Source organism: Agelaius tricolor, unplaced genomic scaffold, assembly GCF_023055355.1.
Source record: "Agelaius tricolor isolate 1412-34295 unplaced genomic scaffold, bAgeTri1.0.p SCAF_15, whole genome shotgun sequence".
NCBI classification, from domain to species: domain Eukaryota; kingdom Metazoa; phylum Chordata; class Aves; order Passeriformes; family Icteridae; genus Agelaius; species Agelaius tricolor.
Window position 1 is genome coordinate 7,600,836 of NW_027269275.1, and position 71,532 is coordinate 7,672,367.

Here is a 71,532-nt window from a genome sequence, read left to right on the forward strand (position 1 = left end):
ATGCCAAGTCCCTTGACTATTGCCTCACAAAAAGAGTTGCTGTAATAGGCTGCAGTTCTGAGACAAGTTTGCAAGGCTGGCTTATGTCTGCACATGATCATTCCAATGGGTCTGAGCTGGGCTTTTCACGTGATCTGAGGTTATTTGTATGGGTGATGAGCTGTGCCAGCTGTGCCAGCTGTGCCAGCCTTCCCAGCAGGGCAGCACAGCCCAGCATGGCCTTGTGCACAGGGAGAGCCTGGAGCCTGGACATGCTGCTAGGGACAGGAAAGAACAGCTTACTTTCTGGTTTGCTGTCCTTATTCTTCTGCATTTCTGCACAGAAGAAATGGAAGTTCCCAGGGAGCCCAAAGGATTCCACATGCCAGTGCTCTTTTCCCTCTCATTATCATACGCTTGCAATCAAACTCTAATTTTTGAAATAAAAAACCTGCAGGATTCTTTATTGGGACTATTAAACCTTCAATCTTCATTATTTAAGATGGCTACTTACCTTTTACTCAATGAAGCCATAATGCAACTGCTCCTATAAAAACTATGGAAATGGCTACTGTGGCAGTGAGTAGATTTTCCTCCGTGTAAAATAATCTTCTGTGAGTAAGACATAACTATCATTCACATTAATTAGGCAGCCATATAATGGGGTGTTCAATAGCTATTACATCATTTAAATTCTTCAGTGAGCACCTCAGCCACCCAAGAACTATCCAGCTGAACATTTCTGAGTCCATAATTTTGAAATAATCCTGTAGAGGAAGAATATGCATGGCAGAGTGTTGCAGACAATTTCACCAAGAAAAAAATTAATTTTATTCAGATTTATGGAATTATTTTAACATTTACAAGAAGTGCATAATCCTTTCTTTCCTCCCTCCCAGAGTAATGGTGCTATAAAGTGGAGTCTATTTTGGGGCTGCACTGTGTGTACACCAGAGAATGTCCAAGGAGCTGGTGGCCAGGGGCCCGTGATGGCAGCTGGACACACAGACATACAGACACACAACAAGCACATTTCCCCACACATTCTGCTATGAACCTGGGGCCTGGAGCCACACTGCTCAGCTGAGAAACCCTGACCCACAGAAAATTGAGTGCAGTCCTGCTTGAGGTTTTGGGTTTAGTGTCTCTTCCCCTTAAAAATCATATGAGCCCTTAAGCATTTATATTCAATTTGGGTTATTGATTTAAAAATTTTGAGGTGAAGCCTCAAATATTTGATATTGATTTGAATATCATGTTATGATATTTGACTTGAATATCATAAATAATGTTCTAATATATTGTATTAGAACAATGTATGTTATAATACATTTTTGTACCTTTTAAGATTAGTTTCTCAGTAAAATGTACATATGCCATGAGAATAGGAGCTGTTCAGATGCCTGTAGAAGGGAATGGTTATTAGAAGATTGGGCAGTGCCTGCAAGTATATAAAAATAATATGTTTTAAATCAGTATAGTTTGGCAATATGGGAATAGTTCTTAGCAGAATGAAAGAAATGAATCGCCTGAAAATATTAAAGGATAGAATGTAAAGTTTAGACTGTGCCTTTTCCTATCAGTTATTTTAGCTAATTGTAAATTCAATTTTTTCTCTTCTCGATGGTTATAATGTACTGTACCTTATCTGACTCATAGTAGAAAGCAGCAGAGAGCTCTCTTCACAGGGAGAGCTCTTAATTCAGTATTAAATGTTGTGTTCTCTGTAGTTTTCCATAATCCCTATCCAACAGGCAGAGCCTGCAGAGGTGGTGTCAAAACCCACCTGCAGGTAGTGCCAGGTACTGTTTGTTCTGCAGCCCAGGAGGTTCGTGTTTGCCAGGTGCAACTGCTCCTCTCAGCAGCAGATCCTCTGCTTCACAGATCCTCTGTTTTCATGTTTGCTCATTGATTTAATTAAACCAGCACACTGAGGGAAATGTCTGCCTTACCAAAATCGTTCATTTTCATCCCACACTGTAGGGACCTAGAACTGGAGTTACCATAGGAATGACAATTAAGGATGGGGAGCCTGACACAAGGGCAGGTCAAACTTCTGGGAAACTCCATGGAATCACTGTTGCATAATTGGATTTGGTCTGTGGGACCATGGGCTGGTGAATGGCAAAAGGAAGGTGAGCATTTGTTATGGGAAGGGGCACATGGAACTGTCCTGGTAAGGAGCTGAGGGACTGCCCAAAATCAGGGCCACTCTGGTTTTGAGAAAGTACTGCTGCTGTTTCCTGAAAGCATGGTCTGGATCAGAATTTTGTGCTCTCTCTGACACTTCTGTAAAACACTGGATGAATTGAATATCTAGAGTTAACACCAGCTACTTGCTGCTGTTATTTCAGTGATTTAATATGAGTTTGTCAGTCATAGATGGTTTTATGGGGTTTCCACTGTATTGCTATCTAACCCATTTTTTAGATTAAATCCCCCTCAAAGAGAATTTTCCATGTGTTTTCTTGGATGTGAATTTGCCTCAATTTCAAACATTTCCTAAAATGTATTATTTTGAGGTTTCAAACAGAAATGATGGGATTTTTGTTTTTCTGTTCTTGCTTAAGTGTTCAAAATTCAGTAACTGAATTTCTTACAATTGTTTTAGTTCATATTAGTTATAAATATACATACACAGTAATAGGGGAGCAGAAATGTATGTAAGGTAGTCAGATATTGCTCACTGCTGTTCATTATTCCCTGGTTAGTGAGAGTTTAGGTGTAAAAATCATTACCAAAAAGTCTCTGCTGAGTGCAATCCAGAGTTGAACATATGATTCGTTCTCCAATTTCCCAGTATTAAATCCATTAGGTATTTACAGTCTCAGCTAATGAAGAGAAGGGAATGGCTGTGAGTGGGCAGGGGAGGGCTGGTGAGCTGTCATTGTCACCTCTCCCAGGTTCTTGGAGGAAGTTCCTTGACAAGCACTGGGGAGTTAAATGAGTTCTAGGAAAAGTGAGCCCAGAGCCTGTGCCAGGTGGGATTAGGTTGATTTGCTGGGTGGTGATCCCAGCTCTGGGGTGCTTCAGTGCAGTGAGTTGTGGATGTTTGGAGCACCTGGAGGCTTTGCAAAAAGGCCTCTCAGCTGAGTTACCAGCTGCAGGAAAGGATCCTGCATGCCTGGGCTGTTCAGCTCTTGTTATTCTGCATTTGTCACCTCTCTGTGCCACTGGCCTGGCATTACTCTGGGGAGCCCTTTGACATCTCCTGGGCACTCTTCACTGTAAATATTGAAAGCCTTGCTCTTACCAAGGCACTGCCAGGCAGTGTTTGTTTTTGTGCTTGCTGAAATAGCTTAAAAAATGCAAGTGCCAGTAGCTATGGGAAGTTGTATTGTGTTCATCTATGTGTCCATATGGTAGAACATGTTCTGTCCTTCACAGCACAATGAGACATGATTGTGCCTAATTCCAATTTGTGTGGCATCCCCATTAATGTCTCTTTCAGCCCTCCATTAAAGGCCCTTAATGTTAATTAACTGGACTATGCCAATAAAGTTCTATTAGCTTCCCCCTATTAATTTAATATTATAGGCATTTAACAGATGTCTTAATTAGATGTTACACTGAAGGCTATGAGCAAAATTAAAACTAGGTCATTGTCGTGAAAGGAAAGTTTCTGCTATGATTTATGGCTTCTACAGCTTTGTTTGTTTTTTCCTTCTGGCCTCTTACAGGAAACTGAGAGTTTTAATTTTAGAATGTTGAGAGGAGTAATGGGTGGAAGGTAGAATAATAACTTAAGTCTAACAACTTTAACACATACTGTTCTTACTTCACAGACAAAAGTTCTCATGGGTGTGAAATTACTATTTCCCCATGTAAAATATCTGTTCCTGGCCAGAACACTCTTTTCCCCATCTCAAGGGCAATACTTGAATTGCAACAAAGATTTTTGATTTCTAGACCAACTGCTTCCATTTCCTGATTCCAAAGGATCTGTTCTTGAACCCCAGAATTGCCCACACTGTGAGTTCACCCATTCAGGGATGGTGAAGGTGCTTTGTGTCTGAGGTGCCAGGGAGGTACAGCTCTCCTGTGACTCTCCCAGCAACAGGTCTGGGAAGGAACGGGGAGCTTTGGGGGCCAGGTGAGTGTTGTGTAGCACTGGGGTTGGAGGTGGTGATGAGCTCTGGCTCTCTCCTGCCTTGTGTGCCCCCAGTGCAGGTGAAAGCTCTGACTGCCCTCCAGTCCAGTTACTCAGCTTTGGGCTGTGATTCTGTCAGGAACAGCTGTGCTCCCTTTAAAGAAATTACCCTGGTTGGCTACAAATGCTTGAATGGTGACAGGGAAAAATTTCCTAGGTACAAGTCTTTCATTTGATAGTGAAATTGATGAAAAGCTCCAGAAAATTACACCTAAAGCCACCAGAGAAGCACCTTTATAACAGAAAAATGTTAAGCAATCTAAATTCAGGGGTCACTTCCACCTCCCAAACACATCAAACCTGCCCAGGCAATGAGGGATTGTAATCTGGGCAATCAAAAATGAAGTGTACAGTAAAAAATAGAAAAGGGGCTGAAAACAGACAAAGCTCAATAGCTCTGTGGACAGAGGTTAAATATTCATAAAGCAATTCTGTGGGTAATTGAAATACAAGATTGAATGGAGGTCACTTCCACCTGTGAATTCCTAGCTTCAAGTGCTTCCGTGATATGGGCTGTGCTGTTCCTGCACTGTGCCATGACAATGTGTGTTCATTGGTACCTGACTTACCCTGAAAGCTGCAGGCTGTCAGTGAGCACTGCAGGGCTGCATGATTACACATTATTACACATATACATTAACACTGGACACACCTGGTACCTGTAACAGTATCAACCCCAGCCAGGGAGATACTCAAGGTAAAACCTGCCGCTGAAACAAGATGCTGATGTTGGCCCAGGAACAATGATTATAAAGAGCAGTGTCAGCACCTGCAGGCTCATTGCAAGCATGTAACAGGCAGCTAAAGCCTAATTTATACAGAAGGCAACAAAAACATTTATTACAGAGTTAAAAAATATAATTTTCACTGTACAAATTTACACTTATAAACTGAAACAAAAGTCAGGTAATTAATATTAATCATATAGCTTTAATTCAAGAAAGAGTATTATATACAAATAAAAAAACCAGACACAACCAATTTCAACAGTCGGTGAGACTGCTTAAAGACAGCAGATACTGCTCATTTTTCAGTAAGAAGAAATGCTTTATAAATATTTCACATGGCTGTTGCTTCTTCCATCTGCCAGAAACCCTGCTCTTTGAGCTGCAGCAAAACAGTTTCACAGATGTTTCTGTGAGTGCTCCTCAGTTTCCATGAAGTCACAGGTCAATAGTTCCTTTCAACTTGAATTTTTTTGCAGATCTCTCACTTGCTCTGAGCAGAAACTTGCTGCCGTAGATGTAGGAAATGAACCCATCAAGCTCCAGGCTAAACACGTTGTTAAGTTTGGGAACAACTGAAATGCAAAAGGACACAAACTGAACCAAGTGTGCTAATGTAAGTCCCTGTTATAGAAATATCCTGACATACCAGGGGATGTTATTCACCTGGAGATTTGAGCCTTGGCACATTTCAAGGTTTTTATACTTTCTCAAGAGATAAAAAATATCCCAAGCCTCCACGAATTACCAAAGTTAGTCCTTGTGCAGGAGCATACAGTTCAGTGTTACACTTTTTAAAACATCATCTAATGAGATGTGTTTTGGGTAAGATATTGAGCTGAAGAACTGAAAAAGAATGCCTTGTATACCTTTTAATTTGTCCTCTTTAGTGATAATTTTGAAGATGTGTTTAAACTCCTGTAGAATGATTCCTGTTATCCCAACGTAAGAGGGGCACTTTGATTTTGTAACTGAAAGAACAGAAGTAGGTATTAGAAAATTTCAGGTGCCCTTTACTTGCTCTTCTCCTGTTGCCTGGTGATTTTAAACATTTTCAAACATAGACATTTAAATATTCTGAAATAATGTAGTTACAGTAATCACTAGTAGAATGTACAGTTAACCTTTGCAACTAACAACATCATGTGTGATTTTGAGGAGTAGTTGTAAAGTAATTAGAATTTTTAAGGAGAGAAATATGATCTCAACTATGTCATTCTACAGTTAATGACACTGAAAAGAATTTAAAAATAAGCACAGGATCATCTCCTGAATTTCAGATAATGTTCTACAAGCAAACAAACAAAATACCTGTAACAATGGCTCCATGGAGATCAGCTTTAAGCAGCTTGCCCTGAATCATATGGGGTTGCCTTGAAGAAGAGAACGGGATCAAAAAGGAGGGAAAAGAATCAAATGAACTGTCAGATTTACAAAATGTGACCATGACTATTATAATCATGATCATTCTGTGATCCTGTGAAGTAGTACCAATATGCTTATCAGTTAGCCACAGTGTTTCAAGCAGTAACTCAATAAAACTAGAAGTTTTACTGCACAAAACCCAGACTAAATTTAAAATATGCCCACATACGCATCAGGTTTGAGTCCATGGCACAGGTCTCTGATGTACTGCTTCCAGAGCTCGTGGAGTGGGAGAAAGATGGCATATCTGCAATAAAAAAAGATAAAATATGATACAAAATCTAGTTACAAAAAAGTCCATTGGTTGATTGCTGAAGTAGTCTGTATTTCCACAGAGTTAAGTCTAACATTTTTAAGTTACACAAGCTTAAGTTACCCTGCAAGGTGACCCACTCCAAACAGCTGGTTTACTTTACAAAACAAGCACAAAGCATGCTCTTCTCTTCCAACCCAAAACAGAGATGTGTTTTAGAGTATCAGGCTAAGACTGAAGAGATTTTCTTTTTCCCGCTCTTTTATCTCCCTGCTTACTCTGTTAGCAAAGCAGGGGCTTCATTCAGCATGATAAATTCAAGGAACCTTATGCAGAGTTTTGACTTTCTGGTCACAGACAGTCCAACTTTACAAACTGAAACCAGAGGGGATTGTGTCTGGGTTTGATTCCTTGTCATATCTAGGTACACAAAATGAGCTCAAGAGAAATGAATCTTTCACCTATGCACACAAGAGAACTCTTCTCATGCTGAAGTGCCACAAATAGTATTTCAGACTGACTTTACACACTGGATTGATGAGGATTTCTATCCACATCAACATGCTGCTGCTTTTACACTTTTGATGTAGTTCCTCTTTTCTACACAAACAAGACATTTAAAGCCTTACCTTTGCTGCTCAGGTTCAATTTCAAACAGACGCAGCTCTCGCCTCTGCTTGGCAGTAAAACCTTTTGTCTTCTTCCTCTTCTGCTTGGCCTGTTTTTTGTGGTAATGCTCCAGAACGACAGCTTTCCGAGTCAGCATGTCCTGGATAGCCTCATCTTTCATTTTGGGCATGCTGCGCCTCAGGAAGGCATGCACAAAGGTCTTGGCTTTTTCTGAGTCCTGGGGCTAAAGACACGTAAAGGATGCTCTAAAATAGGATGTGTTAATTAAGATAGAACTTGTTGCTGACCGGTGGTTTCATCAAGTCGGCAAAATCTCCGTGAGAATGGGAGATCTTCCCGTCAGTGCCAGTGGAGGAAGATGTCCCCACGCCGAAGGCCCTGCGGGCACACCCCGGCCCGCTGTCGGACCCGTGTTTTGGAAGAAAACTTTTGTTTTGCATTTCGTTTGAAACAGTGAGTTCCGAGCGGGATATACAGGGGAACCCGGGGACCCAACCCACCCCCGGCCCGTCGGTGTCTAATAGGGTTTAAGAGGCCGTGCAGGAGTGGGAACGGCCAGGTAAACCCGGCACGGCGTGCTCGGTACCTGCAGGCGCAGCTCCCCGCTCTCCTCGGGCGCCAGCCGACGGTACAGCTGCCCTGCAAGGCGCGGCGGCGCGGGGGTCGGCCGGGGCGGGCGCTCACCCATCCCCGGCCCCGCATCCCTCATCCTCCATCGCCCACCGGCGCCCGCCCCGCATCCCTCACCCTGCACCGCCCGCCCTCCATCCCTCATCCTCCATCGCCCACCGGCGCCCGCCCCGCATCCCTCACCCTGCACCGCCCGCCCTCCATCCCTCATCCTCCATCGCCCACCGGCGCCCGCCCCGCATCCCTCACCCTGCACCGCCTGCCCCCCATCCCTCATCCTGCATCGCCCACTGGCGCCCGCCCTCCATCCCTCGCCCTCCACCGCACATTCTCTATCACCTCACCCTCCATCCCTCGCCCTCCACCGCTCATCCCTCTCCCCCGTCCCTCTGTCCCCGGTCCCCTCACCCTCCATGGTGTCGCGGCGCAGCCGGCGCAGACCGATGACGCGTCAGGTGCGCATGCGCACAGCGGCGCTCCCGACCCGGCCACAAGGCGGCGCTGCCGCCCGCAGGAGCTGGCGGGCTGCTGTGAGGGGAGCTGCTGTTTAATTGGCTGTTTGCTGCTATTTACTAGTCTTGTACTAATAAATTCTCTGAATCGGGGGACACTGAGCAACAGATATTTCATTTACTATCATGGGGGAGTTTTTTTAAAAAGCCATGTCAATCATACCTTCTGTTACGCAGGCCACCTCATTTTGTGTTCTCACAAAACAGAAGTGTCTTGAAACCAGCGTGGCCAATTCCTTTTCCTGCCAGCCCAGTCCCAACTCCTGCAGTTCTCTGCTCAGGTATGATTTTTCTCCAAATACAGAAAATATTTGTTCTTATCACGTAGCAATATTTGCTTAGCGATAATGAAGCACTGCTTGGTAAAGGATATTTGGGGAGGGAGTTACAGGGCCAGGGTATAGGAAACATGATGATTTTGTGGATGCTGCTGTGGGGCACAAAGGTACTAAAGGGATACCCAACAAGGAATGAAATAGTAGATCTCTCTGGTTGTGTGTAAAGGAGAAAGGGCTGGTGTTTGCAGAGTATTAAGCATGAACAGCAGCTGGTTTGTATCACAGACCTCCTGGCAGCTAAATATCTTACCAGAGCAAGTGGATCTCTTGGTTTTACAAAGCATGGACTCCTTGAGTTGTCATTGCTACTATGAGAAGATCAATTTTCATGAATGGAGTACCAGGATAAGCGCTATGGGTCTTTAGGGCCATATGAGTGCTCCTTCACTGGATTTATGCTGCAATTCTTAGGGCACTTCAGGGATTAATAGTCAAATCAGTGTTGGCGGTGCTGGTGTTGTAAATCCAATGATCCAGGCTAAACTGGTGCCTGGGGAAACCAGCCTCTTCCAACAGCTCTACATCTTCATTTCCCAATTTATCTTCAGATATAATGTCTGAGGGAGTGAGCTGAGCATTGGTGTGTGTCCCAGCAAGAAAGCTCTGCATCAGGAGTCGAGACTCACATCAAATAAACATGAAAAAGAATAGGTGAAGACACTGAGAAACTGCAGAATAGGCAAAGGCAGTTTGTAGATAAGAAAAAGAAGGCTCAGAGAAATGAGGGAAGATGTGAATGTAAAGTGATGTGGAAATATGCCAGCAAACAACTATAATGCATATTTTGGGATGTGCAGCACCCTTAGTGTCTTAGAGTTTTGAAACTTCTTACTTCAAGTACATCCCCTTGGAACAGGTTTGTAGTGATAAAGTTCCATGATATATATTATTAATACCATGTTAAAGGTGCCCACATTGGTGTTTCTTATGCAATTAAATCTATATGGCTTTATTTATTGCTCTCCAGAGATAGTAACACCTCACTGACAGCTGTGCAAACCCCTTTCATGGACACAGTCTAGCTGTGCCCTAGGGGAGGATATTGCTGTATCTCTTGGGGCTGCTGAACTGCAGGGATGGGCAAGGACCATGTGCAGGCCAGCCTGGGGAGCTGCAGTGTCCTGGGAGAGCTGGGTGGCTGTGGAGCAATTGCACAATGAGCTTTATTGTGACAGTCACAGAAGGCTAAAACTTGAGATGTGAAGTGACCAAAGACAGTGTAATTAAAGATGTTTGTGTGACACAAGAATAGCAGATCAGGGATTAAAAAAAAAGAGTAATTATGAACTGAAGCAAGAGATGAGCGTGAAGTTAACTGGTGTGTGCAAAAAGTCACTGGGCTGTAATCACTGTTATACTTTTGCTGACAGTGATGCAGGAAATAAATACTGTAATTCTCTAGAAGGACTGTCTCAGCAAGCATTTGAGCTCTCAAGATCAATATAGTTTATTCCTCTTGGCCAAATTGTATTAGCAGCTGAATTTGGTCCCTGGGGACATCTGTACTGGTGAAAATAATTTCCATTTAAAGCCCTCTGATCTGATTTTCTCTATCCAGATAATACAATTCCCACCCCCTTCCCATGGCTGTGCTGAAGCAGCATCCATCCAGTCCGTGTCAGCCCTGCCACCATCCTGCCTGCACCCAGCCTTGGCATCCTGCTCTGACATCTCCTTGGGCCTGGGGGAGCAGTTTTAGGGCCTGTGGCTGACCATACCCAACAGAGCTGTTCTCCCCCAGCCCTGGCTGTGCAGCCAGGACCTTTCCAGGGGGTCAGTACTCAGTGTTCCCTGGAAAAACCCGTCTAGGAAAGGGTCATGTCTGGGGTGGTGGGTGGGTGGGCAGGATGAAATCTGCCATCCAGCCCGGTGGGAACATGGAGTGACTGACATGGGTAACCTGAATCTTCACCTCCTGTCAGTGGAGCTATGCCAGAGGAAGGTTTGCAATATTTGTGTGTGTGAGCCCAGACTCTTGCATTAGGGGCTTGGTTGACTGATTTTAGATTGCTGTGTTTGACTGATGAGCAGCATCTTCTGAAGTACCATGCATCCCTCAAATGTGTCTTTTCCATACAGTTTTCCATTAATTTTTCTGCTTTATCAGCTCGCCCTTAACTCAAGGCTTGTCATCATGTTCTGCCCCCGCCCCAAGCTGACAATCTGTCCTTCCCAGCTGAAGGGTCATTATTTCCTTGCAGTCCTGGCTCCTTCTCATCTCAAACTGCAGCTGCTGCTCCAGGGCACAAACAAAAGGCTGGCTTGTCTGTGCCTGACAGAAACAAGAAAGCGCTGGGAAGCACAGTCCAAATAGATCTCAGTGGCAGAGACATCAGAAGCAAATGATAATCCAAAAATGTTTTCAGAAAATCCCAATGATTTAATAGCTGGGTTTTCAAAAGTCAAAGTAAAACAAGGCAGGTTTTTGGCAGGCTGTGCCCTGTCTCCACAGCTGCTCACACTAGAGGGCAGCCCAGGACTGTACAGAGCTGTTGGAATTCAGCTCACTGTCTTACAGTAAAAAATAAATTGTAAAAGTTTACAAATTGTGTCCTCTTATGGGAGAAATTTGCCTGTTTGCAGCTTGGTTTAGCATATAGAACTCCAGTTCCTCCACATACCAGGCTTTTCTGTATCACAGTGTCAGTGAAAAGAGGATTGTGGAGGAATTCAATTTCACCACAAATTAAGGTGGCCACTTTTTAAACACCAATGCATTCTTATATCAAAATAAGAAGCCATGTCCGTCTTAAAATATTTAAAATATGGGCAACCCTAGAATACCTGGAGATAACTACTACAAACTACAAGAATCCAGCCTTGGCACACAGAGCAGTGCTAAAATAGCTTCACTTGCTTCCCAAAACAGTAACAAGCAGTCAGGAAAGCTGAGGCTTTGGCAGCTGACATTTGCATTCCCTGAGTGCTGGGATCATGTATGATCCAAACACACATCAGCATGACAGGCACCACTTCTGCTCCTGAGCAGCTTGTGTTTACTACTTAATACCAGCATTCAGCATTCATGTATTATTCCATGACAGTGTGTCACAGTCATTACTTTTGTTATTCTTTGAGTCTCATTTAGAACTTGTTGAATATTCTATTTTAAAACTTAATTAACATTGGGTCATGTGTGATAGGGAGGCATGATGCAGAAATGAGTATTAACAATAGTAAATTAGAAAGTAATAATAGTCATTGGAGTTACAGTTTGACTAGTTTAATGTATTTCATTTGGTTTTGGTTAAACTACATAAAATTAACATAATTCGTTACAATTTGAAAATAATACAGGTGTGTTGAAAATAAAAGGTGAAAATAATTTGTGTTTCCCTGAGGCATCTTTTGCTGTGTTTGCCAGCAGGTGCTCGGGCCAGAGGCAGGGGAGGGCACCCTGCAGCCCAGGGGGATGTGCTGGGGCCATGGGCACTGCCTGTGACACTGTGACCCACAGGGGAGCAGGAGGCTCCAGCCACGCTGGGCAGCGTCCACAGCACGGCCTCCTCCTGCCCTGCTCCTGCCAAACAGCCACTGTGCCTGGAGTTACAGCTGCTGAGAAACCCCAGGGAGGCTGGGAAGTTTCATTAACTGAACAGACACGAATTTCTCATTTTTCCTCTATAATGAGGCATCCTTCTCAAAAGCATCACTCTCAGCAAAGCCCTGTTCCTGCCAGACTCTTTGGAAGCAGCGTGCTGAGGCTGTCAGGAGTGAGCCATTCCTTTTAACACAGCAAGTCTGCTTGTGCCCCTCCAAGGGATGCAGCTGCTGAATACGCTCTGGAAGGGCTCCTCTGCAGCACTCACTTCAGGTCCCGCTGGTTTGAACACGTCGGTCACAGCATGCCAGCTCATGAGAGTCCTGCCCAGGGGACCCAGAGGAAAACAAGTGGGAGCTATTTGTCTGTTGAAACTGGGCTGAATGAGCCCTGTTGGCACAGGCAGCACCTGAACTAGCAGTTCATGAGGCAGTCTGAGGGGAGAGCTGTGATTCCCAGCTGATATGGAGTGGTGCATACTCACACACGGTGCTGCTAACCCATAATGCTGCTGGGACCATGTTGGTAATGCATGGAGGCAGCATTACTTTTATAATGTTCCTGGTGATGTACATTGGTCTTTTATCAGCCAATTATAGAGGCATCAGTGACTGTATAACATGTGTCCCAAACCATCAAGGGAAATTCAGCTAAATCCCCCTCACTGGACTGCAGTGGAGGGCACTGAGCTGTGCTCAGGACTCTTGAAGTTTTCATCCATGGGAGTGTGAAAAGCAGTCACAGCTTGGACTCCCACTGCAGGCAGGGTCCTTATGAGCAGTGGTCAGCTCCTTGCACAGAGCTGGTGATGAGGCTTTCAGCTCCCTGCGTGTAATCCCATTTCTTCAGTGTGGAGTGTGGTGGGGCAGTGAGGGGGTTAACACTGCAGCAGTCCTTTGATAATTGAAAAAGAAAAAAGCCCATCCGAAGCTAACCAAACAACCCCCTGTTTGAGGTCAGTGCTCTAGTAAGTGCCTTTTAAAGAAACAATAACCTGGTGCAATAGAAAACATTCTGTCCCTCTCTTCAGCAGAAATCTGATAAACCACAGAGAGAGGCAGGTGTCCAAGGAGATAAAAGTAATAGATGTGGCTGCAGTTCGGGAGTGAGTTAGGCTGTCAGGCTGGTAATTAAATGAAAGCCCTCTCAGGAAATGCTGGAAGCTAATAGATACACATGGAGATGCCAATTCATTTGCCTCAGCAATATATGTTAATTTTAGCATGGGATTAATTTATACCTTTTGCAGTGGGATGAAATGGCAAGGATGGGAGGGGGAGAGCTTTCATCCTGTCAATGGTAGAGATTATTAAGCACCTTACATTTGTTAAAAACAGAACAGTGTGTGAAAATGGGAGAGAAAAAATGTTTAATTTTAACTCTAAACAGAGTTAACTAATCACAGGCTTATACCTGACCCAAAGCACTCTTGCAGACAGCTGCCAGGGGCTCCTTGGCTTTGCCACAGCTCAGTAAGTACAGAGCCCTAGTTAGCAGGTAGCTCCAGTCACTCTGTGTTGCTGTGGTTTAAAGGATTTCTGAGTTACGAGAGTGTGAAATGAGGAGTGCTGCAGGGGTGGATCCCACTACAGGAAGAACAGAGGTTATTTGGGACTACAGGAAGCTCAGGGATGGATGCTCTGGCAAATGTACAGAGGAGCTGCAGGAAAGGACAGATTTGTATGTAAAAGCACACTGCTAATCACTGAGAGAGCTGGTAATCACCAAGAGCTGGTAATCTTCAGCAGAGCTGGTGGTCACCACAGAGCTGTGTGTGCCATGCAGGCTTGGGGCAGGGAGCAAGTCACTGCTCAGGACCCCATCAGCTTTAGCTGTGTGGCACACCCTGTCCACAGAGCTGCCCAGCTCCTTCTGGTTCGTGGTTGTCCTGTTCTGGAAGAAAGCTGAGGCCAGGCAGACACTGGAGCAGGGGAGAGATGTTCTCCTGCAGTGGAGGGCAGTGAGGGGGCTGTGACCCTGCTGTGCCCTCAGGAGCTGGGTGTTTGTGTGTTACTGCCCCTCTCTGAGGTCATTTTTGAACCTTGCATCACTTCTGTCACAGGCACTGAGCTCTCATGTAGCACCCCTGCAGCTCTCAGTGCACAGCTGAGGACAGACACCCAGCTCCCAGTGCACAGCTGAGGACAGACACCCAGCTCCCAGTGCACAGCTGAGGACAGACACACAGCTCCCAGTGCACAGCTGAGGACAGACACCCAGCTCCCAGTGCACAGCTGAGGACAGACACACAGCTCCCAGTGCACAGCTGAGGACAGACACCCAGCTCCCAGGGCACAGCTGAGGACAGACACACAGCTCCCAGTGCACAGCTGAGGACAGACACACAGCTCCCAGTGCACAGCTGAGGACAGACACCCAGCTCCCAGTGCATCTCAAGCCCCTGGTGAATCTGGAGCTGTGCCTGTGCTGGTGTCTGCCAGGGCAGCACCAGGTGCTGCTGGGGACACGAAATGAGGCCCTGATTTACACATCCAAGTGTGGCATTAAGGGCTTGACTATGGGTATCTCAGTGCTGAAACACACACTGCAGCACAGCAGGCTTCTTTCTAAAAAAAGCACTCTGATCTGTGAAATTTTCAGCATTGAGGCATCAGAAGCAAAGCAGATTTTCCTTTATTTTCTTCTGCCTTAGAGGAGGAATACTTGCCCTTCAGTGTGATTACAGCCCATTTACCAACACTTCTTTTTTTTTGAATTTCAGACCTACATTTTGGAACAGTCACAAGGAAGAAGTGTTTCTTTTCAGAGCCTGGAGCAGCCAGAACAAGGGTAAAGTTTATTTAACAAAAATAATAGTTCCAGCTGAATACATATTGTAAAATTACAGTATTATGTAAAGAAAAATAGAAATGGTTGTGGGTCAGGGTCAGGGAAGGAAGATAATGACATCTGCTGCAAAGTGCATCCAACAACTGTCTTCAAATTTTAAAGTTTTTTTTTACTGGATGTTTTTTCTTTTCTCTGTGTAATTATGCAAAATAATAGAACTAAAAAAATGTACTAAATGCTGAAAGCAAGGTGGAGGCTTGCTCAGGGATTGCAAATAGAGGCATTATAAGTAGTGTCTCAAATGCTGATTTCAGGGTTGTGGGCTCTGTCTCTCCAGAATGGGGGTCTGTGTCCTTCCTGCCCACACACGTGTCCTCTAAGGGATGTCCTCCCTGCATGGCTGGCCAGGGCAGGACCCTGAGGGCCCCACGAGGGCTGGCCCTGGCTGCACACTCCTTGCTTAACAGCCATTGCCCTGATATCACCTCAATCCCTTTTGTTCCAGACTGCAGCTGTCAAAATCCACACTCTTCATGAGAAGGAGAGCTGTTACCCACTTTTGATAATGGTACTTCTGGTTGGCTCTTGCCACCCTTGCTGCACAGTCTGGCTGCTGGGTCTCCTCTCAGGCACTGCTGTAGTGTCCTTCTGCCCCTGCTCCAAGGGCTCTCAGCGTTTCCATAACACTGGGAGGTGAGCTGGGAACAAACCCAGGAATATCCTGGCAGTCCTACCAGCATCAGCCCTGGGTGCTTGCCTGGGTGAGCTGTGGGAGACATGGAGGAGTCAGGAGAGCTCGTGTCATTACAGGAGGGGCTCCTGTGCCAGGGAGATCATCTTAATGAAACCCTCCCTATTCCCTGAGGACTGACTTACAGGGATTTTAAGGGACTGTGGGACGTGCTTTGATGTCTCTTTGTGTTGACATTACTGAATCCTACTGAGCCCTTCCATAACTCTGGCATTTAAACACAGATGTTGTGTATTGTGTGTTGTCCTCTTCTTATGAATTGAAACAAATTAAAAAAAAAAAAAAAAAAGGTAGAAATAATAATTTTTTTCATTGTCATGCATGTAAAAATACCAGACTCCACAGCTGAGAGGTTTTTGGTGCTCACACAGATATACAGAGTCAGTTCTGGGGGTAGGACACTGGGATGTTCCAGTTTTCAGTGCAGATACATTCCCTGCAACTCAGATTCTGCTCTGGCTGGGAAGCACCAAGGCATTCCCCATCCTTGGCCAGAGGTGATGAGTGAGCACAGCAGCTGGAGCTGTTCTCCCTGAGTGTGGAGGGGGCATTTCTGGAGCCTGGTGCTCTCCAGGTGTGGCACAAAGCTCCAGGTCCTGCTGCTGCCCTGAGCTGTGCTTCCAACCCAGCTGAGCCTCCCACACGGCAGCGTGATTTACTCAACCACTAAGATATTGGGTCAGCCCTGTAAATCATTTTAATTATTTCACTAAACAGCTTGTGGAAATAGATCAATAGAAAATATGGCATTTAGGCTTACAGTGCTGTGCATTCATTATGGGAAGGGAGTTATATTAACTGATTTAGGAGCTAATAATAACTGAAAATAACAATTTAATGGAAGCCTTCCAATCCTGCACTTTCAAAGCAGGATACAGCTATATGCAGTCTACTCATTTTAATCTCAGTCAAGTATACAGAGCAATCTTTTGACTCTCAGAGAAATGTCAGTCAAGTACAAGTACTTGGAGACTTTCAGCATCCCATAAATTACATTATAATAAAACCAAAACAAAGAAACTGTCAACAACCATTTTTGCATACTGGCAGGGTCACACAAACCAGACACATGAAAAATAAGAAAATATATTGCAATCTAACAAAGTGAAAGAGTTGCACAGTAGGGGCTACTTTCCTCTTGCATTTGTATTTCTGTGAGACCGTAGTTTGTGCTGCAGAGCTTGAAGGACACTTCTCTCTCTAAGATATTGGGGTTTTATCTCAAACATCTGAAGAGTAAATATATGCTATATTTCTGTGAATATACACTATATTTGTGATTTATATATGCAAGGAGACAGGGAGGAAAGCACACCAGAAAACCTAATCTCACCTGTGCAGCAAAAGCCAGGTCTCACCATTCAGTAGTTGGGGTCAGCATTGCTCTGTTACAATTATCTGTAGCTGAACTTAATTTGGTATGCTGTGTCCTGGTTTTCTTAATGCATGCAGGACAGTCACCTGTGTGTTAAAATATTTCCTCCTGAAATAAGCTGTACATTGTGACTCTTTAATGCCTTATTGGCCATCGAGTAACTGCTGAAGCCAGCAGCAGGACCATGGGCAGAATTGGAGCTGCAATCAGATAGTGGCCCTGTGTCAGGCTGCTTGGAAAGCCTGCAGCCTCCTGATAGGCAGTTGTCACACCAGCTATCTCCACTATGCTTTGCAGGCACAGTTAAGCTTTTCTTTAAGCCCTCAGGCTAGATAGCTTTGGAATTACGCACTTCATCACACCCCAATTAGCTAGGGATGCATGACAGAACCCGTTATCACTTGGTTTAGGTGGGAAAACACCTTATTTTGCTTCTTGGTTCAGCACGTGAAGAAAACAACCACACCCCTTTTTCTCCACCCGGAAAAGCTTGTTTTAGAGCAGAGTGAAACTTCGAGCTGTGTCAAATCGTGCTGTTCCTGCTTATTTACCTGTGTCCTTGAGCTCCACCCGGCTGTTTTGGGAATGCTAAGTGTTGCTAAAATAGAAATGAATGGCTTCAGCATGACAGCAGCACTTGCTGAGCACACTGCCTGTGCAGACTGTGCCTCAGGTGTGCCTTGTGGTCCAGAGCCCCCAGAGGAGGTGACATTGTTTCCCAGGTAAATGGTCCCCAAGGCTCCCCTCACCATTTTGCAGTTGCACTCCTGGCTGTAAACAACAAACAGGACAGATGTTTTTCCCAAGCCAGCAGCCACAGATGAGCTCTGAGCAAAGGGAAACATGAACACACGGCATTTTCATGGCCCTGAATGTGAGCAGGGCTCTCTCTGGTGCTGCTGTGCTCCAAAAGACCTGTTGAGGCACGGTTTGAATTACCTGGGGTAATGAGCCTAAACTGGGTTGACTTTTCCATGCACATTTACAAAGCAGGTTGACAAACACCTTCTGAACCCAGCAAAGCTCCTTGCATTCCCTTTTGAGATGGTTTTCTTTAGTGAAGTGCTTTAGTCTAGCATAAGTAGTGTAAGACCTCTCTGGTCATTAAATAATTAACTCAGGTTCATAAAGGGAGTTTATGTTCTCAAAAAATACAGCAAAAGTTCAACTACTCACATTTGACACTGTGGCAAGCTGGATTTAGTTCCTTTTATTCAGTCTTGTCGTTAAGTCATGTTACAGCTGCCATTCTGACAGGGGCCTGGTGTGGTTGCTCACTGCTCTGTGCTAAGGGCAGAGGGCAGAGCCCACCTTCCCACCTTCTGTCTCTGCCTAGTGCTGAGGAGCTGCAAGGTGACCACACCCACAGATTCCTCCAGGATTGAAGCACTAATAGGTACTCAGCTTTGGTCTTCCTGTCTTGTCAAGCCCTGCTTGCTTCTCTGAGGATTGAAATGCCAGGGTTATTAATTATTAAAGGATGTCATAAGGAGTCTGGCTGTGTGGTTCTTGGCTAGCTTGGGTGCAAAGTCATTATCAGTGACTTAACCATAAATGGAGGTTCATTCTAACCAGGATTGCAATTAGCACCTTGCTGTGCATTTAACTAACTTGAGACTCTCATACCACTGTACTATAAAAGTTGAAATTATATCCAGGCACTCTGTAAATGGATTACACTATTATCATTATTTGTAGCACTGAATGATTGTACTTTTACTGTCTTGCACTGAATTAGCATAAATGAATAACAAACATGAGTGTATTTGGTAAAGACTATAAAGTAACTGATGTTTCCTTAATCAAACTGTAAATTTTCACTGTCTCATTTGATTTTGTTGCCTTTAGCTTCTCTGGTGCACTTTCTCAAGTGCTGCATTCCCCTCAGGGTACCAGGTATCACTGACAGACATGTCCAGCTTAGATCATCCCTCAGTACAGTTATCCCTTGGCCTGACTTGGGTTTAGATGTGCACACTGTGCCTTTGTCTGAGGGTTTATTGACATTCCCCAGCAAGTGCAGCTCCAGAGCTCACACACAGCTTGGCTCAGTCAGTGAGGCACACTGTGTAGGTAGGCACTGCTGGCTTCCCAGGGCACTGTAAATTCAGGATAGCACTGGGGGGTGTTTCAGCAGCATCCAAATTCCTGCCACAGACACAGGATGACTGTCTAGGGAAAACAGGCTTTTAAATCTTGAGCCACTTGAGAGTCCCTTCAGGAAGGGATGGGTGGCTTTTCCTTGTGCTCCCACTGTCCCTGCCTGCTCAGAGCAGTGGGAGCAGCAGTGCCTGTCCTGCCAGACCAGGGTGTGAGGCTGAGCTGTGCTCTGGGATGCTGGGCAGGAGCTTTCCTGAGCTTTCCTGAGCTGCACTGGCCATGGCTGGCAGCCTGGTAATACAGCCCCTGCCATTCTGCTTTCAGTGCTTTGCAGGGGAACCCAGAAAAGAAAGACAAATGAGGAGTCCTCAGCACCATGCTGGTGCTGCTCCATAGGCTCCAGAGAACTGGCAAACAAACAATTCTCAGAGCACAAACAAACCCCCAGCCCGGGGCTGTCTGCTTGTTAATTCCCAAGGGGGAATTTAGCTCTTAGATCCTTGGCTGGGATCTGGCCAAGCTGCTTCTCTCGGGGTCACAGCCACCACCACACTGCTCTCCTGAGGGAAGGATGAGGCAAAGCCAGGAGGGGGTCAGAGCCCTGGCACCGACCTTCCTCACAGCCAGCCCGAGGGCACAGACACTCCCTGAGGGGCTGGTGGCACGTTTGTAAACTGCAAACACAGTTGGTTAATGACACACTGACTGGTATCCATCACTTGGATCAACTCTGACAGCTCTGGAAGCACTGAAATGCAGCACTCCAGAACAGTAAGTAAATAAATTACAGCATAGGCATTAAAAAGAAGCTCTGCCATGGGAATTTAGAGCTAAATCTCATGTTTAATGTAGACTGTTAATACAGACAGACTCTGTTGGGAAAAAAATAAATGAAAACCTATTATAAAAACAAAACACTTGGAAATCAGAAATATGCTACTGATTTTTGCCAAACTGCTGACTTTGACTGCCAGCCTAAATATCAACATGCCTAGGTACTATGTTGATCACCCTAAAACCCAATACTCACTGGACTGTCAGAGGAACTTCAAAACCTGAAAAATATTCAGTAATGAAGAATTCCTATTTTAGTTTATTAAAATAAATCAATTACTTCAGATTTCCAAGCAAAATTACAAGAAAATCAAAAAACAAGAGCCCATTTCTGTGGTCATCTGTTTTTTCATCCTTTTTCTGTGGTGATCTGTTTTTTCATGCTTTTTTCATCATTTGGGACTATAATACTCCCAAAGACTTAACCTGTTAATTCCTATTTCAAGGATAATACTAACACGGAGATGAATGAAAGTTTTTGAAAGATCTGGTCATGGAATAGAAATAAAAGTAACATCTACTTTCCCATCTTCCCCAGAGTAAATCCCAAACATTTCCTGTTAGGAAAGTATGATCTTCAGTTGAACTGTAAACATTTTTGAATTATTTATGAAGATCTTGGTAGTTTAGTTTACATTACACTACAGATGATTTTTCATATGAGATTTAAGAACCAGTTCAATAATAACAGGAAAGGAAATCTATACTCAACAAATAGGGAAATCCATTAACTAACTCCACATCACAGTCCTCTTTGATTCAGCTCTTAATGTAAATGAGTTTTATTTGCAATGTCCATAATTGCTATAATTTGAAGGTGGGCAGTCAGCAGAGGAGAAATAGGAGATTTCAATCCCCTCGTTGCATGGATCCTTAAAAAAAGCCACCTTATTCAGTGCTAAATTTTGGATTGTCATTGTTCTAGATCTGAAGCACATATTTTTCCTGACTGGCTTCATTTATAATATTATCCATCTCTACTCAGCAGAGGTTGCTGGCTTCTATAAATTTGGTCTAAACTCAGTGACACCCTCCCATCCTGTCTGTTGCAGCATGGCAGGGTGGTAGAATTGCTGCACAAACACACCACAGATAGCTCAGCAGAGGAAAGGCAGGAAGGATCTTTGTATGATGTATTCCAGCAAAGGTTTATTCCAAAGCAGGCCAGAGGGATCAGGGACAAAGACAAAACCATGGGGTCTGCACAGACTTAAGTGCCAGTGACCAATGATCTGAGGGCACAGGGCAGTAACCTGTAGGGGCAATGAGGGATGAATATTTTGGATGGGCAGTGTCCACTGGCCAGTGGGAGAAGCAATCTGATGTAGATTGGCAGTAGTGCTGCAGAGCTCCATGGGCTGGGTCCTCTCTTCAGCCTAGCTGGGGAAAACTCTGTGGTGTATTCCTCCAAGGCAAGGCCCTGGGGATTTCCCTGAGGGGGAAGGATTCAGAGGATTCCACACCTGCCCTTCCTCCCTCCTCCCCATCCCATCACACACAGCTGCTGTGCTGGGGCAGGACAGGCTGAGGCAGGGGTTCCTTACAGCCTGCCTTGCTGGGATTATTCCAGCCTTCATCTTGTTCCCGTTGTTTCAAGGCCTGTTAATTTTCCTGTGGAATAATTGCAGCTGCTCCTGCATGAACAAAACCCAAACCTGGTCCCTGTGTGCCCACAGCAAAGCCCCCAGGTGCCCAGCAGCCCCCATTGCAGCACAGGATCTGCAGAACTGCACAGAAATGCCACAGAAGCCCAGAAACAGCAGAAAAGAAAGAACCCCCCATCTTTACTCTGCTGCAAGTGGATGTTTTACCATTTAAGCCCATGAGCAGCAGTAATTCCCACATGCTGGTATTTCAGTGCTCCCCTGCCCTGGAGGCTCAGAGCCTGGGGGTGATGCAGGGGGTGTCCCACAGGTGCAGAGCTCAGGGGGCCTGCAGGGGCAGAGCTCCCTGGGCAGGGCTGGCAGAGCCCTTCCCCTGCCCAGTGACACCAGCCAGACACGCTTGCTGCACATTAATATTCTCACAACAACCCCCCTCCAATCAGTCTTTGCTAAAAGCATTAATTAAGACTTTAACATTTCTGATCCCATCAATTTTCTGTTCTCTTCTTATTAAATAGATGTACTAGGGGCGTTTGAATAATAACTGCCCAAACTTTGGGGATAATGAATAAATGAACTTTGCCAGCCTCTGGCTAAGCATGAAATTTGCTGTGGAGTAACAAATGCAACGGAGGCAGCTCATACATTAACCAACCTAGTTTTGACACACAAGTTTGGGAGCACATTATTTACTTACTTACTAATTCTAAGCGAGACTAGGCTCCAAAATGTTTTATGCAGGAAATGACAAATGACATGTTCAGACATTCTTTTGCACTCTCCATCACAGCGTGAAGCTGCTCATTCACCCATCTTTGCTTCAGTGGGTCTGGCTCTCTTGCCACGCACAGCGAGGTTCTCAGCACTGCAGGCTCCATTTTCCTCGGGAACTTTGCCAGAAAAGGAGCACACCACAAACTGGGTAATTTTGGTTTTTATTCTCTAGGTCTTGGCACTTTGAAGGTCACCTGTGTGCTATCAAACTACTTTTGTTCCGTGTGTTTTTACATGTGCAAGGCTGTAGCACCAGCTCTGTTACACTGCTGTAAATCCATTCGTTTTTGTGGAAATCCATTAACTCGCAGTGGATTTATGGCAGTATAACTGTGAGCGAGCTGCAGCTGATGGCGCAGACTGGAAATATTACAAGGAAAAGTGCAAAGTTCTATTGATTTTCTCTCAGGAAAAATGTGTGTTTCCTTATGATTATATTACAGATGACTCAGCTCTGGCCCCCACCAGCCATCCCTCATGTTTCCCTGCTTGCTGGCTGTGCGAGGAGCCTGTGCTGTCCCCGCTGCAGGGACCCGGGGCTGCCTCCCCACCCGCGGTGCTGGGGGAGCCTGTGCCCGGCTCCCCGTGGCCCTGCAGGAGCCACTGCAGCCTCCCACGGCTCTGCAGCACAGGCACTCCTCCTAATCGATTCTGACAGCAGACACCACGAGGAATGCTGAGATTTATGAAAGAGCAAGATTTGCCACTAGCCTCTGTCCATTAAGGGTACGGCAAAACCTCGCTTTGCCCTTCGCAAATACAATCAGCTCAAGTGGGGCAGTTGCCCTTTTCAGAATAAAGAGCACTCTCAAAGGACAGGTGTTTTGGCAAAAGTTCTCAACACACTCACAAGCAATAAGGCTCTGAATTCTTTACAATTTCTCTTCAAAATGTTTCTCATTCCTTTAAGTGCTTTTTAAGGACTAAATACTGTACTGAAAGCTGCAGTCTCCTCTTTAGCCACTTATTTTCCCTGCACTACAGGAATATGGGGCCAATTTTAGGCTGTGTATTTTGCAAAGAAAAGCTGGTCTGAATGTGGAAAGCATGGCCCCAAAACCGGAAGGACTCACTTTGCACATTTTTAAAGGCAGACATGTAGTGAGGGTGAAGGTAAAGGTAAAGCAAGGCAATCTCACTCGTTGAAGTTATTCTGTGTGCTGGGAACGAGTTCTCTCTGCCTGTGTACAGATCTTCACTGGAAAGAAAAGATGCCTTTTGCTCTTCCTAGAAGAGATTTTTCATCAAATCCTCAGGTTATTCTTTAGTATTTCTGAGATTTTATGGTGAATTGGAATATAAAAATTGCTATTCCTACTGTGGCATGCTTAATTCTGATCTCAGAAAGGATAAAAAAGTTACTTTTACTTGCAGATTTAATAATTTTTCACCTTTAATGTGATTAAAGTCTAAAAGACCTTGGTAATTCTACTCCTGTCATTGCACACAAAACTTGCTGCCACATCCCTTTGCAGGTAACAGGCTACAAAAGGAAGGGAAAGACACACTCAAGATGATTGATATATTTCCTCCAAACCACACAGTGTGTAATTTAAGAGACAATGTACTCTGTAAGTGATGGAACAAAAATATCAGAGCACTGCAGATACCTGTTTACTTGGAGACCAGTTGGGGTAGGGCTGAAGTTGAAATGGAAGCATAACAACTCTTAAACAGCCATGCTTCACTGCTTCAAGCCTCAGCTATTTATTTCGATCAATTTAGGCAGATTTTCTTCTTCCTCTTGTGGAAAAATTTTCGTTCTCGCCCTTAGAAGGAAGTCGAGGCCCTGATAAATATTCTCTGCCCTTGAGAAAACAGCAGCAGTGATGAAGAGCTGGCCAGAGAACCCCAGTCCAAACACAGGCAGGATTCACCTGCGTGACCAGCCCTTGGTGGAAGGGTTAGAACCCTCCTGACATTGCAGGCTCCATGCACACCTCTGGAGTAACTGTCCTTGAGCAAATTGCCACACAGGGATGCTGGTATTTGTTTAGACATGGTCCAACATACAAATCTTTTTCCCACCTACCTTTTCCTTCCAGGGGTAGAAGCTCCTGTGTGCTCATGGAAGCCAAGGACTGTGTTCTTCAGTGTCTCATGCTCTGCTGCACCTCCAGGCTGGCAACAACCTCCTCCTCCTTGTCCTTCCAAAGAGCAGGGAGGGTAATGGATTGCTCCCCAGGCCTGCAGCTGGCAGCAATGGGATGAACATTACTGATTTTATCCCCTCTGGATCCCCATGCTGAGTTTGCCCCAGTGCAGGAGGCTTTTGCTACCACAGTGTAGTACTCTTAGCAAACACAGATCTGCTTGCTCTCCAATCCAGGGAGTGCAAGTGGCACAAATCCCTGGCTGTCACTGGCAGCCCTAGGAAAAGGAAATCCTGAGCACCTGGGGAAATGGGAACCCCTTCCTGCCCTCCTTCCAGGACAGGACTCAGGTTCGAGGTGAGGCACTGGTGTGTCCTGGGTTTGCTCTGCAGCTCCTGCAGGCACAGTCCTGCTGCCCCTGGAGCTGTCACTCTGCCTTCCCCACAAGGAAACTCCTCTCTAAAATGCCACACAAGTGACAGAACAAGAGTCATAGTCAGGCATAGGAAATTTCAAGGCAGTTCACTAAATTCAGCTAACGAAGGTCATGTTTCTTTACCAAGTCATCTTACTGGCTCACTTGAAAAACAAGCATTTTGCAACAAAAAATAACTATTTGCTGTAAAAAAGTTTCTTTAGAGGAAGCTTACCTGGGTAAGAAAAGTGACACAATTATGCATTTAAAAAATCTGAATATATTTCAAACAAATCTTGGAACTAGGGAACACAACATTCCAGAAGGATTCATTTTGATTTTCCACTGCTTGATTCTCCCTTTTTTCAGAGAGGCCTGGGACAAACCAAAGCAATTTACATTGAATGCCACACATGGTCCCACTGTCCATCTTCCAGATCTTGCCCTGACTGCCCAGAGGTAACTGTGGTTTACTTTCTTGTGGCACCAAGGAAAAGGCAGCTGCAGCCTGGCACTGGCTGCCTGCACGTTCTGCTGTGGGCTTTGGCACCAGGTGAGGGTGTCTGAAAAATAACTGATTTCAATTTTATTTTGTTTGTACTTTCCTCAAGTCTCTCTGCTTTGACAAGGCAGGGAAGGCATGCAGCCATCAAGCTTTCTCAGGGACATTCAGGACACAGGGAAAGGCACACACATCTGTAAAAACTTTATTTCAAAATCTTTTTATTCAACTGTTATTCAGCAATATACAATACAGTTTATAAACAAATGTCTTACCTTGTTTCCAATCTTCATTTAAAAATAAATATTATTGACAGTGAATATTAATTATGGTAAGATGTACCTTTTTAATGTCTCCAAAAGAAATAATTTAATTAAAAAAGAAAAAGGAAATCCAAAAAAACCTAAACACAATAATCTACTAAAAATATTTCCTTTCTTAGGAAGGGTTTGACCCAACATCTTTACATATTGTCATAAAGATAACTGCTCAACAGTTCGTGCAAAATGAAGAGTCAGAGGGAAGGTTTAGAAAAGAAAAAAATATTACATTAAAATAGAGAAATCATAAGTGCCATGCACAGAGCAGGGCTTTACACCATAGAGTCTGGAAACTAGATGCATTATTCTATGTGGTTTACTTTCTTGTGGCATCCCCAAAAATATGTTTTTCCCCCCATGTAGAATTTATCATGCTTCTTTCAGTCTCTTTCTGTCCATCTTTAAAACGGTAGGGATTCCTTTGTCAGGGGTTTTGTTTGTTATTAAATAGGTTCCTTTCTGTTTGGCTGAGGAGGAGTGGAGGGAGCAGTCCGTCAGTGGTTTACTAATAAATGTACAAGCTTATGCAGTATTAACAGGGACATGTATAGGAGTGGGTCTGTAGCATAAATAGGTCCTGTACCTAGAAGAGAAAGAGACAAGGGAGAGAAGGAGATTTGATTTTTTTATCTTTTCCAATATAGAAGATTAAATGCAAAAGAGAAATATAGGAAGATTCGTTTTTATCACTTCAGTGCCAGGGGTCAGAAGCTTAATTTTAATAGTAAAACAGCATCCTCAAGCTATTCAACTCAAATAGCTTTTTCCTCCCCCTCCCAAATCTGACTCCACTGAGGTCATTTCATTATGTGTTACTAATGGTATGCCTAAACTTGGCTTCAGCCAAGTTACCAGCAATTGAGATTTCTATAAATACACCATAATCTGGTATATAGTTTCTTGAGAAATGACAGGTATCAACCACCCATTACTTTAGAGGGAAATGACAAATGCTGTGTCTGTACTTCTTGATTAACAGGACATGAACCCATTCCATTTGGAATGGGAACAGCAAGACCTTGACATCTTCTTTACCTTTTATGGGAAAGAGCAGAATTTTAAATTAAAAATGTGCTCAGGAGCTATAGAAAAACAGAGGTCAGGTGTGGAACACATCTGTTCCTGTCAGCCTGTCCCAAGGAGAGCAGTGAGCTCACTCATGGGGCAGGACACGCTGAGGAAACTGCTCCCAGCAACCAGGGGCAGCCACTCCGTGCTGCAGCCACCCAGGCTGTCCCTGCCTCACACCCCTGCTCACCAAGATACTCCCTCAGTTCTTCTATTTTCTAGTGAGGTGGCTATTTTCTAGCTGAAAAGATACAAAAAGGTGTGCACACATCTTCTGTGTGCACTGTGGTGTGCCCCTCTCACTGGCATGAGGTCTCATGGCCACGCTCAGCCAAGAGAGCAGGGGACACAGGCATGAGGCATTCCCTGGAGCACCCCCTTTCCCTGGAACAGCCCCTTTCCCTGGATCAGCCCCATTCCCTGGATCAGCCCCATTCCCTGGAGCAGCCCCATTCCTTGGAACAGCCCCTTTCTCTGGAACAGCCCCTTTCCCTGGAACAGCCCCATTTCCTGGATCAGCCCCATTTCCTGGATCAGCCCCATTCCCTGGAGCAGCCCCATTCCCAGGAGCAGCCCCTGCCACTGCTGCAGGGCAGGACACAGGTGCCTGGCACTCCCTGAGCCTGGCTCAGCCCATGCAGCCAAGGCCAGGCTGGGCCACAGCAGCTGCCTGGCCCAAATGTCCCTGGGGACACCTTCCTGAGCCACCAGAGGACCAGCGTGTGCAGCTGCCACCAGCATGGGATGGATGTGGGACAAAAGCAGGAGCCCAGTGGGAATCTGCCCTGCAGCTGAAGTGCAGAGGGACAGCTGGGGAGAGAGATCCTCCCTGCTGAACACCCACCTACAGGAGTGACCAATGCCCAAAACACTGACTGCCACCCAGACTCTGAGAGACACTTTGCAAAGCATGAAAAATTTAAAAATAAGTTTTCTGTATCTCTGGAAAGGTATTCAGGGCACTTCTGTTTACGAAACTCACTTCAGGCATGGTAATGTGAATACTTTAGTCTTGGTCTCTAGGACATGTGAGCGTCTCCCAGCTGTGGCATGATCAAAGGAAATGCCTCAAATAGTGCCTGAGCAAAGCACTGCTCTTGGACTCACTGCTCCAGCTGCCTCATAATCTGTACACACCTCACCAGCAATGCTGGAGCATGATTACCCACATCAAAAACAGAACACAGCAATGTGGTGTGCAATTGAGGAACTCAGGAAATGTCCCCACAGTGCTATCTCACAGACACCCAGACTGTGTGGTGATTATTTGGTTATTAAGGTTTTAATTAAATCCCTGCATGCACAAACATGTGCTCAGGACTGCCTGCCCAGCAAGGTATTAAGATGAATACAGGATTTTTGTTTTGAAAGCTGAAAAATCATTAACAAACACAACTAACTCCAGCAGCTACAGGGGATAGTTGCAACTCATTGCAAAAAGACACTAGGAGTGTGTGTGCAGGGAAGTCCCCTCTTCTGGGACAAGGCACAGCTGCAAGAAGGCCAGCCCAGGACAGTCCCCATGGGCTGTCACTGTCCCCTGAGCCTGGGGATGGCAGGGGCAGCCTGGCAGAGCCAACACTCCTGGCAGCTGCACACAGCTCAGGGCCAAATTCGTGCCAATTCCAGGCCTGGCCAGCACTGCAGGGAAGAGCTGGCCTTGGATATTTATTATGATCAAACCTGAGGGTGCTGAGAAGCCATTCCTTCCCTGCTAGGGAAAAAACCCACTCTTCTCTTCTGAGAACCCATTCTTTCCCTGCTTTCAATGAGCAGGGCTTGAGTCTGAGATGCTGCCAGTTGCTCAGACAGCAAAATGTGCTTTTGTGAGGGGGAATTCCCCTGGAAACACAAGAAACAACCTGGAGAAAGGGGCTCTTGAAGCTCAAGTGTCCTCACCACTATGGTGCTGAAGGGCTGCCAGGAACACCAGCTTAGGATGGCTTCTGCTTTGAAGGGAAAGCAGGATTAGTCACAGCTCCTTACAGCACCTGTGTGCCTGCCTACCAAAATCATTCCTATGTTGGTTTTACCTTTATGTACTAGTTTTAGTTTAAATTTCAATTCAGAACTGTGAATTCAACAGTCCAAGTTTTGTCTTTTCCTTCTGTAGAAACTGCTGTTGTTTTTAACCTATATTCTCCATCTTCTCTGATGGCAGAATGTGAGTTCAGACTCTGTTAAAAGAATCTCAGCAGTTAAATGAAACATATTAAAAAATATTTGAAAGTGATTATTCTTACTGAACACCACATACAAGCTTCTTTTTCATACTGATTCAGTGCAGTTCTGCTCTAAGACTTCAGGCAGTATTGGACACACAGAACTCCAGAATTCTCCTCCCTCTAAATATAAGCAGACCAGAAAAAGAATTTCAACAACAAACTGAACTTAAGTGTCCTCAATTCTGCTGTTACTGCAGTAGTAGAAGTCTTGACTAAAGTTAATAAATTGCTACATCTGTAGATGTAAACAAACAAAATGTGGGCTTGAGCATGAGGCTCTGGACACATGATTGACCCAGGTGTGAGAAGAGAGGGTTCTTATCCAGACACCCTAAATCAGGAGTACACAGTTACTTGCAAACTACAGACACTTGGGAGAAAACATTTCACTGTTCTTTTTAATATTCATTTGATGTTCTGTTATTGCAAGCTTATTTATCCCTATACAGACTTAAAACTTTGCTTTTAAAATATTTATATGCTCATGGCCAAAAGGGAAAGTCTACCCCCATGCAGAACAAGAACAAATTGTTCTCTTTGTGTATGGTGAATTGCTCTCTGGCACCACTCATCCTTCTTTGCAATTTATGACATAATAGTGTTTTACTGTAATTTTCTATTTAATATTTTTTTTTATGCCAGAATTAATCACAGTTTGACTTAAAGCAGTTCAATCAAAAATAAACATTAATTAACCAAGTGACTTGTGACACCCAGAAAAAATAGGGATGATTCTTTTGCAAGCTATATTTAACCAATGGTCAAAACCCACAGTTTCATGCAGTCACCTATTTTTCTTACTAGAAAGAATCTGAAAAGTCCTTTGATGTCTCTTTCTGAGATGGTGGTAAAATGCAGTGGCCCATATAATAAAAAAGCTGAAAGACATCAGTAGCCTATTTTCCTTGAAAGATGAGATAACACCTAAAATCTGACTGCCTATTGATGATGGAGCTGGGGCCCTGGCTGGCAGTGTCACAGACATTTCTCTGTAGTGCCTTTTATGCAGTGACCTGTTAGCCCTGGCCTATTTCCTTACAGAACAATGCCCAATTAAAGCCCTCAAACCTGGCATTTCATTAAGAAGTGGCCATGCAGATTGATCTGTCCTATCAGTCCAGAAAATTTAGACTGCGCTTGATATACGTTCTTGTTCTGGTATCTATGGAAAAAATGGAGTTTTATATGGGTTGCTAGTCAAGGATCATTACAAACAATAACCTCCTAGATAAAGCAGATTCTCACTCACTGACATACATTTGGAGCACTTGCATTGAATTAAATTTCCCCAACTTCAGACCTAAGAGCTTCTTAGAAGTTTTTAATTGAAATTACTAAAGTCACTATACACTCACTGAACCAAAGAGATAATAAGCTACACCCCATTAGAACTATTCCACAGTTTGAGACAAGATCTTATAAACTGTATACACCCTTCCACTCTTAAGTACTTCCAGTACAATCCACACACTGCATTTTTGCTTTTTTTTTACCTTTTATTTTGTAACTAATGCCTTAAAATTCCCAGTCCTCCCCAGGAGCTAATTCTCCAGGAAGCTGTGCAGAAGTGCATGCAGAGCCTGTGCTGGTTTTAGCAGACCCTCCCAGCTCTACCCTAGAGCACTGCATGGAGCAGGAGGTGTTGCTGTTCAAAGCAGTATTGGTACAACAGGAAAAACCACTGAACTGTGGTGTCCCCACTGCTCCTGGCTTTTGGCTGGCTGTGGATCATCCTGCCCAGGCACAGCCTCAGCTCCTCAGCTGCCTTTTGGGGGAGCTAATTTCAGCAGTGCTGACTTCCCACATATTTATGAGCAACTGCATGGGCTCTGCTTGCCACTGAACCTGCCTAGAAGGCACGATGACAAAATTAGTTTTCTATCCACTACAGTTTTTATTTATGATTCGCCGAGTTTTGGAACAGCTTTCCATAACTCATCTCAAGAAAATGCCTCACAGAAGTCAGCATATGTTTTTATTTCTACACAACCATGCAGGTAGAAGCTTGTGATTCTGCTTTGTTCCTTCATCCATGACATCAAGGTTTTTAAGGTCAGGAGTAAATCTTCTCACACAGCCAGGTGAAACCACCAGCATTGCCCTCCACACCTTTCATGATAATGCCCACATTTCACTTCCTTATCCACACCAGAGCCTCAAACTCTCCAGGAAGCTGAAAGCAATTTTACTGGCCAGAAGACACTGACCAGAGTTTTGTAAAACTCTGTCATCATTTTAGGTCTTCTCAAATACCCCTGAGTTTCACTGTTTCTCTACTTTCTCTCTCAAAATATCCACTGCAATATTCAGGCCTTTATTTAGAGGTGAATTGCCAAAACCCCACCTTACAAGAGTTACTGAAAGCCTCCTGTCCTGGTTTTGGAAACTCAACAGGTCTTAATATTTCAAATAAGATTTCATTTGTATTTGGAGTATTTAGCAGTCCTGAAAAGAGGACACTAAATTACAATAATTTACTTGCCCACTCCTGTATCTATTTATGTGCTGGGCTAAACTCACCTGAAAACAATGAGGTAAGGCAGAATTTAAGGCTTGATAACTCTACAGAAGCTGCATACAGGGCAGCACAGTGCAAACTTCTGAATAGATAGAAATTATGTGTATTTGAGGAAAAAGCCAATTCCTTGTAGTACCCTGGTCCTTAATTTTGACAAGTTCTTGATGTGACAACTTGAAAAGTTCACCTAGGACAGAAGACTGGTGTTTTAGTGGTTTGGTGTTTTAGACTTTAGTGTTTTAGCATGGTAGCAGTAGGGCTACAGATTAGAAAACAAATAAATTGGTTGGAAATGAGAGAGAGGTGTAGTCATGCAAGGAAATGATGCAGAAATAAAAGTTTGGTTCTGCTAAGAAGCTAAGAGAAGAAAAATACTCCTTTTCTGCAGTATTGATTTTCTGAAGCACTGCAGTGCTCTGCTGGAAGTCAATGTGTGAGTGCCTGTGGGACAGGACAGACACAGGCAGTGGTACAGGAGCTGGGGATGTGTTCCTTAAGGCACCTGCAACCACTGAGGTGGATTTTGATCTCAACAGAGCTCATTTTAACTGAGACTCACTAAGGCCAAATTTTCTTTAAAATGTTGGTACTGACAATCCCTGCCAAACATGCTGATGGTTCACAGAGCAGCCAAGTGCTCTGTGATCCTCTACAGAGGCTCTCCCCTCTCCTGGGTCACAAGGACATCATTAGACATAAGGCACAGGATTAAATGGACAATTGCTCTGACCCATTCCACAGCTGCTGCAGGTCTGCAAGGCACAACACCTTTGTTTTACAGCTATCACTAACAGGAGCTGTTGAGCTAGTGGATTTGATGAATGCAGGGAAATGCATATCTGCTATGGAGCAAGAAATTATCCTGTATTTATACACAAATACTTCTGGTGTTAGATTCCCAGAGAAATAAGCAGTTTTCATTGCCAACAGACTGGCAAAAAACTATCTGCCACCAAAGTTACAAGAAATAGGGGTAACACAATATGGGAAATATTTTCCCTCAATATCCCCATTTCCCTTCTGTAGTAGCCAAAAGTGTACAGAGCAATCAGCACTCTTACCAAAGCCTCCCTCTGCTCCTCCAACCACTCCATGTGCCTGTGAACAGCTCTGTGTTGAGGGCAGGCAGGGCCCACTGACAGCCCAGCAGCTGAGCTGAGGGAGCCAGGCCCTGGGGAGCTGCTCTTGGGATCTCTGCTACACTGGAGAGAGCCAAACCAACCACCCAAGCACTCCAAATCTCCCCTTGGGAGAAATTAAAGAGCAACTTCCAGACAACAGCAGGAGTAATTTGTAACAAGCTCCAAAAGGAAACACTGCTCTAGACGTGTCAATGGAGAACAGAAATGCACCCTGAATGCTTAAAATGAGTAATTCATTCTATATAGATTATACAGTTCAAATACTTTCTATTAGTTTGCATTTAAATAAGCCAGTAACTTTCCTCTTTTAAGACCTGCAGCTGGGCTCTACTTTGTATTACCCTCACATAAACAGATTTCTGCTTTGGTATCAGTGGGATGATCTCTCCTTGCCAAACATCTTATTAAGACACTTAAACCATGCAACTATTGTTTTAATTTCCAGAATTTTCTGCAGTTCCATGATCTAAAATTAACGTCACAAAACCAAGAACAATTAATTCATTCCTTTAAAGTTAAATAACAAGAGAGACAAAATTCTTTGTAATGAAATTTGGTGGAAAATGAATTCTAAATTAAAATACAGAGAAAAATAAGTAACTGAATGAGTGGTAGCTCAGGTAAATAAGTAGCCAGTCCTACACTTCCTATTTCTGTACTATTATGTGAGCAATTCCAGAGCATATCATACACACAAGTAGCAAAAGGAGAACTCAAATTGCTCGGATCACAAGGCAATGAAAAATACTGGGAGCTGGTTTCAGCTACTGAGCTTTGAAGCAAGTTTGGGGCATATTCTCAGGTTTTTCATTATAAATAGGAGGACTAAAAAGTCATATTGCAGAAAAGCAGGCAAGCTAGATATGGTCACACAATTCCATAGGGACTTTATGAAAAGACTGACAATGAGTCCCCCTGGACTGGAGCACAGATTTCACATTCTGTAAATGATATAAGTTGTAAATATTTGCAACCCAGAAATAAAGATGATGACCCTGTGGTTCTCACTTCACTGTTTTTAGAGTATTTTTTACTCGATCAGAATTAGGAACAAGCTGCCAATGTAGTTGTAATTATCACTCCAATCAGAATTACTGAACTTAAGCAGATGCAAGTGCAGATTAAGGATTTTTTTTAAATAACTCTATCCTGTCCATACTGAAAGAACAGAGCTAAGTGCATTAGCAGAATGCATGATGACACACGAAAAATGGCTGTACTGAGAGCATGTGCCTGGAAAAAAAGCAGAGCCTGTGATTTCAATAAAGAAGGGATCACCTTTTTGCTGTAGACAAACAGCAGCATTTTGGGACTGACCCAGAAATACAGAGACCCTCCAAATATTTCCAATGACTGATATTTGCTAGATGTTAGTTAACCAAAGACTCTGCTATGCCCTAGGTGTCAGGGAGGCAAAGCTTTGCAGAATAAGGTAGCAAAGGGTTATTTGACAAAACTGTGGACATGGGATATTGCTCAGTACCCTCTGTACATGTGAAATCTCCAGCTCCTCGGCGTGAGAGGGATTCAGATTAGCAGGCCAATTCTAAAAATTATAAAGCAGTAAACTAGTTCTAATTACATCTGTTTGATGAATTTTACCCATAGAATCACAGAACTGGTGAGGTTGGAAAAGAGCTGTAAGATGACTGAGCCCAGCCATGAGCTCAGCACCACCACACTGTGTACCACTAAGCCATGTCCTCAGGTGCTACCTTGCCATGTCTGCTGAACACCTCCAGCAGCATGGCAACAAAACAACAGGTGTAGAAAACAGTGTCCATGAGAGAGCTCCCTGTGCTCTGCCTGCTTTGGGAGTCAGAGCCTCTCCCTGCTCACACAGGAATGTCCTGCTCCTGATGCCTCAGGTCTTAGCTTTTCTATTTTTCAGATTCTGTGCTGCTTTAGTGTGTGGGTCTGGGCTTCACATTAGGGGATGGTGAGCTCTGTGCACAGAGCAGGGAGACAAAACAATTCCCTCTCTAGCTGGGGACCAAGGACAAATGATCCAGATCTCAGGCCCAAGAGCACAAACAACAGCATTCCAAAGGGAGCAAACAAGAAGGATTGGACTTCATAAGCTGAATCTGTAATTGGACAATTAGCTCCAATACACTAATGGATCAGAACTTATAAAAGTGAGAGACCTCATGACCACTTGTCCATTTTTGTGGCCATTTTGGGTTGTGCTGCACAAGTAGATCAATTGACACTCTTAATAAATCCCTACTTTATTCTTTAGCTCTGTCCAGTCTCTGTTCCAGGTGGGCCTTCCCCAGGCATCCCTCCCAGGCAGGGCAGGGTGAGAGCAGCAGTTGAGGGGAGTGCTTGGGCTCTGCTCAGTGAGCACAGCTCCCCCCTCCAGCCCAGCACAGCTCGTGCTGGCTCACACAGACCCCTCTGCTCTGCCAAACTGCTCTTCTTTCCAGCTAATAAAATTGCCTCCCAGCTGATAACAGCCTAGCAATATAAAGTGCTTGGTTGTTAGCTGCTGTTGTGACAAATAATACCATTCTGCTGACAACCCCATTTTTTCCAATACAAACCTACTTGAACTGTTTATTATTGACATATGGGACTGCTCTACCATTATCTAATTTTAAAAAACACATAGTAAACAGCAATAGTGAGCCTGACAGCATTCTTACTGCTTTAGCAAAGCTAAATCAAAATCCAAAGCAACCTCCTTTTATTGCCAGCACAGTCCTGTCAGGCTCTCTTAAGTAAAAAAGGAAACACCTACACAGGACTACGGTAAGATTAATTTCCTGGCAGAGGCTACTTTGTGTTTGCTTCCCAGCTACAGCCCACACTGCTAAAAGCCTTCTCAGAACCAGTACCAGCAAGGCTGTCTGGGCATTTCTTTGTGCCACCACTGCTAAGCTTTAAACTGTTAGGGACCTCTATAAATCGACAGCACAGTTCAAGCATTAGTTTATACATCAGTAAAGCTGCACTGGTATAGCCGAGGTGGGGAGTGAGGAACAATTACTGCCTCTCATAAAAGATACAAAGTTAGCTGGTGCTGCAAACTATGACTCTGCTTTGCAAAGTATCCATTGAAATCATGTATAAAGAACCAGCACTACACGTGTGTTCCTGCCCCAAATGCTGTTTGCTCATGCAAAAACACATGTGGGTGCACTGAGCCTTTCTTCATATAAATTTCTAATTCTCACTCACTAGTTAATCAATCATATATAGAAATTTAGACCAGTGTTAAATACAGCTTCAATATTCACTAAAAAGACCTGTAATACCCCCTTCATTGTGTTTAGTAATATTTTTAGAAGATTTTTTTCATCTATAACTTAAAGATTTCAAAGAAATTCAAATAATATTTGGATTTCTTCAAGGGCACTGAACAGGCTGGAGTAGAATAGGTTAGTACAGTTTGTCTGTCCTCTGGGGAACAAGCAAGAACCGCTGAAAGGAGGTTACTCAAATAAATTGCATTTCCACAGTACAAAAACACCCGGGCACAGCTTGTTTCTGCCCTAGATAATGAGGTGACACAGTACAGCAGTTAGTGCTTTTGTCCAGTTCGAGAATTAATCCACATTACACAGACACAAAAGAAGATATTTGACCTCACTTGTCCCCAAAGCAGTCTAATTTGCCTAGATATTAAAGTGCTAGTGATGTGTATTTAATGAGAATTCTTTTTGCATGTTTATTATCCAGTGACATTTAGGAGGTCAGCCTGATAATTCAGTTATGGCCTCTGTCTTGCTACTTTATTTAATGTAAAGGAAAATGTGACGTGACCCAGGTTGCATTTAACTACAAGGAACATCAGAATTGAGCTCACACATGGTCTCATAAAAAGCACAGGGGAAGTGGAGTAGACCCAGACATTACTGAGTGGGAAAGGCAGGGAGCCTGAGCTGAACGGCCTCACAGACTTTCCTTTCTTGCTATTTCATGTAATGTTCATCTGTCAAACATAAACGAGCTCCACAGGCTGTGGCTCCAACTAGCAGAGAGTCATTAAAGCTCTGACAAAGCCAGGAGAGCCCTGAACTCAAACCTTCCCCCAGAGTTAGTCCAAACCCAAGCACAGAGTGCCCCTGAGCAGCCCCAGCCCTGCACACAGTGAACCCTGTGCTCCTTCCTGTGCTGTCTCTGAGCTGCACAGACAGGTTTCTTGCTGCCAGTGCCCAGCAGAGATCTGAGTGTCCATGTGCCCCCAGCTGGGCTGGCTGTGCCTGCCCTGCTCTGCTGAGCACCACGGGGGCTGCAGGGGCTGCTGCTGCCTGATCCTGGCCAAGCAGCCCAGCAGCAGAGCTCCTGCTGCCTCACACATAAAGGGCTTTGAGGAGGGCAGGGACAGGCATGGAGTGAAGGTTTATGTTCTTCCTTGCCATGACCACTTCATCTGTGCATAACACATGTGCCTGTGTTCCTCCTAGAGCTTCTTGTTTCACACTCCCATCTTTGTTTATTTTATTTAAAGCTTTCACTCCTGAGCTTTGAGGCTGGAGATCAAACAAATAAAAGGGGATTTGGAAGCTGCAATGTCTGATCTACATTCTGCTCAGAAGTTAAACTAAAAATTGCCCCCAAGCCAATACACAGGTACTCATTTTGGAGAGCATTTGATAGCATATAATACAGTCAATTTCCCTCCCAGGAGGTCAGGATGAAGATCCTTGTTTATTACTGCACCATCAGATGACAAAGTTAGCCTCACAAGTAAGGCACTGGACTTAAATTTAGAAGATCTGAAATTAAGTTTTCGTATTTAATTTCACAGCTATCACAGGACACAACAAAGTCAGTTATTGTTCTTGTGTCACTTATGTGTCTCAAACACTTGGACTACAAACTTCCTGAGACAGAGATAGCGTGTGTTTCACTCAGTGATGCTCCTGCATCCCCCCTGCTCTACCCAGTGAAACCAGGAGCACTTCCAGACAGTAACAACTTGCACACTTTCACTTGCTCACCCCCATTTTTCTCCTACAGTGTAAGATTCCATTTGTGTACAAGCATTTAAACTAAAAGCTCAATATTATTTCATTTAGAACCACAGGGATGACTGCTTCTCTGATAGTGTTAAAAATGTTCTTGCCAGCAGATCTTTGTCTCCTCACAGCCCAAATCCCATTTTCTGGGCTTCCATGAGACCACAGTTTTTATATGGTTGTTTAAACATCGCAGATAAAATTCTGTTTAAGTAGCTAATATTTGTGGCATATTGGTCAATTTTCCAGTTATACTGGATCTATTGCCTTATGTACCACAATGCTGACACAGACTTCAGGCAAATACCATTTCTGATGATGTTCAAAACAATGGATTTTCTGTTTATACCCAGTTTGTCAGATGAGACTCTCTGCTCTTTAAATAATCTCAGTAACAGACACATTTATCCTAATAAATTCATGTTTCAGTTCACTTAGAAGATGTAAAGAATCATACTTTTCCATGGTGCATGACTGGGGCAGCAGCTGAAGTCAACAAGAGCCCTGCAGGCACATCCCAATGGAGCATTTGATCTGTAATCATGTTTATTGGAATCCAAGTACATAGAGGCCCCCTCTTACTACACTGAAAGTATTGGGAAGATTTCTACTGCAAGGAAAACAGGATTAGAGGCCAATTCATGCAGGATACTGTAGCTAGTGCCATGCCATCAGCTCTCAGGCAGAGCTCTGCAGTGTCTTAAATGAGGATATTTCTTAATCACTGATAGCAAATCCATTGTCCGACCACATTTCTGCTTTTATACAGAGGAAATATCCCTGTGTACAATGAAAAGACTTAGAAATGCTAAGTACTGCAAATGTATCAGACTATTCAATTATTACACACAGATTTGGTGCAAGCACTTATCTGTATGTGTTATGGAGCTCAAAATAGGATAATGAGGCATGTGTATTACACTGCTATGCAGATATAACTCCTACAGCAACACCAGGTTAGGTCCTGCAGTCTAAACACCACATGAACAAAGATTTAGTTGGATTTGTTTGTCCTACTGGGTGGAAAACCAGTTACAACACTGCCTTGGGAGTGGACTCAAAACAGGGCTTCTAGTTCCCAGAAGTAAATAAAGGGGAAAACCCCATTTCCTATAAAGCAACTGCATTCTTTAAGGAGAACAATAATTACTGTACCTAACTGTAGCTCTAAAGAACACCACTTGAACATACAAATGGGAAACCAGAAGGTCTAAGATGTCATTTTCATTTAGGACATTTTGAAGAAAGTTTAGTGCTTCTCCAACCCAAGTGGCAGCACTGGAGACCCCAGTCTTCCCTTTCCCCCTGCAAGCCCTCATCACACTGACTGCCATGATAACATTTTATCCAGGTTTCTATGAAATATTCATGTCTAGGGAAGACTTCTTGCCTCTACTGAGGCTGTCTCTCAGCTTCAGACCAAATCCCTGTCCCAGACAGTCCTTCTAAAGGACCCAGGAGATGGGGACTGGGACAGCAGCAATCTGCTTCACAGAAGCAACCAAAGAGACATCTTGTGGTAACAAGACTCAGGCAGTTCTGGTCCAGAAAACACCTGAATCAGGAATCTTTGAGGGTCAAGTCCCTCAGCTACAAATTTCCAAAGGCATGCTGTGATTGATGTTCTATTGGTTGGTAATTACAGGCAGCTCCAAACTACCACAGGTACAGAAATTACAACAAACCAGGGAGGATCCTGTTATCCAGGGAGATCTTGATTCAAGCAGAGTGAAAAGGCATTATTTCTACAAGAGGGCCATACCAAAATACACTATTAATTACCTCCCTCTTTTGGGGACAAAAGCAGGTTTACACCTTGTGAAGTCGGTGCAGGAACAGGAACAGCCTGACCTGGCTTTCTCCAGCTGGAGCTGCCACGGAGTGGCACTGTTCACAGAGACCTGTGTGCCCAGCAGGGAGCTCACAGCACCAGATCTTTGTTTAGCACTTTTGTAGCCTTCAGCATCAGTATCCACCTGGAGACCCCACTAGATGTTTTTCTGTACTCTGCTGCCTTTTTCACTGATTTAAATCATTCCATTGCCTCCACTGCTGGCCACAACACTACCAGTTTATTTTCAGATTTTAATGCAGCCTAGAAACGATGCAGAAGTGCCATATCCCAAACCACAGACATGTAAAAAATCAGGACAGACAGCAGTTTAGCTGATCTGGGCAGGAGGTCTTGCCCTCACAGGCATATGTGACATGCTGTCTTGGCAGCACAGGCTCACATCCATCTGTTGACGTGGAACTGAGCCCGCTGCACTTCCACCGTCCTGGTTTCAGTTCATAGGCACCACATGAGCTCTGGGTTCAGCAGGCAGGGTGCACAGTGCTGCAAGTCCTAAAGCCAACCTCTACTGTCAGCATGGAAAACACTGCAGGAATTCACACAGTCACAGAGTGGAGAGGAAACATGAGAACAAGCCCCAGCCCTGGGGTCCCAGGAGAGAAAAGCAGATATTTCCAAACAAAAAATTATATATCATGAGCATTACAGTGTCTGGTTTAATTTCTTGGGGTCGGTGGATTCAGCAAAAGCAAAATGAACTTCTTTAAATGCCCACAAGACCCTGTAGTTAAAACTCAGGAACTGTCACCTTATCTACCACTAGACAGCAATGAACAAGCAGCTCAGTCTTGGGAATGATAAGGAGTAAAATCTAACTTTCACATGTATTTCTACAGAAGAAAGAAACTAAATTATTCATAAAACAGGAAAAGGTGGTAGCCAGGTAAAACACAGCACCTATAAAGCACCAGCAGGTCACAGTGGCCCATACAGGGATGATTTCCATTACTGTGAGCCAAAACCTGCAACTGCTTGCCCAGAAAGTGTGAAGAGGTATCAGGAAGAAGTGTGAACTTCCCTGTGTGAAGATTATGAATCTGCGTCAGAAGAGGTTCGGCAGAGAAGGGAGCTCAGGGCCTTCCCTGCACAGTTAGGGGCACAAAACTGTTTCCCTTTTCCACAGAAAACTTGGCAGGGACATTTGTTCAACATTAGCCAAGTGACAGGGGCTGAGAGGAGAGCTGAAGCCCAGCCAGAGCAGCACCACACCTCTGAAGCCTGAAACAGTTTTGCAATGCAGATTTAAGACTATGTTCTTCATCCCGGACATTCCTGTCATTGGATAAATAAAGGTTTATAACTGCCTTCTCTGGCAAACCACAGTATGGTAATGTGGCATTAATAACTTAATACAGTATTAACTGATAGACAATCAGTATTAGCATGATGTTTACATTTGGAAAACATTATAGAGCACTGTATCTCCAATTCTTATCCTGCCATTAATTCAGATGTGGAGCTCATTACACAGCAATTGACATTTCCCTTCTGAATCTGCATCCTGCTCTGCACAGGCCTCGCATCTGCTTGGGACAACTAGCCCTGTAAGCCACGTGCTGATCTGAATTCTCTGCAGAACATCCATGGTGTTTCGCTCACTTGAGGCTGCAGCTGCTGTTTCAGATGCTGCAAGGGGGTTCTGACCATGGGGCCCCCCATTGCACCTACCAAAGGGATGCAGGTCCCAGCCTTGTACTCGGACCCATCTCCCCAGCCCCATGCCTGTGTTCACTCCTGTCCCGGGGCAAGGCACAGTCCCGGCCTTTGGGACAGCCCAAGCGCACTTTGCCAACAGCCTCGGGCGCAGTTACTCAGTTTCAGCATCACAGTGGGAGTCCCCCACGGCAGCGGGGTCACCGTGCCCGACCCGCAAGCGATGGCAGTGCCGGGGCAGTGAGTGCCATACGGGAACGGGGTCCCTCCCGCCGCGCCCTACCTGACCCGTGCTGCTGGCGGAGGATGGCGGCCTGCCCGGGCGGCGGCGATGCCGAGGAGGCTGCGGCGGCGGCCGTCGAGGCGGTGGCAGTGGCGGTGGCGCTGGCGGCGGTGCCGCCCGGGGCGGGGGCCGGCGGCGGCGGCGGGCGCTTGGCGGGCCCGGGCGGGGCCGTGGGGCGGGCGGCAGGGCCGTGGCGGCGCGGGGCGGCCCCGCTCTGGATGTGCGACACCGCCTCGGCCGCCTGCACGTCGGGAGGGGCGAAGCGGGACAGGACGCGCAGCAGCGCCTGAGCCTTGTGCTCCTGCGTCTCGTCGTCGCTGTAGTCCGACACGCGGCACTGGTAGACGCCCTCGTCCTGCCGCCGCACGCCCGACAGGCGCAGCCGGTGCGAGATGTCGTTGCCCTGGACGCGGACCGTCTGCAAGAGAGCGCACGGCCGGCACGGCCTCAGCGGGCTGGCCCAGCGCCGTGCCCTCTGCTGCCGGAGCACGGGGCCGGGCTGGCCCCCCAGAGCAGCGCACACAGCCCAGCACCTCGCTGCCGGAGCCCTACCTCGCGGGGGCTACCCACAACCAGCCCTGTCCCCATCGCTCCGCGCCACGTCCCCGCTGTCACTGACAGCGCTCTGCCACCCGCCCCCGCGGGGGTTCTGTCGCCCCCCGGCCCTCAGGAACCGCCCGAACCCCCCCGGGGAAAGCGCAGCCCCCGCCCGCTGCAGCGAGCCGAGCCCGGCTGGTGGCAGGGCCCCCTCTCCGGGCCCCCTCTCCGGGCCCGAGTGCTCAGCACCGCGGAGAGGGGCAGCGGCTCCCGGGCCGCATTCCAGGGAAACGAGCGGGTGTCCTGCGGGACAGCCAGGGAACGGGGCCGCCTCAGGCGACTGGGGGCTGCAGAAGGCTGGGGAAAAAAGCAAAATTCTCCTCTGATTTGGCCCACAGTCCTTTTCCAACGTGGCTAAGGAAGGGCCACCTCCTCTGGATTTGCGAGGAATGAGACGTGACTGCAAAACCAGCAACAGATGGTAACAACGTCTTGAGCCGCGGCACAGCGAGGAGGGGAAACGTGCCACACTCCCGCCGTGCTGCGGGAGCGCGGCTGCCAGTGAGACCAGCTGCATTCGTGTGTCAGGAAATGAGGGGGGCATGCAGTAAATCCCACACGCGTGGGAGGAGGGGTGTGCACCCATCTCTGCACTTACGCTGATTTTAGTTGCATCCTTATTTGCTACCTAAAAGAACAGAAAAAAAGGGCAATTAGACTCAGCACTGCCAGCACATCAACAGGATGCTCATATTCCCACCCCGGTGGAAGGACAGGACATGGATAGATGCTTGCCATTCACACAGCCTGTGTGGCTCAGGGCAGTTCCCCAGGTGATGGGGAAGGCAGCAAACCAGTGCTCAGCCGGGGCGACTGTTCGGGTAAACTTCCCATGCTGCCCCACAGAAGCACTGCCTTCCCCAAGGGTGTGAACAGCAGCCAAAGAAACGCTTGTTGCATGCTCTGCTGCTCACAGTCACTGACAAGCACTGGGGAAGACGCTTCACCGGCAGCACAGCAGGGAAGGGCTTGAGCAAGCTGGATCCTGCATGGCTCAGGGCAGAGCTTCAGTCCTGAAACACCCTGGGAGCAGGTATCATGCAGCAGATTTCATATTTGGTTATGTTTTTGTCTCCAGCCAACCACTGTAAACCTAAGTGATGCCTCAGACCTCACTGATACGCCTCTCAGGGAGATGGTCATCATTCTCCAGGCTTGCTCTGTCATCATTTATTGTAAAAGCCGCTCACAGTTTTTATATAAGGTTAAAGAAGACATTTAAATCCAAGCGATTTATTTCCCAGTCTGACAACTGACTTACACTTTCCCCAGCTAGGCGGCATCGCATTAGCTCAGTGTCTATATGCTTTGCATCTCTATTTGAGCTCTGCAGGAAAACAAGCGTGCCACAGAGAGGGGAGCTGGCACAGGCACAGAGGCTGCCACGGGCCACCCTGCTGGCACAGAGGACGGGCCCTGGAGAGGATGACATGTCCTGCACAGTAGGGCAACACAGCCTCAAAGTCCTGCTTTACCCCACTCCTTGTACAGCCCCGCTTGGCACCTGCAAGTTGTCTTTGCTCTGCTGGGGAGGGGTGCAGAGTGAACTGGCTTATGCTGGGGAAACGCAGCTGAAAAATTCAGACTAAAGCCTGCCCTCAGACCAAGAAGCTTCCCAGGGGGAGGGCAAAAGGCACACAAGATTTAACTCTGCTTCATGCATTTTAATGGCTATATCTGACTGAAAACATCTTTCTGAGCCTCAGATATGGACATGAGTGAGGACATGGACAAGTAACTGTGGCACTGTAGGTGCAGACTGGTGCCACATTAATGTACCAACAGAGAGGTGTATCCCTCGTGCCTTTCTCTGCACTACCACTGAGCAGAGGCTCTCCCACCTTTTACAGTGATTTCTAGCTCAGTCCACAGAAGCACTGGTTTTTGCCTGTCCACACTCCATACAACAGCTTTTCTTGGGACCTCATTGCTAATTTTGCAGTGGAACATTTATCATTTTCTGTTTACAGTCCTTACAGCACTGATGTTTTTTCCTGACATGAAGTCCCTCACGGTGCATGCCCTGTACTCCTGCCTTCCTCAGAGGGCCTGGGCACACTGATGCTTCCTACTGGTGGCTGGCACTGGGCAGAGGAAGCACTCTGGGAATGCTGAGTTTATTCTGATCCCTGCCTAAGCATGTTGCATTTGATGAAGAGATATATCTCCATAGCAATGTATTACCTTGCTCCTGCTGCCGGGGACACTGATGGCTAATTCGTGTGCAAGTTCTCTGGCTGGCTCTTTAAGGTACCACCACTGGATTTCCAAGGAGTAAGAGGTGGATCCGCTGGCTCGGAAAGCACAAGGCATCTCAATATCATCTCCCTCCCTAACAGTCACATCTTTGGGAACTTCAGTAAAGGTAGCTGGGAGGGGAAGATAGAGTTACAAGGGCTGGTTAACGAGAGAGATTAAAAGGCAAGATCAGTCTAACGTGAGCTGTTTCAGCTCAAGAGCTGAGCGCTGACCGCGGCACAGATTTCCTGGAGCCGAGGGACCACAGGGTGAGCAGAGCATCCAGGACTGCGCACCCGGCCCCCATCACCCTACACCCGCGGCTTCAGCGGAAAGTTTGAAGAGGACTCAAAAACCCCCTGCTCCTTCTAAGAGAGCCCTCGGTTTGATACAGGGCCACCGGTGTGGCACTGTCCCCTCCCGCCGAGCGGCGCGGGGACTGTCCCGGGCTGCGCGCCCCGCTCCGTTCCGCTGCGCGCTGCCGGCAGCTGCGGCCCAACAACAGTGCCACCTTGTTCTGCCAGAGCCAGAGCCAGAGCCAAAGCCAGAGCCAGAGCCAGAGCCAGAGGCAGAGCCCGCCCGGGCAGCTCCCTGCCCCCAGCCCCGCGCTGGGAACGCGCCCGGGAGGCCGGGCCTGGAGCAGCGGGGCGGCTGCGGCCCCGCAGCCCCGACGGCCCCGCAGGCTCCCGCCGGCAAGTTGTGCCCGGAGCGGCCGGAGTTCCCTACTCACCGGTGACAATGAACAGCAGAGGAGCGTTGAACATCAGGTAACAAAGGGTGCAGAACAGCCCCCGACTTTCCATCGCATCTATGTGGGCTGCGGGCGGGGACCTGGCTGGGGGCGCAGCCGGGCACGCCTCAATCCATCGCACACAGCGGGCCGGGGCAGGGCTCCTTCCCAAAAAGCCAAAGCCTCCCGGCTAACCTCGGTTTGCGGAGAAGCAAATATAAAATCCACAGCCGGCTGCTCAAACTCGCTCGCAGGTGGAAGCGACGTTTCTGGGAATGCAGCAACAAAATCGCGTCCCGCTCCTTCTCTCCACCGCGGGCGGGATTCAACTGCCCTGCGCTGCGTGGGGGCTCCCGCAGCCCGGGAGCGAGGAGGCGACGCCGGGCGCCTCTCCGAGCCCCATCCCACGGTCGCCGCGATGTCCAGCGAGGCGGCGGCGGCGGCGGCGACGGGGACGAGCCTCCCCTCGCTGGTGCGCCCGGGCAGCGCCCGCCGTGCGCCCGTCGCGGGCTCTGCCCCTGCGCGGGGAGGCGGCGGCGGCGGCGGCAGCCCCAGCCCCAGCCCGAACCGAGCCGAGCCCGCCCCTCCCCGCCCTGCCGGCCGCTGGATCCCCTGGATCCGATGGATGCGCGGCCCCGGCCGCAGCTGCCCCCGGGCCCGGCCCCGCCCCGCCCCCCGCGCCAGGCCCCGCCCGGCGCCGCCCCGGCCCCGCCCCGGCCCCGCTGGGGCTCCCGCGCTGCCCGGCTCGGTTCGGCTCGGCCCGGCTCGGCTCGGCTCGGCTCGGCTCGGCTCGGCCCGGGTGGCGCCGGCAGCGCCCGCGGAGCCCCCGAGCCCGCAGCGGCCGAGCCGCGCTTTCGCCGCACCCCCAGCCCCACCTGGCCTCCTCCCGATCGCTCGGCGCCGTCAGCATCCCCAACTCCCTGCGTTTGTTAACATGCTCGCTGCGGTGTTAACATGCATTAAGGGGAAAAAAACCCCAACAAAATCCACTCCTATTGATTTAGAAAACAGCATCATAACAAGAAAACGTTTCCGTGGATCAGCTGTTTCTCAGGCTAATGTCCCAATTAAAAAATAGAAGCGTGAAAAGTCATCAGTAAAGTCATTACAGTGAGTATAAATAATAAGCAGAATTTGATTTTTGCAGTAACTAATGTGAGTGAGCTGTATTTTAATAAATTTGAAGTGCATTTCTGAAATATTTGCCCTTCGCCCCCCAGAAATTCCATTAAAAGTCACCATTTTGTTCAGCCACAACTTTATCACTGTGATGGCCTGGGACATGTGTTTTAAGATCCACAGAAAATTTCCTCTATATTTTTAATTATTTCATTCTATACCATAAAAAAAAGATGCATGATGATCTGGATACATGAAGATTTCTATGGAACAAAATATTTGGGAACATTCTTTTTTTGAATAACTAAATCAGACCAGCTTTGATTTATTCTCTAGCTCCCCAGCTACCTCCCTGTCCCATCACAAAAATCTCTGGTGGAGGTTGGACCCTGCCAGCTGCTGGCTCCCTGCTAGGAAAACCCACCTTTGCAAGGCTTCCATCAGGAAGTTCCAGTAAAATTCACACAGTCCTGAAGAATACCCAAGCTGCACCAAATCAATATTTCTTGCTGGAAAATTTTTTCTTCGCAGCATTTTCAGCCATTCCTACTGATCTTACAGTGACTTAAATCCTGTGACAGTCCTCTGGCAGGTCTATGACAATTTGCCTGAATAGCAACTTGCCTTTCTCCAGACTGGTTACTGGGAGCCTAAATCCTGCCCCAGGCAGGCCCAGTTCCCCAGGCAGGTGGAGTTAGCAGTCACAGAAACTTATTGTGATTACTAGTTCACACTGTTTAATTAAATTGTGTAACAATTGCTGACACTCTGCTTTTTCACCCAAAGGCTCAGTGCTTCATCCAGCATGATTCCTTTTTTCACATTGTCACTGTGCCAGAGTCCCCAGGCACTGCTCACCCACCAGGACATGAGGAAGGCAGGGAAAAGCCATCAGGACAGACAGACCTAAGAAAGCAAATCCAGCAGCCTCTCTGCTCAGCAGCACAAGTCTCCCAGTCAAATCCCAGGAATGGGTTAAGTTGGTCTTCTGCTAGAGAGGCAATTCCACAACTTTGTGCCCTCTGCACAAGGATTGATTAGAAAGCTCCTCTTGGATAAGCAGGATCAAAACAAGTAATTTTTACATCAAATGGCTAGTGACAAATCATGTTTTAAACACTTTTACTCAAGTTTTTATTAAAATTGATGTTTAAAAAGTTCTTCTGAGATTGCAACATTGTGAAAATTTACAACAGCTGGGAAAGTGAAAATACCCAGTTTATGTTAAGTGAGTTTTGGTTCTTAGAAATAAAAAATACGTAATAAAAATGAAAAGGAAAGGCAAGTGCATTTAAACTTAGTTCTATTTTAATAAATTTAAGGTTGTTATTGTAGTAGTAGTGTTGGTTAAGACAATTCTATCTTGAATGGTTCTCTCAATATATAACACTAAACCTTCAGTTCTGCTGTATTTACTACCCTCTAAGTTTGATTTTATGTGAAGCAGCTGACACTGAAGTGCTGGTATCTTGGTGTTCAATTAAAGTAAGGAATAAGAAACACAACAGTGTGGTTTTCACAGTCTCAAGTTAGAGTAATCCAAGACTCTTTTTATGTTCTCCTGCTAAAACTATAATGAGGGACTATGGTGCTCTACACTCACTAGCAAGTACTCTGTGCAAATCATCTTGCTCTTAGGATCATAACAGCATTTGAAGTCATTTATTGATTCAATCCTGCTAGCAAAAGGGACCTGTACAGCAAAAGCTCTCACCTGCCTCCACTCTTACCCCAAACAGGTGATGAATGGCAGCAATGTCATAGGGAGAAGCTCACTTTGTAGTTGCTGATTCTGCAGCATCATCCAGCAATTCTCAGAAATCAGGGAAACTACTCAGGTGCTTAAAGTAAAGGCCATGATTAGTTGATCTTATTTTTTTGCTGCAGCTGTCTGTATGGCAGATAGGTAACAATATTTTACACTTGGGCAAACTGAAGTTGGTTGTTTTTATGGAGAAATTCTATGGCATTTCCATAGTATTCCACTTCCAAATCTGATTTTACTAGAAAATCCCTCTAACGTAGGATAAACCCAAGCACAGGAGCATTTGTTCTGTAACAGGGCTCTCCATCACTCTGTACAACTGGCTTCATTCCTGGAGGGGCTGGTGGCTGGGAAAGCTCTCAAGTCCCCTTCCTGACTCCTGAGCACCTTTCTGGGTGAGCCAGGAGTGTGAAGGGAGCACTGCATGGGACCAGCAGAGTTCCTCTGAAGGGACAGCCATCCCTGCCATCTCTGGGCCCCATTGTCACACTGCACCCCTAACCCAGATCCCCCTGGTATGGAATGCAGAGCCCCAGTGCCCTGGGAGGGGATGGTGCTGAGCAGTGGCTGAGTGCCTGGTGCTTCAGGCAGGCACTGCCACTCTCAGGGCTGCTAGGGGCACAGCTCTTTGGATGCTGCTGGGCTCTGTTCTACAGGAGCTCATGAAATCCCCTCAGTGGCTCCAGCACTGTGTAGCTGATTACTTTGGAGAATGTCTGTAAATTCTCCCTGGAATACTTTTAAACGACTAGCAGCTCCTCTGTTTGAATGACCAAAACACTTTCTAATGGCTGCTGGAGGAGCCTTCTCTCCTGTTTGGAGTTAATCCACTCAGAAATTAGGGCAGTGCAGATTACCTTTGGAAAGGAGAAAGCTGCAAAAATGTCCAAATTTACACACACAAAGCATGTGGGATGAGACATACTTTGAGCTGCTGTAACATTCTTGATGTGACATGGTATTCCTACCATATTTAAGTAATATTCATCTCTCCCCTAAATCCTCTGGCAGAAATAAGCCCCGTTCAACACTCTATTCTTAGATTTTTGTCAGGGTTTTTTCCCTTCTCATTTTTCTCATTAGACTGACATGTTTTTGCAGTCACAGGAGCCAATTTTGCTTCCAGTCACAGAAAGTAAATGCTTTGCACGTGACCCCTGTGGGCATGGAGGGCTGGAGCAGGCAGTGCTGCCCCTCAGCTCCCACGAGGGGTTCCAGCCCCCTCTGGGGCTCAGGGTGCCCCCCTGGAACCTGAGTGTGCTGTGGCTGAGGGGCTTCTGCAAACTGCATTTGCTCTAGAAAATAGGTGAGGGCAGAAAAGAATATTGGATGGAAAGACACCCAAAAAAGCAAAAGTAGAGAGATGCTAAAATGCTCACATCTCTGCTTCCAGTACAGTGACCTTCACTGTGGAGCTTCTATCTCAGAACAGCTCATGAAAACAGGCTGGCAACTGCCACCCTGGTTGCCTTTAAAATGTCACTGGTTTAACATCAAATCAGGAGGTATAATTGCCTGGTTTCTGCCTTCCCACCCCCCATAATTCCAGTCCTGATCATGCCCAAAACAATCCCTGTTTTGGGCCTGATCAAATATGAACACCATATTTGTGTTCCTGGAAGGAGTTTGTAAAAGGTCATAAAAGCTGCAAGTTCAAAGGGCTGGATTGTTTTCAATATACACTGTGAATTTCCCATTTCCCATCTCCAAGCAGGGACTGCACTGCCTTGAAGTTATTCCAGGATCCAGGTGATAGTCAGAAGTCTAACACAGTATCTCAGAAAGAACTGATTGGTGTCATATGAGGAAATTCAGGGTTAAAACTGGCAGATTGTGCTACCTCTTTGGTTTATTTATCCTCACTCTGGACAAGTGACATCCACCACAAAACTCTATTTAACTTTCCATGAAACTGATTAAGGTAGAAAGCATGTTTCTGCATTCTGGCCAGGCTCACTTTATGCAGCCAATGCATTTTTAATTAACTTTAGTTTCTACTTTTGCTTTCTTATCTGACATTCTTTGTTAAATGATCTAACAGGATGAGACACTCATGCAGAAACACATGGAAAGAGAGGACAACATCTTCATAATAATGCAACAAAATCTCACATTCTAGTACACCATGCTTACAACAAAACCAAAGACAGCCAGAAAGGCAGGTTATTCCACACTGTAAAACATACCTGAAATTTACAGCATATAGCCTGTTTTAATACAAGACATGATGCTGGCTGCCCAACAGACAGGAGTATAAAGTGGCATGAGAAGAAAACATACAAAAATTATCATCTGTCATGTCCATCAGCACGTGGGGCTGGCATTTGGCAGCTCAGCCTGCAGCAGATGGGAGCTGCTGCTCCTCCACTGCTCAGTGCAGCCCCTGCACACCAAAGGGATTGAGCAAATTTATTGGGAAGAGCTTGAGTGAGGTGGATCACCCAGAGGCAGAGAGAGGAGTAAAAGCCAGCTCAGCTCAGTCTTGGGAATTAGAAAAAATACTCTGCTTTGCAGAAGTGTGCTAAGTGCAGGGTAGCAGCCAGAATTCCACTTTACCAGGAGAAGCTGTGACTCCAAGATGTCCCAGCAGTGCCCAACAGAATGTAGGTGAATTTTTTTGACTCTGAGATGTCTCTACCTACACACTGTGGTTACTTCCTGGGAGTAAAATGTTTCACTTATACCAAGATCTTTAGAAATGATATTAGATCACCATAGTCCAAGAGAGAACACCTCTGAGTTTGGCAATTCCTTGTATTTCTCACTGTGCTCACAGATATTCATAACATCTCCCACATAGAAAACCAACATATATTTGATCTCAAAGAACTCCCAGCACCTCATAAGGAAAGAAATCCATGTAAAAAACCAACAGATCTGCAGCAAACTCTTAAACACTTAAGCATCTCAGTTCTGCAAGTGTTTCTGTGACCTGCAATATAAATGTCTCAACAACCTCCAAATGTAAAGGGGGAGAAGAGGTACCTGCTGTGCAATATTATAAAGAAAAATATATGTTCTCCCATGTGTAGAACCAGGGAGTTTGCTTTGCTTTTGAAAAAAGCTAAGATTGTTTTGTCTTTCCTGTACATTATTTGCATTGCCAGGATCACATCACGCTGGGCTCTCCGCTAGTATGAAGCTAGAAAATCTAAAGGATGAGAAATTCAAGTCACATCTATCCAGTTCTTTGAGAGAGATTCAATGAGTGACTGGAGAATTAGTGTAATTACTACTGCATCACAGATACTAAGCAAATAAAACCTGATTAGTAGAGGTGGGAAAGTGAGTGTTGCTTAGGATGCGATTCATTTTCCTTTCCTTATTTTTTTTTAAATAATAAATACTTGATAAACAATTGGAAGGAAAACAGTTACCATTAGAAAGTCATCTCTTGCATCCCTCTGGTCAAGCTGAAGCTAAAGCTTGTAAAGCTTAGTTTAAAGGTGGCTGAATTAGGTTTCCTGATGTGGCTGCCAGGGGGCTCAGGAATGACTACCTGGGAGAGAGGAAGCTGCTCCTGCAGAAGGCAGGGAGCAAGCTGAGTCAGCAGCACTTGCAGCATCCTCTGCAGAGTGATGGCCTCTGATTCCTCACAGGTACAGGGGCAATGCTCCTGTGCTCACCTGTGGGCCTTCCACCAGCACCAACTGTTATAAAATCTGTTTAACACACAATGCATTTTATTTTATGTAGATCTCTATATAGAGAGACATTGTGTATCTGTATAGATATGTGGTATTCAGAGTTGTTGTGCTTTAAATGATTTATAAGAGTTTCTATATTAAATACCTTTATAAATGGCACTGAAGCTGTGAGAACATAAGGGGACACTCCAAATGGATGTGGGTTCCTGCAGCTGGCAGTTTGGGGTTTGAGTCCATAGCACATCAATGTACCATGTTTTGGAGTCATGGGTGAGTGAGACAGCAAGAGAAAAGGTGTTGACAGCAAGAATCTGGTGAGTTGGTAAAGCCAAAATCATGACCTTTGTTAAATCAGTGTAAGCAGGAAATGTACAGAAATCCCATCTTTCCAATTAATACTAGAGCACAAAAGATCAGAGTGCAAGGAAAATTTCAAGTGAAACAAGAATCTTATAGTACACATAAAACACATACAACATGGGAAATCATATTGGGTGCAAATATGTGGACTGATGCACAGAAAAGCTTCTAGGTATTCAATAATTTTTCTTTACAGATTAAGAATACGTTTACATTTTTTAAGGAACTGTCTGCAGCTGCTCTCTGCCTAAACCACAAAAACCTATCCACTTAATAAAAGAATGCAACACAACTCATTGAAGCCAACAGTCTCCAAAAGCATCCATTAATTTTGGATGCTTCTGGTTTCAGATGTCTCTCTTAATGAGCTTGAATGTAAACACACTCTTAATAATTCTGCCAGAACTGAGCTAATAAGTCAATGTCTTCATTTATCAAGTGAAACACCTGACCTCATGCTGTATGGATGAATCAGATGCTCTGACTTAATCATTTATATTACTTTTTTTTTTTTAATATGAAAAAGAAAGAAAATTTGGCCCCAGTTCCCCGTTCTGTTGTTGCTCCTCTCAGCAGCTGTGGCTGGGTGAGAAGGCCTGGCTGGAGCAGCCTGGCAGAGAGGGGCTCCCTGCACTCCCCCATCCCACCTGCATTGGTGGGAAGAGAAGGGAAGGGACAGGAGGAGAGCTTGCAGTTTGCAGATAACCCTTCCACTGAGCACATACCTCTTCATTCTGTGGGTGATCCAGCCCCTAGCCATGCTTCAGGGGCTGTGAGGGACCATGGCTGCTAAGGGACCCCTGGAATGACTCTTTGCTCCAGGCAGGGTCAGGTGGTACCTGCTGCTGTGTCCTCAGTGCCCGCCGTGGCTACAGAGCTGCACGGCTGATGGGAGTGGGAGCTGACACTGGGCAGCTTTGGAATGGCCTCTTGGCACATCAGTGTTTTATGGTAGGAAGGACTCAGGCTGAAGGAAAATCCATCCAGAAAATGGAACTGCTCATCCCCAGAATGAGAGGAATTGGCCAGTGGGGCTGTGTCAGGCAGATGCTGGCACTCAGCTGGGAGGGGCTGGGCTCAGAGCTGCAGCCACTGACCTGGGAAACTGAGGTGTGAGGGAGGGATGCCTTCAGCTCCTGGCTGCCAAGGTTGGAACACACTCCTGGCCAGGATGAATTTTGTCATGGGTAATTTTCCTGCAGCACACAGCCCTAAAGGATTTTTTTCCAAAGAAGAAGGAGTTGCATAGCCCCAGAGGATCAAAAACATCCAGGAAGAGGAGCCTCTCCCCATTCTCCAAAGAGTTTGTGGCACTAGAAGACCTGGGGAGATACTGCCATAAAAAAAGGAATGAATATGGAAACCAAAACCTGATTGTTCTTCATTCCACATCCTTCATGTGCAGACTCTGATGTTTTTTCTCAGTGTTCTCAGGGAAATGCAATTAAAAATAATTATTTCTCACCTCCCTTATCCCAAGATCTGAACTGGTTAACTTCTGATGGATCATCCTTTCATCCTTTTGTACAGATTCTAGTAAGAAACACCAAAACCTAACCTCAGCAGCTCATTTGCTAGGTGTGGATTAGAAGCTGTGCATTACAGAGTGGTAATTAATAATTTCCATCAGACAGGAGTTTGTTAGGTGTGAAAAGGGTGGGCAGAAAACACTGGCTGTAGACAAAGCCCAATACTCAGAAGAGGTATTTAACATATTGAAAGATGGATTCAAGGAAAATAATAATGACCACTGCAGAAATACACAAGTCCCAGCAATTAATCTACAAAAGCATCCTGGAAAAGTCTGAGACAAAATGTCTTCATTAAATGAATCTTTAGAGGTGAGCAAATGGTTCTAAGAAAGAGTTTCACGGACAAATAGTTATACTTGCAGACCTTTAGAGAAAAAACTGCTACACACACTTGTTCAAAGTGGCTGGGGATGAGGGATGACACATAGATACCAAAACTCAAACACATCAACATGCTTCTCCCTTCCTAGTCTCTTTTCTGGGTGAGAGTCCTGGTGCTTGGATGTGACTTTGCTCAGATTAAACCCTCTGCAGAGTGCCAAATGTTGAGCAGAATGCTTCTTCCCCAAGCTGCACCTCAGCCATGTGCAGGCAGCCATCCCAGCGAAGTGAATTCCATCCCATCTGGTGAATTCCAGGTGGATTGGGCAGGACAGGCTCCACAGATGCTGGGAATTCATTTGGTTTCTGGGACTCAGGCTGTGTGGGTGGCATTTGTGAGGCTTTGCAGGGCAGAGGTCCCAGGCCTCACCTGCCTGCAGTGCATTGCAGCCACACAGGGAAGATAAAGGCTTCATGAGCAGAAAGGTATTTGAAACAAACAGTTACAACGTTTGTTGTAAATAAATAATAAAATAATAAAAATTCTAGAATTCAGATGTTTACAGATGCTTAAATATTAAGGCTTTCACTTCACTAATCTGAAATTAATCCACCATGTAAAAATAGATGTTTGTTTAAATAAATTGACCACACTGCTAGTTAGAGATTTCCATTGTTCAGAAGGTCTGCCTTATTTTGATCTTTTTTTAGGAGATAATCCTCATAATCCTGTATAAAGTTGACCACAATATGTGTTCTCTCTTAGAGCTCTTTGCATTCAGCTGTGATCCTGCCACCACTCACTAGTTTTGGCTACTGTGGAGTTCAGAGTTTCAGGAGGAAGCTGGGAAGAAGTTATGAAGATGTTGACTGTGGTGATACCCAGAATGGATTCAGCCACAACACTGATTATTACTAATTACCAATACAATGTTAGCAGATGAGCACTGTGAGGACAAATCTAAGCACTGATTGAGTTTTCCATCCCAGCAAAAGCAGTGTTTTGCTTAGAGCTGGGTGTGTATTTGCAGTCCATTCCATGCTCCCAAGTTAAACCAGCCTATGTGGAAGCTGACAGCCAAATCCTCACCAAAATGTATTCTAAAGCCAAAACCCCCATGAAAATGTTATTTGTGTTTTCTTCCTGTATGGCACGCATGGCTTCTGCTATAAACACCATCCCCAGTGTTTCAAAGGAGGCTTTCAATGGGAAACTTCTGGATTGGATTTCAAATCATAACCTCACCATGCTTCATCTTGTCCTGATTACCAGGATTACATTATCTGCTTCATAGAGTACCCTCTTACCTTATGGGTGATGGTTCTGTCACTGTCATCTTTTCTGGAAAAATTCCCTTGCCCAGGATTCTTCTCCTGGGAAGCTGAGAAGCCTCAGAGAAAAAGGAAAACAGTATTATCTCATTTGCTTCTCCTGTGTTTTGCTGCTTTGGAACGTGGTTTGGAGATTGTTTATCCAACATGTGAATTGTTTTGACTTAATGACCAATCACTGTCCAGCAGTGTCAGGACTCTGGTGAGTCACCATATTTTCATTAGTATCTTGTTAAGCCTTCTGCGAGTATCCTTTCTCTATTCTTTAGTATAGTTTAGTATAGCATTCTTTAATATAATATAGTATCATAAAAGAATAAATTAGCCTTCTAAGAACATGGAGTCAGATTCATCATTCCTCCTCTGTCCTGGGACCCTGAAAGTACCACAATGATTCCTCATTGATCCTTATGATTTTCTACAAAACCTTTCCTTTTCATGAAATGTGTATTTTAAAGTGCAACTTCATGGTTGTGTTTTGTGGATTAGAAAAGCCAAATCAAATAGGCAGGGCTGGTTGGCTGATTAGACTATGGTGAAGTTCACGGCAGTGAACTTCAGTGAATGGTTATTGAAAATTCTGATAAAAATAAGCTTTTTTTTTTTGCATTAGGAAGCTCTTCTGTCATCTGTAGGTTCTCTGTCAACGTGATACCATCAAGCCAAAAGCAGAGGCCTGAAATTGGCAATTATGGCTCAAAGGACTCAGGCAGTGAGGCCAGGGTGGCCTCCCCAGCACTGCTGTCATGAAACCTCCAAAATATCTCACCTTTTCAGGGTTAAATGAATAACCAGAGATGACAAAAAAGCAGGCAGGCTTCTCCTCTGATGTGACTACTGTAAAGATTTACATTTTTAAGACACTGTCATATGTACTTTGTTTTTCTTCCAAGATCTCTTTTGTGTTTTGGTGTACTTGGATCAACCTGCACATCCAGCCACAGCTGCTGGCAGTTATGGCAGTTATCTCTGACCTTTTCCTGAGAAATGGCTGATAGCTTTCCACACTCCTTGGCTAATGGTAGACTTTAAGCTAAGACTGAAATGTTCATCTGATTGCATTTGAACTTGGGGCTCACTCAGGTAGAAAAAACAAGTTGCACTTTTGACAGAGACCTGCTTCCAAAAATATTGAACAAACTACAACTTTCTATGCTATTGAGTTGTATTGCACTGAGCATTTGACACAATATTCCACACACACTGAAAACAACCTTTGTAGTTTATGAAATAGTTTATGAAATGTAAATACCATAGCATGAATTTCTATAGATATGTGATCAGAAATGATAGGCCATGGAAAAGGTCATATTTACAAAGTTAAATTTGTTGCAAAACCTAATGATTCACCTTTTAGTCTACAAATATATTTGCCTACAATTTTTTAAAATTCCCCAAAGTTATTGATAGGCTTTAGTATAACCTTGATAATATATGAAGGCATTTTACCCAAGTGAATGTTTTGGATGTGGTGATTCCACTATTAATTATGGAAATGCCTGCTTACAAATCTAGAATAGCAACTGTCCTAAAACTATCCTTTATTAGCTCTCTGCCTACATTCTGTGCAGCTGTACTTTGCCATTGCACTCAAAATAAATAGGAGTATTCTGCAGTACAAGTTAATGAATAAATGACGTATTACTAAAACTGTCTGACCAAATGATTCAATCTCTTCATCATGAATCAGAAATTCTCCTTATGTTTCTTCATCGTCTGCATTTGCTTGTGCATGCTCCCTCAAAGCCTGCTTTTTAGTTATCACTGTTATTACACACTTTAATGGTTGGTTAGATTTGTCAGATTTCTGCAAATTCAATGAAATGCCAAGCAGAGAAAGCACATGAAAACTCTGTGCTCAGAGTTGTTTCTACTGAAGAATTATTTTTTCCACATTTGATTTGTGCTGGTGTTTAGAGACAGAGGAAAGGAGGAAGGTGTTCCTGATGCCCACGCTGCCAAGTTCCTGTCTTGGATTCAGCAATGGTTTTGCTTTTATCCCTGTCTTTGGACTGGAGGTTTTGTGAGTTGAATTTAACAATCTCTGTGAAGAGACTGCACCTTATCTCCAGGACAAAGAGCCACATAAACCTTTGGTTTAGTTAAACAGCAGTGGTGGGGATCCATTCTTTGATTAGGACCCTGTGGAAATACCAGCTTGGAGTGGCATGGAGAGTCTGTTATTTTCTCCCAGCTGCTCATTGTCATTAATCACCTCTCATGGCTGATTATCTGGAATTCTCTGGCAGGTGCCTGATGGGCACTGTAGGATTTGTGTTTGAAAAAGTTGCTTTGCTTGTGCCCATAATTAATTATTTCTAGAACTTTGCTTGATGCTTTTCTCCTCAACCCAAGAAGTAAATTTTTCTTCCATTCCTATAACAAACCCCGAGTACATTTTATACAAATGTTATCACTGACCTTTGTTCTCATTGGGAACTGCTGGAATCACCTGCTCATGGAATTGAATGGCTCCTTTCCCCAACCATCTTAGCAGGCAATGCCTTTCAGGGCTCTAGATATTGGCTAACTCCCACTAGGGCCTTCTTCCAGCTGAGGATGAGTCAGGGATGCACTGGGATGCACGTGTGGAGCTGCAGCCCCTGCCTGCAGCAGTGAGGGCCAGCACAGCCACTGGACCTGAGCAGGGGGGACACAGCAGGTGGGGGCAGACGGATTTAGGTCACTTATACCAAATTTGTGGTTTTTTTAAGCAGTGGCAGACAGCTAACAATCTCCATCCCCAGGGAACAGGAAGGGAAAAGCCCCTGTGATGGAGAAGCAGAACTTCAAAGGCTTCATTTCAGCTCCTTTATCTTACACTCCTTTTCACCTGGCAGTACCTAATCCCAGCATACATGAATCAGTTCTGCCTCAGGGTCACCATCTCCTCTGTTCTCTGACCCTCTGCAGATGAGAGCCTCTGCACCTTTCCTGGGGATGGACACTGCTGCTGCTGCTGCTGCTGAGGAATGGACCTTGCTCGTCTCACACTGGCTCCCCTTTCCCCTGGTCATCAGCTGAGTGCATTTTTTATACCTTATTGAAATGCACAAAAATGCACTGTCCAATTTGACAAAACTTCCAACTAATTACAAAGTACTTTTTGCAATTTCCTCTGTAATATCCTTTTGAAAGTTGCCCTGTTTTCTTCCTCTTTGAATGCGTATTCAGAGCAGGCAGATTTGTAGGCACACAATAAGGAGTTGATTTTGAAAAGAGGTAAATAAATTGCACTGGCTGGAAAAGGGTTTCTTGCTGCCCTTTTATTATGATGTGCACAGAACTTGCTACAAATTCTTTACTTTGCATTTCTATCACAAAGATAAATGAAATTGTCAATCCTGTTCACATTTCCTTTTGATGGCTATATAAAAGTAATAGTCAGGGTGCCAAAAAAAGCTTTCATTAATTCTTCTATTTATTAAGGTGAAAGGAGGACTATTTTGCAAACAAAGAAGAATAAACAAACTGTGGTGAATGTCCCCTCTTTTTCCAGAGAATATACCTTCTTTATTCCTAACTTTAGAATGACTTTGAGCAGTTTTAAAATAGATAAAAAACTTCTTGATTTCAGATTTCTGTAGCTTCATCTCAGTATTCACCACTGCAACACTACACAGGGTAAGTGAAATGTTGTATGGTAATGTTGAAATTTAATCCAGGGAATAAGACCACACTTTAAAAACAGGGAAAAAAAAAAAAAGAGAAATTCTTGTACTTGTTCCACAGAGATATCTGATATTAAGGAAAATAAAATCAAACAGAAACAAAAGAAAAACCCACCCCACTCTGCTTTTTATATGTGATAGATATAGATATCAACATCATTCCTTCAAAACCATCTTGGGAAAAGAAGCCCTCATAAATCACTTTTATTGGGAGCAGTCTTGAGCAGAAGCTGCCCTGTGTGCTGCCATGGAGCTGCCCCAGGCTCTGCCCCAGCTCCCCCTGCCTTGGCAGCACCCAGGGCTGCAGGAGCTGCTCCAGGGTGGCTCACAGTGCCAGCTCTGTCCCCACTGCTCTGGCGTGGGGTGGCAGCGCCCAGGGCTGCAGGAGCTGCTCCAGGGCAGTGGGGTGGCTCACAGTGCCAGCTCTGTCCCCACCCTGCTGCCAGACTCTGAGCACCTGGGCACGGGGACGGGTGGGAACAAGAGCAGGAGGATGGGGAGGGCACACAGGCCCTGGGGAGGCAGCAGGAAGCTGCACAGCAGGGGAAGGTCCTGGGGAAGTGACACGGGCACTGCCCTGGCAGGAGACACCCTCTGAGATGGGCACAGGGCAAGGAGAGCTGGGGCCCTCAAGAGCAAGAGGAAGAACCAGATTATTCCTGCAGATGGGGGTGAATCTGCCTGCAGATAGGGTTAATTCTTAGAGTCTCAGAAATTTATTTGGACTTTGGCCCTTTACTTTTTTCATAGCATTGCTTATTTTATTATTTTATTTTATTTTAATTTATTTTATTTTATTCTATTTATATTATAATCTATTATATTACATTACATTACATTACATTATATTATACTATATTATACTTTATTCTATTTTTATTCTATTCTATCCTATTCTATTCTATTTTTTATTTTATTCTATTTTTATTATATTCTATTTTTATTTTATTCTATTTTTATTATATTCTATTTTTATTTTCTTTTATTTATTTTCCCTCCATAGTTTTGTCATTACTTGCAAAGAAATGGGATTTGTTAGATTTTGAGAAAACAGCAAGCCCCAAGAGACAAATGAATCTTCAGAGATGCTGATAATCAAGACGGGGAGGTTTGAAAATCACACCAAGTTTAGCAGTATCATTGTAACTTCCGGGCTGCCTGGGAAGTATTTGAGCAGACAGTTTGTACATATCCAGATGAGGAAGAAACCTCTTCTTCTGAAGGACAAGGTGAGGGCAGTGCTTCCCTGAACTCCATGAAACAGGATCAAGACACCAAAGTTGTCTTTGTCCTTCCTATGAGCTGCAGAAGGTCTCAGGACAATCAGTCCCATCATTTTATTGTTTAAGTGTGGAGTTTAAAACCCCTGACCTTTTATCACATCTATTTAGCTCTATATCCATGGCTCAGGAAAAAATTAAAAATGAGATGGATATCCTGTGCTTGGCAGAGAAATGCAGTGCTAATTCATTTTCTGATTTTCTGGCTACAGCAGTCCAACTGTGTTTAGCTTTTCCTTCCTGCATTCACTCCTAAATCTGCCTCCTCTCTTCCACTGCTCCTTACACACATTAGCATCTCTATGTGTTTATGTGTCACTGTAAATCTTCAGAGTCATCTTTTACCACAGTTCTTATTAGTATAGAATATATAAGACTTTCTGCAGAGGTTGGAGTTTTCAGCATCTGAAACTCTTGCTGGTTTAGCTGTGGTTCAGCCTGCCCTGAACGTGCCCATAAAGCATTCATTGCCAGGCACTCAGAGGCCACAAAGCCTGATATTGACTCTGCTCCTGCTGCAGCTGTGAGTGATGGTACTCACAGCCAAAGCCCCAAGCCATCTTCCTACTCCACTTTGAAGGAATCTCTCTCTTTATCAGTGCAGGAAACAAGCAACTTGTCTGCTACAACATTCAGAAACCTCCCCTTCCATCCCCTTCCCTCCCTTAGCCACAATATGAACATCAGATATGGGAGAAAAATAACACCGTGTTTCCTGATGCAATTAATTTTACAATAGTTCAACTTTAACACCTTTGGACATAAGCACAAATGGGGAGAAAAATTAAAGCTTAGATTCACAAAGCCATGAAAACAGCAGTAAACATCCAGCAAAAAAATGTTTCCTTATCATCTGCAAGCAAAGGATTTAGCCACTGGGAGATGTTTTAAAACCAATTATTTTAAACCCCATATAAACACTATTTCTGATTCCATGGGAAAATCATATCCAGTTCCAAAGGCTTCAGGAAAACCAGGCATAAAAGCTTGAGCTCTTACTTGAAAACATGAGGTATCTAAAAGTGCAGCCTTCCCTAAGGAAACCACAATTTAAATTTCAAGTTTTAGACAAAGAAGAAAGACAAAACCTCAGAACCAACCCTCACCTTGTATCAAACCCAGGTGTTATTAAAGATTAGCCCCAGGTTTTCATTAGAGCCTGCTGTGACAGACACAGTGCCACCCCTGTGCTGGGGACACTGCTTGGGCAACACCTGTGCAGGAGCTGGGCTGACAGAGAAGAGGGGCTCCATCAGATCAGCCTCTCATTTCTCCAAAGCAGACACATCCCTCTGTTTGTTTGCACAGCCCAGCATTAAAAGAAGCTTTCACTGTGGTGAAATGTCAGTATGCAAGAACTGAGTCCCTGGAGCTTTCCCAGCTAAATTGCTTTTTCTCCCCACCCCTTCACCCCTGCTTTTTTTTTTTTCCCTTTTCATTTTGGATTTTTCCCCCATGACACTTAAAAATGATATAAATATTATAGGCTAGATTCTGGTCTTCTGAAGTAATAATATTGAACAGCAAAGGTGTTTGTGTTTAAGAACACAGGACTTTCAGTAACTGCTTGGCTGAATGTTCTTTGCTATGCAAAGCTCTGCAATATTTCCAGTAGTGCCTTATAATGTCAGCCTTTGGAGTATGATAAGGTATCTCTGTGGTTTCATATTGCATCAAGTGGAAATCCAGCATACAAATGACTTGCTTGGGAATATTCTACACAAAATTATTGAGAATTTTAAGCTGTTTCTGCGTTTACTGAGGGAGTGAAATAGATTATATGGTATTGAAGCATTTTTTTTGGCAAGTTTTACTTTTTGAAAAGATCATTTAAGTGAGGAGTGTTATATTTATGGACTACCATATATTAGTGCTCCTGTACATTCCTCTCCATCACCCAGAAGGAAGGGCAGCACGTCAGGTCAGCAAAAATCAGGTCTGTTTGGTAATAATCTATTTCCAGACCATCCAACTACCAACCCATGTGAGATTTTACTGCAATATCACTGTCTTGCCTGCAGAATGGTTCTGTACCTGATGTTCAATCATTATGTTCATTAGTGGGGAAAAATCCTTCAGGAGTATCATTCTTTCTAAAAAGCCATATGCAATTGTGTGGCTAAAAAGCAGAAATGTCTTTAATTATATCAACCATGCTTGCAAATTAAAGGCATAATAACCCATCTGCATCTGTGTAAATCGGGTATTAGGCCTGAAGTCAGGATTCATTTGTGTACATCTATGCAAAAAAACAGAGGAGTAAAACACATGCACGAGCATAATGTTTAGAGTTTGTGATGGATTGGAATGATAGCAGAGGGTGTCAGAACAGTACATTAGTGATATCACACAAACAGAAAATCATGGGAGGTGCTAGATGATGGCAGGAGAAAGAGGGAAATTTACTTCCACATTTAGAGACTTTTCTGCACAAAAGCAATGTGAATACTCTCACTCAATCCCTCACTTTGCCAAATTTGCAGGACAAGGCTTAGGAATATCTTAAAACTGGAGTAGCAAGCTGGCATCCTTCCCTGAGTGTCAAAATATCTCAGGAGAGCTTCCAGTAGCAGGCATCAATATGTTCATTTAACTTTCTCCTCCAGATCAGCCTTCAGATTCTGGCAGGGAGCTACACTCCCTCCTTTTAGATGTAAAATTAAAATTTACATTAAAAGAGTTTAAACATCTATAAGGAACATCTGGAAGTCTTTCCCCAAACACTGAATAAGCAAAGGCTCCAGGACTGGCTCCTTTGTTTGTTTGTGTGTTTGGTTAAAATACACAACAGCATCAGTGTCAAACAAATGGATGTACTTGAAAGAGCTACAAGGAATTACAAAAGACTCTTGCTCTCTTTACATCAGCTCTGTGATGCTTCCTGCTCCCTCCTCTTGTTGAAGCTGCTGCTGTAAACAAACAAACAAATCCCAGAGCTGCACAGAGGGTGTTGGAAACATCACCAGCCATGGCAGGGGAATAAACCCAGGCACTGACACTGGGAAGGAACACACACGTGGTGAGGCTTTGTGGGAGCTGTTCCCTGCAGCCCTGTCACAGGGCAAGGCAGCAGGGACTGGGTGAGCAGAGCCACCTGGTCTCAGGATGCTTCTCAGGACTATTGAGGAGCTGCTGCTAGGATTAGTAACTGGGCAGTAAAATCCTTCGGTTTAACAGCAGAAAACAAAAGAGTTTATAGGAGAAAATAAATTTCACAACTCGAAATGCATTCTGCTGGTCATTTGCTGCTGTCCTGATTTATCTGAGCACCCAGGCCTTGGCTAATCTGGGAGCAGCCCTGCCCACAGCCAGGGCTGTTGCCAGTCACAGCCATTTCAGCTTTATCTGCTCCCCTTTGGGAATTCCTCTGGGAAGTTCCACTAAGGGCTTATGGTCCCAGTGCAGAAAATGCACAGGGAGGAGAGAATTCCCAACAGCACAGATTTAAACCCTGGCTCTGTGTGTGTTAGCAATCAGGAACCTTGTCCTGTTAGTGTAGTTTGTATTTGGTAGTGGTCATACATTTAACAGTAAAGTACATTTGGTTAATAGATCTGTGCCAAAGAGCACAAGAATATAAGTAATCATTACAAAGAAAACTTCTAAAAATAAAAACTTCTGAGAGATGCAAAGGGATATGACTGATTAAGGGTCACTGCTTCTCTCCCACTGGGACCATTTCTGTGCTTGGGGCTGGGCTGGAGGACACAGAAATTAGGGGAGCACATTCAATAGTGACATGAGACCTGGAGGGCTTGATTTCTTGTCTCTGGGTTTTTATGCCACAAAAACAAGGAAATTTTGTTCTTTTGTTCTCTACATATTTGTTCTCCTTTTTTTTTTTTTTTTTTTATGTCTGCCTGAAAGAAAATCTAGTTTTATCTGGTCTTAGACCAATTAGTACTTCTGCCTGTGGAACCTATTAGCAGCATCAACAACAGCAGATATGTTCAAAATATAAAGCTGGTCATTCCTGTGCTTTAATCTTAATTGGAGCTTTAAATCTAACACAGTTTTAATCATTAAAATAATGCTGGAGAGAAAAGCATGGGTTTGAGGGGGGTTAAGTTTCTTTTATTTCCTATGTTCTTTTCAGAAAGTTATGGTAATTATTTTTATAGTGACAAGAAGATTATTTGCCTTAATTTAATACAGAAGATTAAGTCCTCAAGAAAAAAAAAATTACTGTAATGTACACAAGTGGAAAAACAAGTCCAACATTTCCCTACATCATTAGAATTACTTCCTTATCATCCTGTGGGACAATTGTGTCCTGGGATGTGTGGTAAAATTTAAGGTACAACTAAAATGTGGGGCACAACCAAGGGCCAGACATCTACATCTCACTCACAGCTCTAGAAATTCCTTCCCCCACCCCTCCCCTAAATAATTCTACACTGGGAAGTCTCTAGGTTTTCTCCCTTATAATCAAGTTTTTAGAAATTCTTTTAAATTAAGTTTAGCTGTGAACTAATGGAAATAAATTATCTCTGAAGTATATCATGGTGGTCCTGCTCCTGCAGTCTGCAGTGTGATGATGAATGGCCAGCCTCATAAAATAGCTGTTAATAGATTTTAAAGCCAGAGGGGAAAATTATGATCATCTAATTCTGACCTCCAGCATGGTGCTGGTGCCTGGACACCCCCTGCACCTTCTGCATCAGGGGCACAGCTGCTCATGGACATTTTTCAGCCAGACAAGCCCAGCAGCCCCTTTGGAAAGGGTGAGGAGGATTCTCACCGGGTGAAAATCAGACTGGTCACAGCACCCTGTGACACCACATGGAAATCTGGTCTGTTCTTGCTTTCTTTATGGTGCCATGAATCCTGCTCTCCTCCCTGACAGGGCCATTCTCTTTCTCTCCTTGCCTGAGCTGTCCCTCTTAAGCTTTCCTATTGCTCTTGGGTCTCCAGCCCAGCAAGTGGAGCTTTCCCTCTCCTCTCTGCAAGCTGCCCTCAGCCCCTGTCCCTTTCCTGTCACCATGTCCTCTGTGCTGGCTCTGCCACAGCCACTTGTTGGCTCTGTTTTTAGGGACTGACATCAATATCTTGCTCAAGACAGCACAGTCTCTTTTCATCCACTTGGGGAATGCTTCACTGATTATAAAGAAACCATGAACAGAGAGAAGGGATAAATTACTGAACCAATCCTCTACCAATGACTTTGTTATGTCTGCTTTCAGAATTGTGAGCACCATAACTCTCCAATTTCAAGGTTTGTGCTCTAATCAATTACTTTGAGATAGGAAACAAAGATTTTTGTTCGGGTTGCTCTATTTTCCTGCCTGTATTTCCACATCCAGGAGAACTCTGCAAAGTAGAGTTCATGGCTGGCAGTGCTGATCATTACTGTTCAGAACTGCTACACTGTCCTCCTCCTACTTAAAAAGTTTTAATGCCCTGTAGGTTTTAAAGCTAATTTTTTTACTAGAAAAAGTCCAAAATGGAGTTTGAGTCCTGAGAACTTGCCAGTTTTGATTTGCTTAGCACCATTCTTTCTGTTTGCTCAGGCACTTTTCACCCTGGCAATGTTTGCCAGCTCAGACTATCTATGATTCCTATTAAATAAATACACAAATAATTAACTAAATAAAGCAGATCTACAGACAGAAGATCATCAGGTCTTGTTCAAAACCAGAGCATGACAGGGACAGGAGAAAGCCCGGAGTGGGCTCCACTGGCTGTCTCTAAGAGCTCTTCCCAGACACCAGGGGATCACTGAAAGAGAAGAAATTGCTGAAATCTCACCTGGAAGGCACTGGGAAGTGCCTGCAGTATTTATTTAGTGACAGGGGCTCCTGGGCAAACACCAGTGCATGCAGCAAAGGAAAGTCACTCTTCTGCTGCCTTACTCTGATCAAAAGGGATCAAAAGTGGGATCTGAAGGATTTGAACTGGTTCTTGAGCATGGCTTTTCTTGTTAGCACTGTACAATGCCCATTACAGGGCTGTCAAGACTTGAGGATGTGAGGGCATAAAGCAGATTTCAAGCCTGAAGAGCAAAATAAATTACTTGGCTTGGGCAGATGGAAAAGGACACTTCTTTTCTCAGCTGTCTAGCAAGCCAGGAGTAGAGTTTAGTCCAGTGAGAACAAAAATAGCCCAATAAAACCTACTGGCTGCAGCAGTACAGATGGCTTGTACCATCTCCTAAGCCATTTACTTTTAGAAGCTGAAAAATGGCAGAGCTGAAATTTTAGGTGAACATTTCACTGCAGGTGAGCATCCTAGTGAGAAGTGTTAACTCAGGCTCTTGTCTTGCATCCCTTCTCTCAGTGTTTTAACACCTCAACTCTCCTGCCTCCTTCTCTCCCCAAAAGACCTTGAGGAGCACTAATTGCAGGGATTCATTTCAAAATCTTACAGTACATTCTTCCCGCCCTCAGAAACAGTTGCTGATTATCACTTTCACAAATATTTACTGCTATCTGATTCTTGAATAGAATATATTATGAAAATCTCCATATGCCCAGGCACAGCTTGACTTAGTGGGTGAAAGACAATGACTCTATTTTGGATTCACAGTGCTGAGAGAAGAACACTTACTGTATTGAATTCCTACGTCACTTCAAATTGCCTTTACAGATAATAAATCCAAATGTTCCTTTGATAATTATCCTGTACTAAAATTAATGCCAAATAATGTGCAAGCAAGCAGGCAGGCCTTTATGGGTATGATTACAGCATTTACTTCTCTTTGGGAACTGCTGGAACTGTCTACATAAATAATACCATGCCATTATCCTTAAAGCAGCACATTTGTTTTACAATGAGTCCTTGCTGGGGGAACTTTTCACATATATACTATTGAAGCTTTCTGTGCACCTTAATCATCTATCACATCCTTTAAGGAAAGATCCCTTAGAAGAGAACTCTTTTTCCCCCCCCACTACTGCTTGACATAAAACTATAAAAGTCGCTAGGAATATTGGAAACCCTCCCTCCCTTCTAAAAGACAATTTATCTTCTTTATTCATTCTGCTTGAATGCCTCTGTAACAAAAGAAACTTTTACTGTGCTTTGCCTGAAATTCACAGGAGTGCATATGTTATAAGGGCATGGTGAACTGCCAGATTTTCAATGTCTCTCCCAGCCTGACGTGTTTTTCTCCTTCCCTGCTGTGCTGCAGCCCCTTTAATTGAATCCAAGCTTTTTGGGGCACTTGCACTAGCATGGAGATGTGCCACCTGCCTGGAGCAATGCCTCTTGTGCATTTGGCTCCTGAACTTTGTGTGAAATCTATCAGCTGAGACAATTCCTGTGCCCAGTGAACACAGTTGATAAATTATAACCTCAGCCTGTTTGTTGCTATCAATGAATTCTAAGTCAACAGCCATATTTTGTGCTGAAGTCAAATAAGCACTAGGAATTGGGAGATAACAGCTTAATTACAAGCTGGAGGGTCCTCTGCAGCACCAAGTCCATGAAATTACTGAGCTGCTCCTGAGTGACTGGCATCAGAAAACCAAAAATACATGGAGGAGGAAAAATGGCAGTTTTGTTGCAGACTGCTACTGAGCAGCCATTACACTCCAATCAGAAACTTTAAAAGGAAAAGCAGGAGTAACTCAATTCAGAGACCTTTTACTGTCAATTACAGCAAACCTTTTCTTATTCACTTTGCTGAGCAGCTCCTGAGTGATTCTGATGGAGTGAAATCACAAGTACTGCTCACCAATGCAGCTGCAGCTCTCCCAGTCTCACCACGTGGACGCTTCCTGCAAGTCAAAATGGGATCTGATAAATTATGAAACAAGGGCTCCAAAATTCAGATTGCATTATGAGTGGATTTATATTCTTGGATCCTTCCTTCCCTAGAGAGACAAGTTGGAAATTGAGGTTGGATGATATACATTGAATGTATTTTCTCTTCCAGGGCTCCTCAGCAGGTGAAGTGTCCCTGCCTTCCTCTGATACGTTCCTGTGCACTGTTCTCTGAATTACCAGGCTCTTCCCTGCTCTGCAATGGAAAAAGAGGATTCAAAGCCTAGGAAAACTCATCATGGACAAGGGCTTTCCAGCCTGGCCTTGCCTCTGGCTCCCCCCTGCTTTAGGCAGTGCAGGGCCTGTTGATAACTCCAGTCCATAAGGGTGGAGAGTTGATGCTTGGCCAGGGTGGGAACACCAACAGCACTGTGAACACTGAGCAGGGTGGATGAGCCTCTCCCCCCTGGAGTGCCCAGCCTCAAAGCTGATAAGGCCACTCTGCAGGAGATGCTGAGAACAGCTTTTTTCTCAGCTTTAAAACTTTTTTTCAAGAACTTTGTTGAGTGCCTCTCACCCCTAATTTTCCTTCACAGAATACATTTGGGTTCCTAGATTTTGGAACTCTTGTAAATGGGAATCTTCATTTTTCTTGAAAGTATGATTTAAAGAGCCACCTTTCTGCCCTGATTTTAACATGTGCTCTCTGAACACTTTGTCATGAGTAGTGTGCTCATCCTGTAACAAAGGCAGGGGACAAGGCAACACATGCTCCTGAGACACACCATGATATCTTCATTGAGAGCTGGAAATCTTCTGACAATTCCCTGGGAAAGCTGGAGAGGTGAAAGGGAGCAAAAGAAGTTTAGAACTCCCTGAAACCAGTGGACCAGGGATAGGACAAGAGGACACAGTCTTAAGCTGCACCAGGGGAGACTTAGGCTGGACATCAGGAAGAATTCTTTAAAGGAAGGGAGGTCAGACACTGGAATGGGCTGCCCAGGGAGGTTCTTATACTAAAGACAACACAGAGGGGTCATCTCTCCTCAGAACTAGAAATCTGAAGGATGCCATAGTTTAGAAAATGCAAACAAGAACTGCCAGAATGAGAAGGTGAAATACAGCTATTGGTGCTGTGACAGAAAAGAGGAGACGCAATATCCAAGGGGAAATAGTTTATTCTATGGTGAGATGTCTGAAGGGAATGGACAACAACTGCACAGACCCAGTCCAATTAGGAAAAAAGATTTAATTTAATTGCTTTCCACAGATCTTGGTCTCTGAGAACCAGTCAAATGCAGAGCTAGAAAAGATAAAGGGCAGCCTTAGGGGTGAATATTTTCAGCAGTTAAGTTCAGCAACATAGGAAACTCCATGCAGAAGAAGATATATTTCCCCTCCAAGCTTACTTACTCTTTAGTGAAGTATTTGCCAACTTTTTTCAATTAGTTTTCTCAGTTGAAAGAACTCTGGAATTGTGAAACCTTGCAAGGACACATGATTAAATTGACTTGGACAGGTGAGGTTCAGAGCTCACTAAAAGGTCATACAATTTAAACTGACAGGTATCACAGAAGACAATCTGACTAGCCCAATCTATTTCCCCTGCTAGAAAAGCCAAGGACTTTTAGGCAACAGATTATCATGGATGCTGCTATCAGAAGTTGTTTAACCTAGAGAGTGAGTGAAAGTCCCAGGTACAGAGACAGAGCTGGCTGCTGAGCCTGCCACTGCCTGGGTGATGGGAAATCATCCCACATTTCCTGCCCTGCTGTTCCCAGGCCCTGCAGACACTCCAGTGCCAGGAGCACCATACCTCGATTCTGAATGCAGGGCAGGTCCCTCAGTGAGAGTCAGAGCACAGCCCAGCCTGGCCCAGCTCTGCTTCTCTCACCAGTGGCCATACCCTGATAAGGAGAACAATCTAATCAGCCAGTGCATTCCCTCCTACATGGAAGGTGACTAATTGCAAAGATTCTCTATCTCTGGCTGAGGCTGCACTTCAGTAACTGCACAAAGACACATCATCAGGACACTTGCAGATATTTTAAACAATTTTAGGCTGTTTTACTCATCCTGCTTAGACAGAGATGTACAGCCCCACTTAGCCAGAAAATTCAGTGCTCAATGAGGATATGGGAAAGAGAACCAAAACCATCCAAGGTTTATTTAAAACCCCTTATTTAGTAACAGACCATCTGTTGTAAAGATGGAGAGACCTTCCTTAATTTCCTCTCTGGACAGGGATACAGCTGTAACCCTGGCAAAAGGACCAAGGCAAGAGCTATGTGACTTTACACAGTCAGGATTCCATGGTGGAGCAACAGCACAACATCTCCCAACAAAGTGAGCTCCAACACCCTCCAGAGGTGCTCACAAAATGGAAATAATGGTGTGAAATATTCACAGACCCGCACAGCACATTTCTCCTTATCTCAATGTGACTGAAGCAACTGCAGGAACTGGTGAGTGGTAGACCTGGATAACTGAGAGCTGCTTCACAGCTCCTCAGTTCCTGTATTTTGTGAATTAAATAACCAGGTGGATCAAACATGCCTGCTTTCCTTGACTAGAGTGCTATTTTCATTAGGTGTTGTTATTTATACACTCAGCTGCTCTGGGCTCTGAGTGGCAGACAAAGTGTCTCAGAGATGAGTCAGACTGCTCTCCTTGTAGCACTAAATTACAGAGGGATTTTCAGTGCACACTGATTCCAGCAGTATGAAAGGTCAGTACACACGGATCTCCAGCTTCCAATGGGAGATGAGGAAATGCTTAAGCTTTTATCTTGTTTCTGAGTGCTTTGGGTTAAGCCTTACAAGTTTGCTGAAAGCTTTAGTGGCTTACATCTGCTGAATGATAGTGTTCAGTCATGACTGGAGGGGTGTCCTGCACAGCAGTGTTTGTGGCCAGCTCCCAGCATTGCTGCTGGCTGTGAGAGAAGCACAAGGAGGTATAATAGGATTGGGAAGGGGGCTCTGTCATCTCTGCCCCCACGGGGTGAAGCAGGAGCAGCCATCCATGCAGGCTGAGCGTGCGGAGGTGCTTGGGCCACTTTGGGAGGAGAGACATGGCAGAATGCTTGAAGAACTAACAGGGCTGTCACAGACATCTCTTATGAAAAATCCCTTCCTTAGGATTTTTTCCTCCTGAGAAGCTGAGAGGCCCCAGGAACAAACTGTAACCAATGGTTATCTGCTGCTGTGGAATGCAACAGGTGCATCTGGGATTGGTCTCATGTGGTTGTTTCTAATTAATGGCCAATCACAGTCAGCTGGCTTGGACTCTCTGTCTGAGCCAGAAGCTTTTGGTATAATTCTTTCTTTTTCTATTCTTAGCCAGCCTTCTGATGAAATCCCTTCTTCTATTCTTTTAGTATAGTTTTAATATAATATATATCATAAAATAATAAATCAGCCTTCTGAAATATGGAGTCAGATCCTCATCTCTTCCCTCATCCTCGGACCCCTGTGAGCACCCACACAGGGACAGAGGGGAAAGGGGAGAAAACTAAACCTAAAAAAGGTATTAAATGCTGCCAGAGAGAACAAACAAACACAGAAACAAACCCAGTGGCAAAGCTGCATGATGGGAGAGCGCATGGGCACACACCAGTGGAATTTGAGATAAATGTGACCAAAGGATCTCAGTCCAGCAGTGAGGGGATGAGGGAGGGTGATTGCACCTCGTGGGGACCTTCCCTGTGTTTGTGCCTGTGTGCTGCTGAGAGGCAGGGTGCTCTCACTGCTCATGTCAGCAGTTAGAAGCCATGGCAGCATCCTGT

At 44.9% G+C, this 71,532-nt stretch overlaps 2 protein-coding genes across 2 annotated transcripts; both read right to left on the reverse strand.

Annotated features, from left to right (window-relative positions):
- Positions 1-5,039: 5,039 nt before the first annotated feature.
- POP4 (POP4 homolog, ribonuclease P/MRP subunit) lies at positions 5,040-8,282 on the reverse strand. The gene is made up of 7 exons (XM_071440303.1): positions 8,201-8,282; positions 7,749-7,801; positions 7,162-7,385; positions 6,449-6,526; positions 6,166-6,227; positions 5,724-5,825; positions 5,040-5,429 (listed from the first exon to the last, which is right to left on the reverse strand). The coding sequence occupies exons 1-7, from the start codon at positions 8,205-8,207 to the stop codon at positions 5,293-5,295; spliced, it is 663 nt and encodes a 220-aa protein (XP_071296404.1). The 5' UTR covers positions 8,208-8,282; the 3' UTR covers positions 5,040-5,292.
- Positions 8,283-25,610: 17,328 nt separating this feature from the next.
- Positions 25,611-45,679, reverse strand: VSTM2B (V-set and transmembrane domain containing 2B). Its single transcript, XM_071440304.1, has 5 exons — positions 45,018-45,679; positions 44,234-44,418; positions 42,648-42,677; positions 41,453-41,870; positions 25,611-26,324 (listed from the first exon to the last, which is right to left on the reverse strand). Exons 1-5 carry the CDS (start codon positions 45,088-45,090, stop codon positions 26,236-26,238), a joined length of 795 nt encoding a protein of 264 aa, XP_071296405.1. The 5' UTR covers positions 45,091-45,679; the 3' UTR covers positions 25,611-26,235.
- Between the last annotated feature and the right edge of the window lie 25,853 nt (positions 45,680-71,532).

Coding starts and splice junctions, on each gene's coding strand:
- POP4 (XM_071440303.1), bottom strand. Junction 6,228..6,448: donor CATGGACTCAAACCTGATGC/GTATGTGGGCAT, acceptor CTCTTCTTCAAG/GCAACCCCATATGATTCAGG. Junction 5,826..6,165: donor CCATGGAGCCATTGTTACAG/GTATTTTGTTTG, acceptor CTGTTCTTTCAG/TTACAAAATCAAAGTGCCCC.
- VSTM2B (XM_071440304.1), bottom strand. CDS start 45,090: ATGGAAAGTCGGGGGCTGTTCTGCACCCTTTGTTACCTGATGTTCAAC. Junction 44,419..45,017: donor TCTGCTGTTCATTGTCACCG/GTGAGTAGGGAA, acceptor TTCCCCTCCCAG/CTACCTTTACTGAAGTTCCC. Junction 42,678..44,233: donor TCCCCGGCAGCAGGAGCAAG/GTAATACATTGC, acceptor CTGTTCTTTTAG/GTAGCAAATAAGGATGCAAC.